General features: G+C 39.1%; 1 pseudogene; it reads left to right on the top strand.

Moving 5' to 3' along the window:
• Nucleotides 1-55,316: 55,316 nt before the first annotated feature.
• Nucleotides 55,317-59,320, top strand: LOC103290208 (actin-related protein 2/3 complex subunit 2-like; annotated as a pseudogene).
• Nucleotides 59,321-72,089: the final 12,769 nt, after the last annotated feature.

The following is a 72,089-nucleotide window of genomic DNA, read 5'->3' as shown; positions in this document are numbered from 1 at the left end:
ATTGATTTTCTGTCTACCAGCTTGACTGGTTACTGAGAGGGGGAAGTATTGGTGTCTCCAACTATAATTACCAAGTTATCTACTGCCTTTACATTTGTCTCCTTTGCTTTGTGTGTTTTAAATTCTGTTGTTAGGTGCATATACATGCATGATTTTTATGTCTTCTTGGTGAATTAATTATATTATTATTATGCGGTATTTCATCTTTATTTCTGATAATTTTCTTTGTTCTGAAGTCTACTTTGCCTAATAGTAATGTAGTCATTCACTCCATTTTTTTTAAAACTTTTTATTTTGAGGTACTTGTAGATTCACATGAAGTTGTAGGAATAAACTCTTTACCTAATTTCTCTTTTTAAAAAAAAATATATTTTATTGATTTTTTTACAGAGAGGAAGGGAGAGGATAGAGAGTTAGAAACATCAATGAGAGAGAAACATTGATTCAGCTGCCGCCTGCACACCCCCTACTGGGGATGTGCCCGCAACCAAGGTACATGCCCTTCACCGGAATTGAACCTGGGACCTTTCAGTCCTGCAGGCTGACACTCTATCCACTGAGCCAAACCAGTTAGGGCTACCTAATTTCTCTTGATGGTACCTTTTACAGAACCAGGAAATTGACATTGATACAAATAACTGGTTTTATTCAGATTTCTTAAGTTTTATATGTTACTTGTGTGTATATTTAGTTAAATGTGGTTGTATGTCATATGTAAGTTTGTGTATTTACCACCACAGTTAAGATACAGAGCAGTTTCATGATCACAAAGTATCCCTCGTGTTGGCCTTTTATAACCACACTTCTTCCCCTCCCCCAAGTCCTGAACCCTAGGAACCACTACTCTGTTTCCCATTTCTAAAATCCTCACTTCAAGAATGTTATATAAATTGCATCATAGAGCATATAACTTTTGGGAATTAGCTCCCCCCCCCCCCCCATTCAGCATAATTCCCTGGAGATTCATTCAGCTTGTTGTTTTTATCAACAGTTTATTCAGTTTTATTGCTGAGTAGTATTTATACTAATAAAAGGGTAATATGCTAATTAGACTGGGTTGACCGGCCATCTTCCGGACAAAGCCATGGTGGTGGGGGCCGAGACAGAGGCAGTTAGGGGCGATCAGGCTGGCAAGGGAGGGCAGTTGGGGCGACCAGGCTGGCAGGGGAAGGCAGTTAGGGGCAATCAGGCTGGCAGGGGAGCAGTTAGGGGGCAATCAGGCAGGCAGGCAGAGGGGTTAGGGGCAATCAGACAGGCAGGCAGAGGGGTTAGGGGCGATCAGGCAGGCAGGCAGGTGAGCAGTTAGGAGCCAGCAGTCCCAGATTGTGAGAGGGATATCCGACTGCCAGTTTAGGCCCGATCCCCCAAGGGGGTCCCCGATTGGAGAGAGTGCAGGCTGGGCTGAGGGAACCCCCCCACATGCATGAATTTTGTGCACCGGACCTCTAGTTTCAATGTATAATTTTATAAGAAACTAAACGTTGTTTAGTGTTTTCCAAAGTGGCTGTATCATTCCATATTCCCATTAACAACATACAAATAATCCATTGTCTCTACATTTTTTTCAGAATTTGATGTTATCACTATGTTTTACCTTAACCATTGTGATAAGTATGTTGTAATATCTCATGGTGGTTTTAGTTTGGATTTCCCTGATGGCTAACGACAGTGAAGATCTTTGCATGTACTTATTTGCTGTCTGCATATCCTCTTTAGTGAAATGTGTCTTCATGTCTTTTGCTTATTATATGATTGGTTTTGTTTGCTTTTCCAGTTTTCTTTTTTGTTTGCATTATTTTTTTTTAGCCTTTTACTTATATAAATATAGTAGAAGTGAATCTCTCATAGATAGCATATAGTTGAGCCATGTTAAATATCTAATCTGACAATCTCTGACTTTTAAATATACAGTGTTTAGACCCGGTACATTTAATGTAATTATTAATGTATTTACATTTAGGCTTACACTTTCATTCTTTCATTTTTTTGTTGTTGTTTATTAATCCTCACCTGAGGATATTTTTTTACATTGCTTTTCAGAGAGAGTGGAAAGGTGGGAGGGAGGAGGAGAGAGGGAGGAGAAACAGCAATGTGAGAGACCCATGGATTGGTTCCCTCCCACACTTACCCCAACTGACCAGGTGTGGGGAGCAAAACTACAACCCTAAGTACATGCCCTTGACTGGAAATCAAACCCGTGACCCTTTGGTGTGCAGTATGATGCTCTAACCCCACTGGCCAGGGTTCCATTATTTCTTTTTTGTTTGCTCCCTATTTTTGTTTTGTTTTATTTTGTTTCTTTTCTTATTTTATTTATTTTTACTTTTCCTGTTATATTTTGGATTATTTGAACATTTTTAGTATTCCATGTTAATTAATTGTAATTTTTGTGTGCAGCTTTTTTGGTGGTTGCTCTATGGATTACAAAAAACACATATTTAACTTTTTAACGTATGCTTATCACTTCATTTGCAATGTAGAACCCTTATCCTATAGGTCCCTTTCCACTTTCTCCTTGATGCCATTGTTGTCTTATGTGTGAGGTCTACATGCATTGAAATCCCATCAGGGACATTTTGTTTTCAACCAAATTGCTCAAGAGGGGAATAGTCCATTATATTTATCCAAATATTTACAATTTGTGGTGTTTTTCCATTGTTCTTTCTTTTTTTTTTTTTTTTTTAATCTTCACCTGAGGGTATTTTTTCCATTGATTTTTAGGGAGATTGAAAGAGAGGGTGAGGGAGATTAAGAGAGAGAGAGAGAAGCATTGAGGTGAGAGAGACACATTGATTGGTTGCCTCAAGCACCTGCCCCGGCTGGGGCTGGGGATGAACCTATAAGCCAGGTATGTGCCCTTGGCTGTGAATTGAACTCATGACCCTTTGTTCATGGCTGACACTCTAACCACTGAACAAAACAAGCCAGGGCCCTTTGTTCTTATTAGTAATGTTTCCTTCTAGTATCTTCTCTTTCTTTAGTATTTCTTTTAGAGCAGGTCTGCTGTGGAGTTTTAAAGTTTCCCTTCATGTGAGAATATCTTGATTTCACTTTTATTACTTATAGATGTTTTTACTAGATATAAAATCTGACTTTACAGTTGTTTTACTTAAAAACTTTTGTGCTACTTTCTTCCTTCTCCCATTGATGAGTTGTATGAGATATCTAGTCATTGTTTCCCTATATATAACCTATCATTTTATAGTGGCAAATTGAAGGTTATTTCTTTGTGTTTTTTTTTATAATAGTGATAAAATAGACATAACATAAATTTACCATTTTAACCATTTTAAAGTATACAGTTCAGTGGCATTGGTTACAGCTACAAAGTTGTGCTGTTGTCACTACTCTCTTATTCCACAGCTTTTTCCACATCCCAAATGGAATCTCTTTAGTCTTTAACAATTTGTCTTAGCATGAATTTTTTGGATTTACTTTGTTTAAAGTTTGCTCAATTCTTGAATCTTATGTTTATTGTTTTTCCAAGAGTTGGAACATTTTTCACTCTTGTTTCTTCAAATATATTTGCGGCACACATTTTTTTTTTTACCCCCTATATTCTTCAGGGACTTCGATGACATGAATATTTGACCTTCTGTTCAATAACATGTATCTGATTCTTCATTCCTTTGTCAAACTTTTTTTCCCATGTTTTGTTCAGATTAGGTCATTTCTTTTTATTTATCTGCAAGTCCACTGATACTTTCATCTGCCATCTCCAAGTTGCTCTTGAATTTATCCAGTGAACTTTTAATTTTGATTATTGTCATTTCCAGTTCTAGTATTTCCACTTGTTTCTACTTTACTTTGTATTTCTTTGCTGGGACTTATATTTTAACATTTTTTTCAATAATGTTCATGATTGGCCATTTCAACATTTATATACTAACAGTCTTAAAGTCTTTGTTACATAATTTCAACAGCTGTATTATGTCGGCATTGGTGTCTGTTGACTATCTTTTCATGTGTGAATTGAATTTCTCATGGTTCTTGGTATGTTGAGTAATTTTGGAATCTATTCTGGATATTTTGAGGATTACATTAGGAGACTTGGGTTGTGTTTAAATCGTATGAAAAGAATTTTTTAAAAGTAGGCAATTGAACTGGTTAGGTTAAGGCTGCAAGTTCCAGCCTACCTTCAGAATCAGTTGTTTCAACATCAGTCTACTTTTCAAAGTCATTGTGGCAGTCCGGTTCGGTTCTGGGTGTGCATCACACACAGTGGTCAGTCCCTGGTTTGTCCAGTGGCCCATCTGCCAGTGCTGTTCTCAACCTCTTCGGTATGCTAGTTACAATCTGACCCACACATTTTTAGCTTGGTGAGGATCCCTGGAATTCATAAACAATGTTACAGTCACTTTCCTGAGCATCTGCCTCTCTGCGCTCTCCCTGGCACATTTCAGGTCCTTCGGGTTTATCTTGTCAGTTCTGTAGGCTTTGCTGTGCACTTCTCTGGGCCCAAGCAGCAGGAGGACAGGAAGAGTGAAAGAAGCCACAGGGGTTGGCCTCCGCCTCTTGTAGTCACACTTCCACCAAATGGGTGGAAAGAGTTCCCTCCCTCAGAGTGTTCCCTCTTGCTGACCTCCCTTAGGGTCATTGCCATTTCTGCCATGGAATTGTGTAGGGGTGAGGGCATGAGAAAAATGGCAAAAGAGGGAAGAAAGAAAAAACAAAACTGGGGGACTTCCACATTCTCAGGGATGTTAGAAGTACTAGCTTTTGTTCCATGAGCCAGTATTAGAAGGCTTCCAGAGATTTCTCCTTCATCTCAGTGCTCATTTCTAGGTTTCCAACCATATTAAGTTCAGGCTAGAGGAAACTTCTGAAAAATAAATGGTGTAAACCCGCTGCCACTTCAGATTCCAGTGGTCTCCTGTGATTTGCCTGCTGCTTTTTACTTTGCAAAGTTTTCCAATGTCTGCTTTCTGTCATTTATGTCTAAGTTTTATAGTTTTATTCAATGGAAGAGGTGGGTGAAACAGGCTTGATGCTTGCTGCATCTTACCCAGAACCAGAAGTTTCACCTCAAACCCATAATGACTTTTGAAAAAGATAGGGGATGGCATCTATTTCCTCCCACACTAAAGCAATCATGCATGTAATTTGTGAGGACTGTATACATTTCTGTACCGTTCATTAGTCTTATTATGGTTTTATAATCTGAATGATCATGAACTATAGTTAGGTTTTTTATGTATTTATAGGAATATGATTATGTAGATAAGGGCATAAAATTTTAAAGGAATATGACATATACAAGTGTATAAAGACATACACTCACATCTACACACATAATGATAATTTTGATGAGCTTAATTTAAAATCAGGCTAATCCTTCAGTTATTATTTAATTGTGTTCAACTCAAGGAGCGGCATGATGTACTTAATATGTCATTCTATTCTAAAGGATTAAACATCAGTAATCCAAAAATGAATCTCTGTCAAATGTTTGAGACAAAACTTTAATTTTTCCACTTCACCATGTTCCATCTTCTTGACAGCAGAGAGGAAACTCATAATAATGGTAAAAGACTAGCAAAGAGGAGTTAGTGGAAGAGTTAGAAAACTATGTTGTGAATAGTAAACTTCAGCCTATTTCCAGAAGTGGCCAGAAAAGGAGATTCTGCTGCTTTGAAACTCACAGTCATGGGTCAACCAAGGAAATGGAACTTACCTATACATTTCAAGCGGAGAAGGATTTCATACAGGGAATTGGGTTACAATTGGTAAAAGGCCTGGAGGAGCAAATCCAGATCAGGGACTACAGGAAATATGATGGCCACAGCCCGAGTGTGTGCGCATCTGCCCCATTGCTGTCCATTCAGTCACCACAGGGCCGCTGGCTGGCTGCTGCTGTCACTGCAGGGGCCCGTGTTCTAGCACTCGGCAGGAATCCGCTGCTGTTATTGCAGCCAAAGGCAAATGGATTCTGCCATCCAATTTTAGCTAAGTGTCCCTCATTAAAAGAATCTAAACCTAAAATCTTGCTGGCAAAAGAGTCTGAGAAATGTTGTTTCCAGGCTTCAAGCCCCTATGGTAGGGTTAGAGCTTTAGAAAAATAGGGGTGGTACTAGTGAACATAAATGTTTAGTTGATTTGCATTTTTTTTAATATATATTTTATTGATTTTTCACAGAGAGGAAGGGAGAGGGATAGAGAGCTAGAAACATCGATGAGAGAGAGACATCGACCAGCTGCCTGCTGCACACCCCCCACCGGGGGATGTGCCCGCAACCATTGTACATGCCCTTGACCGGAATCGAACCTGGGACCTTCCAGTCCGCAGACCGACGCTCTATCCACTGAGCCAAACCGGTTTCGGCTGATTTGCATTTTAAAGTTTCTCTTTATTGTATAACTTGTTGTCTGGTAAACAAGATTCTATGCTGCTTGAGGGTAAGAATTGAGTTCATATTCTTTACAACTCCACAAAGCATAGCATAGAACCTGTGCTTGCTTAGTGTTCTTTTCACCTTCAAATGAAAGAGTGATGTTATTTACCTCTGGTTGGTTCCAGAGCCATCAACTAAAGAATGTGGGCACCCTCATTAATCCCTGGTGCAAAAGCCAGAGAAATGTAAGATTATGTTCCATGGAGTCCTGGGATAGGTATTCAGTATAAATCACATTTATCTACTTTTTAAAGAACAAAATTATCTGTCTTACAAGATGAAGATTTTGGAGGCAAAAGTATGTACAGGTAGGTCAATTAGTAGTTATCCAAGTGACTTCACATCTGTTTAGGGGTCTGTTTTGTGCATTTTCTATTTAGTCAGAGGGAAGATTTCTCACCCTCCCGGAAATAGTAAAAAAAAAAATCATTCTGCAGTTAAAAAACAAAATGAAACAAAAAAAAAAAAATCTCTCTTATTTCTAAGTATAAAAATAATTTTAAAAAATGTAAACCAAAAGAAGTCACATAAAACCTGACAACTTAAATACTGTAGAGATTTTGCATATTTCCAACTGACCTGTTTTCAGTCTTTTTCTGTTATGGTTTGTTTGCATAGATTAGTGAATCTTCATGAAACTTTTTATTGCTGTGTAATATTTTACTAATTAGATATACCATGCTTTACATTCCCTTATTGTGATCAGTTCTTTTTTGCTATTATAAATAATACTATATGACATATTGTGCCTAAAAATTTTCATGTTGGTCATTATTTCCTTAAGACAAAGTTCTAGAAGCAGAGCTACTGGGGTCAAGTAAAAGAAGCAAGTGTGCAGTTCAATGAGTATTATAATCCTCTCATAGGCAGCACCTGAATCATTGCCAGGATGTTGGAAACCACCCTCATGCCTTCCCTAAAGCTAGTTTTGCCAGATGTTGAAGTGTAATAAATAGAATATCATTGTATTTTTTGGAGCTTGCCTCCCACCCCACACACACTCAATACCATATTTGAGAGGTCTAAAGATGTGGGATCACATTTATTTTAGTCACTACATAAAGTTCCATGATAAGAATATGGACTATCCTCTCTACTGTTAATGGGCATAGGTGGTTTCTAGCTTTTGGTATTATGAGTAATGATGTTGTGAACATTTTTACACAAATCTTTTGTTAGATATGCATGTACAGTTTGGCTAGAAATGTACACACTCACACAAACATACATGCCCTATGAGTGAAATTGCTGGGTTATGACGTTTTCATCTATTCAATTTTTATAGGCATTACCAAACAGATTTGGAAGCTAGTTGTGCCTTTTTATTAGCACTAAAAGTGCTTGACGTTTCCTATTGCTCTACATCCTCGTAAGCATTTGGCGTTATCAGACTTGTTCATCTTAGTCATTCTGGTGGGTGTGTAGTAATATCTCATCATTGATTTAATTTACATTTCCCTCTAATAGCTAATGAAGTTGACAGCCTTTTCTTATGCTTAGTAGACATTTCATTATCCTTTCTCTGAAGAACTTATTCAAATTTCTTGCCAATTTTTTACTGAATTTAATTTTATTTTTTTTGACTTGTAAGAGTTCTTTGTCTACTTTGAAAGTGAGCCCTTTGATAGTTATGTGTTTTACAAATATCTTTGCCCACCCCAGTTTGCCTTTTTGCTCTCATAATGGTGCTGTTTGATGAATGGGAGATATTAATATTAATGTCCTCAAATTCATCAGTCTTTTTCTTTGTGATTAATGCCATTCGTGTGCTGTTTAAGCAATTTTTTCTACTCCCAAATCCTAGAGCTATTCTCTTATGTTTTCTGGAGACTTTATTTTATTTTTCACATGTAGATGTACAATCCACTCAGAATTGACTTTTATGTATGCTGGGAAATAAAGGACTGTCCCCAGATGGGTATAAAAATCGAACCAGACGCTTGTTGAAAATACCATTCTTTCCCAAATGCCCTGCAGGGCTACCTTCATCATAAATCAACCTCCCGTATTTGTGGGCTCCTTCTCATCTCAGGGTAGCACATGAAATGATTCACTTCTCGAAAGGCTGGTTATCTCCACTGCTCTCCTGCCCTCGGGCTGGGCTCCATACACTGGTTATCTTTGCCATGTTTTACTGCAGGAGTTTAGTTGGAATATCAGTACATACCTCTCAGACCCAAAATATGTAGTGTTACCACTTCTGCCTGGTTCCTGTTGAATTTTGCTTGCATTCCTGTTGAATTTTGCTTGTCACTGTATTATCTAAAAACGATGAACATAGTAGGCTTCTTGAACAGTTCTGTAACCTGTGTGCTGTGATTCTTGAAATTATTTCTTATTATTCATTATACATGGAGGGACTCAAAAAATTTCAAGTCATAATTTTTAGCTATTAGTTACTTCTCTCTTCCACCCCCTGCCAACTTTTCATCAGAACTGTCTCAAAGAAGAAAGATGGACTAATTTAATGTGATTGTGCCTTCCCATTACCTCTTTTCATGGTTTGTTTGTTAAAGGCAATCAGTAAAATTATCAACAGTGAAAGACGAAGGGACCCTTGTGATCAGCTGGTGAGGAAAAGGAGCAGAGAATTTGACTAACCCACAACGTAATTAGCCTATCCTTAAATATGCTCTGGCCAGCTTTTTTTAATTAAAAAATTTTTTTTTTGATTTCAGAGAGGAAGGGAGAGGAAAAGAGAGAGATGGAAACGTCAGTGATGAGAGAGAATCACTGATTGGCTGCCTCTTGCAGGCCCCCTACTGGAGATCGAGCCTGCAACCCTGGGCATGTGCCCTTGACCGGAATCGAACCCGGGACCCTTTGGTCTGCAGGCCAACACTCTATCCACTGAGCCAAACCAGCTAGGGCCGCGGTCAGCAAACTGCGGCTCACGAGCCACATGCGGCTCTTTGGCCCCTTGAGTGTGGCTCTTACACAAAATACCACGGCCTGGGCGAGTCTATTTTGAAGAAGTAGAGTTAGAAGAAGTTTAAGTTTAAAAAATTTGGCTCTCAAAAGAAATTTCAATCGTTGTACTGTTGATATTTGGCTCTGTTGACTAATGAGTTTGCCGACCACTGAGCTAGGGCATGCTCTGACCAGCTTTGAGAGTGGGTTAGGAATGCTAAGGAGGGTTTATTTTATGAAACTGACCTTAAAATTAATCAATTTTATGGCTATATTTGTATTCTCTCATTTTGCTTTTGGAAATCTTCAGGTAGCCTCTCTCACAAGCCAGCATTAATGTTTCATTTCTTCTCATATCCTGAAAACAAAGCTTCAACAACAAAACATTGTCCTGAATTTGCTACATTTAAAAAATAATGTGGAATATTAAATAGAAGCAGGGATAAACATTGCACATAGTGCTTTAAAAAGAACCATTAACATCTTTTACTCTGAACTATTCGGCTACTGTGCACGCATATTTTTGCTAAAGGTTAACTAAATTGTTTAGACATCTTTAATGGTTGGACATCCATATGCTGGTATATACCCAGCTGATTAATATGCTAAGTTTCTGGAGAAAATTCCTTTAATTGTGTATTATGCACAGAGAGTGGCTAATTTTATGAAACAAAATTACTCTATGAAATTCTTGGTAACCCAGGTAGTTAACACATATTAGGCTATACAAGAAAAAAAGAGCACTTGATTCTTTGAAATGAAGAGGAACTTAGTTCTGCAACTACTATTGATATAATGCTGGCAATTTATGTCACTGCTTTTCCTTTTATTTGCTCCTCCAATTGCATAGCAGTGCTTCGAGGACAGGAATATTATGTTTTTAAAAAGAAGAAAGCAGAAGCTTAGGGATTTCAAGAACTTGGGCCCAGAGGCATCAACTGAAAAGCTCCTAATAATAACAACGAAGGTTTATTGAGTGCTTTCTGTTTTCTAAGAACTTTCCTAAGTGCTTTACACATATTAAATTTTTAAATCTTCACATTAGTTCTATTAGGGAGGTACTATTATTATCCCTGTTTTACCCATGGGGATGTGGAGGCATGACAATAAGTAGCATAGTCCAAGGTCCTGGGGAACTGCAGAGGGGGGTGTAAACCCAACCTGGACTATACCACTATTTTAACTGGCTGGGACCCATGCATTTTTTTAAATTGAAGAATAATTGACTTACAGTAGTATTAGTTTCAGGTGTACAGCATAGGGATTCAACATTTGAGTTTCTTGTGAAATGATCACCACAATGTCTAGTTACCATTTGTCACCATACAAAGTTAATACATTAAAATTGACTATACTCCCCATGCTGTACATTACATCTCCGTGACTTATTTTATATCTGGAAGATCATACCTCTTGATCCCTTTCACACATTTTATCACCCACCATCCACCCCACAACCACCAGTCTGCTCCCTGTATCTAGGATATGAGTCTGGTTTAATTTTGTTTATTAGATTCTACATATAAACAAATTCATGTGGCATTTTTCTTTTTCTGCCTCACTTACTTCACTTAGCATAATACTCTCTAGGTTCATCCATGTTGTCGCAAATTGCAAGATTTCATTTTTTGTATTGCTGAGTAGTATTCCTGTGACACACACACACACACACACGCACACACACACACACACACACCATCATCATCTTTACCCATTTATTCATTGATGGACACAGGTTATTTCTATATCTTGGCTATTCTGTCTAATAAAAGAGTAATATGCAAATTGACCATCACTCCAACACACAAGATGGCTGCCCCCATGTGGTCAAAGATGACTGCCCCCATGTGGACACAACATGGCCACCACAAGATGGCCAGCAGGGGAGGGCAGTTGGGAGGGACCAGGCCTGCAAAGGAGGGCAGTTGGGGGCGATCAAGCCTGCAGGGGAGGGCAGTTAGGGGTGACCAGGCTGGCAGAGGAGGGAAGTTGGGGGCGACTGGGTCTGCAGGGAAGGGCAGTTGGGGGGGACCCAGGCCTGCAGGGGAGGGCAGTTGGGGGAGACCAGGCCTGCAGGGGAGGGCAGTTGGGGGGGACCAGGCCTGCAGGAGAGGGAAGTTGGGGGTGACCAGGCCTGCAGGGGAGGGCAGTAGGGGGGGAACCAGACCAGCAGGGGAGAGCAGTTAGGGGCGATGAGGTTGGCAGGGGAGGGCAGTTAGGGGTGACTGGGTTGGCAGGGGAGGGCAGTTGGGGGAGACCAGGCCTGCAGGGGAGGGCAGTTAGGGGTGACCAGGCTGGCAAGGGAGGGCAGTTAGGAGTGACCAGGCTGGCAGGGGAGGGCAGTTAGGGGCAATCGGGCTGGCATGGGAGCAGTTAGGCATCAATCAGGCTGGCAGGGGAGTGGTTAGGGGGTGTTCAGGTTGGCAGGCAGAAGCGGTTAGGGCCAATCAGGAAGGCAGGCAGGTGAGCAATTGGGAGTCAGCAGTCCTGGATTGTGAAAGGGATGTCTGATTGCCAGTTTAGGCCCAATCCTACTGGAATCGGGCCTAAACAGGCAGTTGGACATCCCTTGAGGGGTCCCAGATTGGAGAGGGTGCAGGCTGGGCTGAGAGACACAACCCCTGTGCACGAATTTCATGCACCGGGCTTCTAGTTGTAAATAATGCTGCATATATATTTACAAATATGGGTACATATATCTTTACAAATGGATGTTTTCTTCTTTTTTTTTCTTCTTTTTTGAGATGGATACCCAGAAGTGGAATTGCTGGATTGTGTGGTAGTTCTATTTTTAACATTTTGAGGCACCTCCATACTGTTTTCCATAGTGGCTGCACCATTTTACATTCCCACCAACAGTGCATGAGGGTTTTCTTTTCTCCACAGCCTCACCAACATTTCTTTCTTGTCTTTTTTATAATAGTGAGGTGATATCTCATTGTGGTTTTGATTTTCATTTCCCTGATGATTAGTAATGTTGAGCATCTCTTCATGTGCCTATTTGCCATCTGGGTGTCTTCTTTGTAAAAATGTCTATTCAGAGTCTCTGCTCATTTTTTAATCTGAAATTTTTTATTGTTATTGAGTTGTATGCATTTTAACATATATTTTGGATATTATCCTCTAAGATGATTTCCAAATATATTCTCTTTTTCAGGAGGTTGGCATTTTGTTTTGCCAATGATTTCCTTTTCTGCGCAGAACTTTTTAGTATGATGTAGTCCTATGGGTTTACTTTTGCTTTTGTTGCCCTTGCATTTGGAGTTAGATACAAAAAAAAAAAAAAAAAAGTCACCAAGACCAAAGTCAGAGAGTTTATTGCCTCTGTTTTCTTCTAGCTGTTTTATGGACTTAAGTCTGACATTCAAGTATTTAACCCATTTTGAGTTAATATTTATATATGGTGTAAGATCATGGGCCACTTTCATTCTCTTGAATGTAGCTCTCCACTTTTCTCAACACCATTTTTTGAAGAGACTGTTCTTTCCCTATTGTATATTCTTGGCTCCTTTGTTGTAATTAATTGACATATATGGATGGGTTAATTGTTGGGCTTTTGATTCTGTTCCACAACCTCTGTTTCTGTTTTGATACCAATAACTAGAGGTCCAGTGCACGAAATTCATGCACTAGTAGGGTCCCTAGCAGCTGCTGGCTGCTGACCCCTGGCTGGGTACTCCTCTTCCCCCAGCCACCTGCTACCTCTGCTGGCTGGGGCCTCCCTCCCTTCCCCTGGAACTCCCAGAAGAACTCCCGGTCAAGGGGACAATTTGCATACTACACTTTTATTATATAGGATGTAATTTTAATTAACACAGCTTTGTGGTACAGTTTGAAATCAGGAAGTGTGATACCTCTTTCTCAAAACTGATTGGTGATTCGGGGTCTTTTGTATATCCTTACAAATTTTAGAATTACTTGTTCTAGTTCTGTGTAAAATGCCATTGGAATTTTGATAGAGATTGCATTGAATTTGGAGATTGCTTTAGGTCAGGCGTCCTCAAACTATGGCCCGCGGGCCACATGCGGGTGGGTGTTTTTGCCGTTTTGTTTTTTTAGTTCAAAATAAGATATGTGCAGTGTGCATAGGAATTTGTTCATAGTTTTTTTTTAAACTATAGTCCGGCTCTCCAACGGTCTGAGGGACAGTGAACTGGCCCCCTGTTTAAAAAGTTTGAGGACCCCTGCTTTAGGTAGTATGGCTATTTAACAACATTATTTCTTCTAATCAATGACCATGCAGTAGCTTCTCATTTATTTGTGTCTTCTTCTAAATCTTTCATCGTCTTGTTTTCAATCTAAACGTTTTTCACCTCTTTGTATTAGCATTATGTCATCTGCAAATGAATCCATGCTTTTGACTCCACTATTAGGGTTCTTGCTGCTTCACAGTGGTGCCACATAATAATATTGCTGGTGATGATTTTTGTGGATTGAGATACCCTACTCTTCAATCCTGAATTGGAGTCCTGGGTCCTGACTCTGAATAACAGTGTCTGTTCCATTCCCAGCATGGTGGTAGAGATTTTTCAGTTGACAATCTCAGGGAAAAGAGGTCAGTGTCCCTGACTAAATAGTCAGGAGTTGCATGTTTTAAAAATTCTTGTGGCACGTCAGTTGAAAATCACTGTTCTAGAAAGTTCTGTTGGACAGCTGTAGTCTAGAGATTTGCTTGGATTTGGATTCAATTTTTTCCCAGGGAGTGAGAATTATTTATCTGTGATATTTTGTTCATCCATCCAGAGGCTTGTGATTTCCAGTTATCTTTCTTTTTATAATTGTAGCAGCCTCTGATGGTCATTAACCAGGTACATTATTTCATTGAAGTTTTCAAACTGGTGATGTACTAATTCCTCAATTATTCGCTGTGATACTTCAATAAAGAGAAATTATGTGAGTTTAAATTTTATTGGCATCAATGGTTCAGGTATTCTCTTGCTTGTAATCTCTGCTGTGTCTTTTATATCATTTCTGATATTGTTGTTTGTTCCTTTCCTTTTTTTATTACCTTCTCAGAGGGTTATATATCTTAATATTTAAAAATAACATTGGCTTAATTAGTCATCAAATATGGTTTGTTACTCACATATTTTTTCTTTATCATTTACTTCCTTCTACTTTGTGAATAGTATTTTATTTTTCATCTTAAGTTGGATAATTAGCTCTTTATATTGGATTCTTCTCTTTCCATATAAATAATTTTTATTTCCTTTTTTAATAATAAATTTTGAGAACAAGTTCTGCATGAAATGGACTCTGAGTTTTTATTAAGACATCATTTATGACAGTACAGAGTTAATTTTAGTAACTGTTTTATGTGTATTAGAAAATCACGGATACACGCTACTTGCTGACTGAAAGTTTCTAAATGTATTAATTGAATAGTTAATTTTGTTTAATTATCAACATCATTACTAATATTTTATCTCTTGATTTACAGTGGTCAACATAGGTGTGTGAACATCTCATTAGAATTTTGGATTGACACAATCTCATAATTCCATTAGTTTTTGTTTTTCACTTTATAGGCTTTATTATTTAAAATACACAAGCAACAGATGGTTACATATTCATGGATTTTTTTCTTTTTATTATTATGGCAGGTTGTTCTTTAACCTTTAGGTGTTTTTGCCTTAAATTCTACTTTTTCTGATGTTGATATTACAACAGCCTTACTTTCAGTTATTATTTGCCTCATATCTTTTTTAATCCTTTATATTTAGTCTTTCTTGGAGTATTTTAGATCTCTCTCTCTCTCTCTCTCTCTCTCTCTCTCTCTCTCTCTTTCTCCTCACATGGGGACATGTTCATTGATTTTGTTGTTGTTGTTAATTCTCATCCAAGGATATTTTTTCCATTGATATTGAGAGAGAGAGAGTGAGAGAGAAACATCCATCAGTTGCCTCCTGTATGCTCCCGGACTGGGGATCAAACCTGCAGCTTGGGTATGTGCCCTGATCAGGAATTGAACCCAAGACCTTTTGGTGTGTGGGACGGTTCTCCAACCAACTGAGCCACACTATCAAGGGCTACATTTCTCTTTTTAAAGTCTCCCTGAGATTTTCTTTTGGTAGATGCTTTTTATGAATTTAACCTTATTGTGATTACATGTGTATTTTGATTTATTTCCACCCTGTTACAACGTATTTAGTGAGTCCTATTTACCTTTTTTTCTCCTAGTTTCTTTATTTCTCATTTCCTGATAATGGTTCCATAAAACTTCGTCTAATAGCCCTCCCCACCCCCACTTACTGGATTGGAAGGCACAAACAAATTTCTAATGTTTTTAGTGATTGCTTTTAAGTGTTCAAGACCCAATGTTTTATGGAAACATAAATAGTTCTAATAAAATATATAGTTATTCAGTATGTTTATTATCCTCCTGATGATGAAAAGGACTGTAGCATGCCTTAGTACCCATCTTGGTTTTGTGGCCTAAAGTTTTAACTTTACCCCTTTTAACATAAAAAATTCGTTACTTTCTCAGTTGATTAATCACATTTACTAGTATTTTGTCAATTTCTTTGTTTGTTGTTTCTTATATTCCCATGCATTTAAAAAAAAATTTCTTTACTTCACTTTTTATGCTACTGAAGTACATCCTTTAATATTTTGCTTTTTGTTTGCCATCATTTTTCTAGGTCTTTTTTCCCTTTTCCTGAAATCAAACTTTAAAAAATTGGTATATAATATTTGATACATACAATTAATACACACACATGCACATGTACTGTATAGGTAAATTGTATGTTATGACTTACCTATAGTAAATGAATGCCAATTAATTCACCACAGGCATTTCCAATGCACTTCACTTTACCTGTGTATAACCACTTACTTCCTCCCCAGAGGAAACCACTAATCAGAATTTAGTATTTCTCATTCTTTTGCTTTTAAAAGAACACACATTGGGTTTTAAAAAATAAGTTTAATATATGTAGATTTGTTTGTATTTGAATCATATAAAAATGTCACATTATAGGTAGTCTTTTTGTGACTTGCTCTTTATTCAAAATCATGTTTCTAAGATTCATTAGTGTTATCCGAAGCAGCTATTTTTCTGTTGTAGCTGTGAATAATAATACAGCATTGGCATACATGACAGTATATTTATCCATTCTCCAACTAGTGGACTTTTGTGGTTTATTTTTTGCCATCAATAGTGGTGCAGTTATGAACACTCTTGTACATGTCAACTGATGCACACATTCAAGAGTTTCTCGAGGGCATACACCTTGGAGCGGAACTGCTGGGTGTGGACTCTGCCATCAGGCATCGCTCACAAACACCATTGGCTTAGGGAACTCGGATTCCAGCATCCTGTGGCTTAGCCCTTCTTGCTAGTTGGCATTTCTGGTCTGTTTCTGGTCTATGAAAATGTTTGTGATTTTTGTCCTTGGGTACTTAAGTTTTTTTTTTTTATTCTTTGCAATGGGTTTGGAACAATGAGATGTGTCACCTGTGAACTTAAGGCCCCGTCATGATTTGAAGTCACGATCATTTTTTTCTTACACGTTAAGTTGTCAGTGTGGAGACATTTTCTGGAATTATAAGGTTGTGTCCTTCATATGGTGAAGTAACTAGAGTTTTCACAAACTGTGTTTTTGTCTGTAAGGAATAAAGAGAAGCAGCTTTACTATTCTGAATTAAGTATATGTCACTGTTGTTCAACCGAGGGTGATTTTGCTTCCAGGACATTTGCCAATGTCTGGATACATTTCTGATGGTCACAAGTAACAGTCGAAAATACAATACTTGCATCTAGTGTCTGGAGGTCATGGGTGCTGCTAAACATCATATAGGACGATGAGCAGGACAGCCCCCCACAGCAAAGAATTAATTGGTCAGATGTATCAATAGGGTAAAGGTAAGGAACCCTGCTGGACATAATGGTGATCCATCATTGTGTCCTGCAAGTTCCAACACTAATATTTCATGTAGTCAACATTTTTTGCTTTTTTTTTCTCCTGCCTTTGGAATGACTTAGGAAGTGTGCCTTTGGAATGACTGCATAATAAAGCTAATGAATGAGTTGTATAATTTCAATGAAGTGTTCAATTAGTGTGAAATGAAAGATTAATTATCAAGAAGTAACATGGGCTGATCCACTCAGTTGTATGAAAAAAGCCAGGTTTAGTGTCTTTTAATACCTGTAAATAAAAATTTGTAAGCGTTGGTGGGTTTTTTTCCTGTCCTGAGCCTCTTAGGACCACAGAGCTTTCCAGTCATCTCAACTCTTAATCAGGACTGATGGGGACAAAGGCATTTGCATACACATCTGGAGTAGATGAGGGGGGATTTGGTCCATGGATTTCATTGAATTTGGGGAAAAGAATAGGACATACCCCCCACTACTTGATTGGCCCAGCTCACAATGGAGTTCCCCAATAAATGCTGACGAACAGGAACTCCTGTCCTGGGATTTGCTTCCTTTCTGTTCCAGGTCTCCCTGAGTCCACCAAGTGCTGAAACCTGAGAGTGGGCTCTGACAAAGGGAGTGAAGGAGGAGGATGGAGGAGGAAAAGGCAGATCACAGCAAAGTGTAATCAGCATTTTATTACCGTTCTCAGGAAGTAGGGATAGGGGAAAAAAAGTAGGTTGGAGCAAGGAAAGTTAATTATGTGAGGTTATTTGACAGGAAATTACTAAATACAAACAGACAGAAGAAACACATTTTAAAGCAGGGTAGGAAATCTCAAGTTACTTCACTGTGTGTATTCAAAACCCCAAAGCAAATTCTCAAAATAGTAGTTCAAACAAAAGCTATCTTATCTGATAAAAGTATTTCAAACACAAAGGGAAATTTATATATTGGACAGGCAATCTTAAAATAAACCTATTTTGTTGATAGCACAGTGAATTTAATTGTGGGAAACCCCCCTCAGATGTCTGAATTTATGCTGTAAATGTTATGAATTTATTTTGAATCTGGCATTTCAGTTCTATAAAGGTGTGTCTGTCTATATATGTGTGTCACCCTGGAAAATTATGCGTGTGTGAAATGAAATGAAAGTACCTATATGTATGCTGCTTTCAGTATTAAATTTTTTTAAAGTTCATTATTAATAGTATTTCCAGAAGAGCATTATGTCAATAAAGCACAAAGAATTGAAAAAGTGTTGTCTAAAAAGTTTATTTGCAGAGCTCATATATTTTAAATGTTTGAATTATTTTGTAATTTATATAATATTATTTGTTGTTACTTTGCAACGGTTGGTAAAGTTTGCAGAATTTCTTTTAAATTAGCCACATATAATTGGTAGTGTTTTTCTTTAAAAGACAAAGTGGTTAAGGAGCAGGGCTTTTCCTCCCCTTAATTACTTCTGGTTCGCTAATGGGCTACTGCTGAGTAGTCATTGTGAAAGGCTTAGAAAGGAAGGCCAAGTGGCTGTTGAATTTCTGGACCTTTTATTTAAGGCTGCCATCCGCCCTTCCCCCCTTAAAACATATATACACACATGTGTGTATTTATTCATTTACATTTATATATGGCTTTTCTAAGGAAATGTAGAAGAGAGTGTATTTTCTAGCTCTCTATTGTGGGATTTTTCTAAGGATTTTTAAAAAATAGTTGAGCTATTGAAGAGTCCTGTCATAGAAACAGTGTCTGGGTGAATGCAAAATTGCACAGTCTGTGGATAAAGTTACACATTCCAAGTTCAAAGAAAAAGCAATATTTTGAAAACATAAATGGAGCTCAAAGTCTGCATTCCTTTTAAAAGGCCAACACCTGTGGAAGGAATGCAGGTTGTTTCCACTTGACCTTCAAGTATGGAGCTGGGCGAGGTGCTTTAGATCTGATGGTGGTCGAGTAGGAGTGCCACTCTCTACAGCAAGGTCTCCCGGGGCAGCACCTGTCCTGTCTGTTGTCAGGAAGGGGAAATATGGCAACAGTCAGGAATAGTTAGAGGGTGCCTCCTAACCCCTGCTTTGAAGAGCTTGCTTTGTATGCCCCACAGTCCCACGGTGATGGATGAGTGGGTGTAGATAATGTGAAATAAGCCATAACCCCTCCAAGCAATCAGGCTTGCATTTTACAAGTCCTGGGAAACCCCGGACAGACAGTATGAGTACACTTAGGCTGAGTCCTCTGTGCGTAGTAGTTGAAGATAAAGACATCATTGATGTTCCAGACAGATTCTCATCATGCATAAATCATTCCTTAGGATGGAATCGGCTGCCTTGAGTGGTGCTCCTACTCCTTGAGGCTGCTCACATTAGTTCCGCAGTTTATGGTGGTGTCTGAAGGACTAAATGCACAATTCAGCATTGGGAAGAAAGTTACACATTGAACATTCTTTGTGAAGAAGGTTTTTATAAGTCCATACAACTTTTGATGGGAAAGTATATTGGCCGGGCTCATTTGTTGTTTATTCATTAATTCTGTAGTTGTTTATTCAACAAGCATTTCTTAATTGCCTCCTGTGTGCCAGGATCTGTTCTCAAGGCTGGGAATACAGTGTTGAGCCATAGCTGACATTGTCCCTTCTTAGAGCACATAGTTGACTGTCGTGTAGTCATGCCTCCTCTACAATCGAGCTTTGTGATCTTGGGCAAGTGATAAGTTCTCTCTACCTCAGTTTCTTTGTATAAATTAAATGTTGTTTTTCCCCCCAGTTGACCCATAAGATCCTGTTCAGAGCTAATATTTTCCAGATACATGCTTTTGTGTTTTTTTTTTTCCTTTTTCTTTTTATTGTTGAAAGTATGACATAGGTCCTTTTATCCCCATGGCTTACTTAGTTTGGTGTTCTAGCAAGTGACTGAATATGGTGGTTCTGGATGGGTATATTCAGATCCGAATCATTGATTGGATTTCCATGTGAAAATATACTTTTTCTGAGTATATCCCACTTTGGTATATGCCAGCTGTTTAACTGTCAACATATGCACGCAGTTTCTGAAAACTCACCATTATTTTAAAGAGAAAGCATAGATTCCCATTTTTGCTGGGAACATTTCAACAGTTCTGAAGCATGATCTTCAAACACAAAGGATCATTGTCATATTAATATTCTGCCGAGACACAAGCCCAGGGCTATTGAGTTGTGTTTAGTTGGAATTCAGTGCTAACCAAACTGTGCTTGGGATAGGGTTGTTGAAGTTTGTTGTTGTCTACAATTTAATATTATTGGTAATGCTGACGAACCCAACCATTGATTATATGACCTGATTTTGTAAGTAAAGTTTATTGGGACACTCCTTTACGTATTATCTATGGCTATACAGGCACAATTGTGAAGGTGGAACAAAGTCCATGTGGCTCATAAAACCAAAATTATTTAGTGTTCAAAAATTTTTTTTTTTAGTCAATGACGAGAGAGAATGAGAGAAAGAAAGAGAGAGAAACATCAAATTGCTATTCCACTTATTTTATGCTTTAATTGATGGATTCCTGTATGTGCCCTGACCAGGGATCGAACCTACCACCTTGGCCAATCAGGAAAACACTCTAACCACCTGAGCTACCAGGCCAGGGCATATTTAGTATTTTTAATAGAAAGTTTGCTGATGCCTGGATTATAGAATATACTTGTAGACTTTAAAATCTCAAGTTGTGTGGGACCATAATGTACTTTTTTTTTTTTCCTTTCAGGAAATGTAGTTTATATGCCTTTTTTTTTCAGTATGCTTGTGAGAAATGAGCTTCGTTAATTTGTAACGTTTTTGAGATAGCAGAATTTGATAACTATATACCCCACGATTTTAATCTTTTGGGGGGACTTTTAGTTTCCATGAGTTGGATCCACAGTGGCATTGTTTACTTTAAAAGCTGGGAGACCTAAGTTAATCCTTGCTTTCTTCACATTTCAGCTGTGAGGAGAGATTAGAAACAGTTTCAGCAGTGCGTAAGCACTCAGAGACACGGTTATCATCTTTCCTAGTTTTCCTGTGTAGTTTATGGGGCTTTAGGGATGATGGGTCTGGCCCACAGGAGTGCTGAAGTCACCATTAGAGAAAGCTGGCCTCAGTCTCAATCCAGACCATTCATCCAGGGAGCTGGGCCCCAGGTCTGGAGTGTAAACACAATGTTATACAACCAGGACTGCTGAGCACAGTCAGAGGAGGAACGCTGCAGTTGCTCCCCAGCCTTTTCTCAGGGGCTCAGGAGGGGTTGTGTAGACATGTCAGCTTCATTTGGAAAGGATTCACATGCCTACCACAACAGAATACATCCCAGAAAGGGGAACATAAAGAAGTTTTAGAATCCAGCAGCGCTGCTTTTATGGGTTCAAATTTGCCTATGACTAGTCCTAGCACATAATTTCTGAATAAATGTTGGTTTATTTAAAGTACAGGCTCTCTGGTATTTGAAGTGAACCAATGTAACATTTGTTTGGAGACTTCATGTTTACAACCATATTACCGAAAATTCTTCATTTACTTCATCAACATGTAATGAGTGCCTCTATACACTAAGCACTTCCTGACCTCTTGGGGCTTACATTCTATTGGGAGTGACTGATAGGTAAAATACTCTGCTAAAAAAGTAAGAAATGCCCCAATAAGGCATGCTCATGGACCCTAAGAATGTGGTGAGGAGGGGAAGGGAGACAGGGGCCGTTCTGAGAGGGATCCCAGAGGAGGAGAATTGATTCTGACTCATCCTTAGGGATATTCCTTTCTTTAGAAGGGGATACATACAGTGGTCCCCCCTTATCCACGGTTTTGCTTTCCGTGGTTTCAGTTTCCCTCCGTCAACTGCCGTCTGAAAACATTAAATGGAAAATTCTGGAAATAACTCACCAGGTTTATATTGCACACTGTTCTGAGCAGTGGGGTGAAATCTCCCGCATCCCGCTCCATCCTGCCTGCGATGTGACTCACCCCTTTGGCGGGTGTCTCCACACTGTATACGCTCCCCCGCCCGTTAGTTAGGAGCTGTCTTGGTTATCGGATGGACTGTCTCTGTGTGGAAGTGCTGTGTCCCAGTAATCCTTATTTTACTTAATATTGCCCCAAAGCGCAAGAGCAGTGATGCTGGCAATTCGGATATGCCACAGAGAAGCCATAAGGCACTTCCTGTTAAGTGAAAAAGTGAGTACAGTGCAATAAAACACTTTGAGAGACCACATCACCTAACCTTTATCACAGCATATTTATTACAGTTATAATTGTTCTACTTTATCATTAGTGAGTAGCCTCTTTCTGCACCTAATTTGTAAATTAAACTTATCGTAGGTTTATATGTGTAGCCAAAAAACATAGCATACATAGGGTTCTGCACTGTCCTTAGATTCAGGCATCCACTGGGCATCTTGGCACAGGTCTCCTGCAGATAAGCAGGAACTAGTGCATGTATAAAGCATGCATACAGGCTTCTAGGACAGGCGTGGGGGCAGAAGCTCAGACCAGGATCTTGGGGAGTCCCCCACCCACCACAGTCCAGCTGCACAGTTTTCCCCTCTGCCTGGCCTTGCCTGAGGTAGAGACATGTGCAAGGACAGGTTGTGGAAGACAGACAGCTTCCGTCCTAAGAATGAAGCTGGGGGAAGGATACACTGTGAAACACACCCAGACGCACGCAGCACCATCAGGGGTGCACGGGGGCGACCCCCAGTCATCACAGTGCCCCCCCTCACCACCCTCTCCTCAGACCCCCGCTTTCCTGGATGGATTCTGCTCCTTGCCCTGGCACTCCATAGACTCTCTTCCTTCTTCCCAGGAGATTTTATAATTAAATGAGATAAAGGCAGGAAATCTGTGATAAGTACTAACTTCCATGTATGCCAGGTTTTTTTAAAAAAATGCATGCAAAAAAAAAACCCACAAAAAAACCCAGGAGGCAAACCCAGTCTGGTGGGAAGAGATCAAAGGGCAGCCGCGTGACCAGCTGGCGAAGGGCTCTTTTCCCAGGAGGCCCACATCCTGCCCTTCAGCGCGGACACAGAGGAGGAAGTGGTGTGCAGCGGCCTGGGTCTGAGCGAGGGCAGTTCTCAGGGACCTGGTCTCAGTTCCCGGGCTCCGGGAGTGTGCCCGTGAGTATGGGAATGGCCAGCACCCAGCTCCTTGTATTCACAAACACGGCTGCGGGAAGCACGGTTTTACATTACCACTCCCACCCCTGCTACCCCCTTTAATCCTGCAGAGATGTCAGGCCCAGATAGACCTTGGGTGGGGGACAGGCGGGGGAGAGCCCTTTCTGACCACCCCATATCGAATAGCCAGAGAGCCTGCGGATTGGGTTGCAACAGGAATACCCTAATCTTGATTTCATTGTTTTTCCTCTGCCTAAAAGGGTGGGATTGGGTTTGGAGGTGGCTGGAGAGTGGGCAATGGAGTTGCTGACACCATGTAAGGAAAACCTCCAAGGCTGCTACTCCCATTTGGAGGGCTCAGCAAAAGGGCCAGCAAACAAGCCAGCCTCTGTTTTCTAATCCTTCCCGCTTCTGCTGGCGAATCCCACAAAGGCAGGCAGGCAGGCAGGCAGGCAGGCAGGCAGGCAGGCAGCTGCGCGGAGGCGCTGTGCTGCTCTGGGGAAGGGAAGCCGAGTGTCAGCTTTGCTGGGCTCTGAAATTATTACCTGTGAGTGCAAGCAGGCCAGGCCACTGCAGCCAGGACTGGGGGCGTGGAGACCCCTCCCCTGCCTGGCTGTCAGCACTCTGAATGTCCACAGCAGGGGATTTATGCCTCCTCTCCACCTTGCAATGCTTCTGTAGATATACTTAGCCATGACAATGCTGGTTTGGGAATTTCCCTAGGATGGGCCAGGACTTGTTTCCAAAATAACACCTTTCAAAGCATGCAGAGACTTAGAAATTAGATAATTGTGTGATATTTATAAAATGAATTACGTTGTGTTAACAAAGTCAGGACAGCTGTTTCTGATGCTGAAGTAAATAACACCTTATGATTCATTAAGGTTGGGGGCAAAGAGGCTTTTTAAAAAGTTGCTACTTTCCAGCTGAGTCTTTGCAAAAAAATTGAGACAGCTCACCAAGTAGGTAATACAGTTTCAAGTTAACATGTTTATGTCTGCGTGTGCATGGCATGGTTAAGTTGTCCTATTTCACTCGTAAAACACTTAGTGAGCATCTAAAATATGCTTATACATGTATGCAGAGAGACACAAAGATAATACTTTACTGCTCCCGTACTCCATGAATTCTCAGCCTAGTGAGGGAGACAGACGTATAAACAGATAATTGCAATTCAGTGAACTAAGTGCTAACAGAAGGATAAAAGGAATGCTACGATGGTATGATGGGTATATCCATTTACAGTGCAAATGGAAAGGAGGGAACAGCTACACACAGGAAGTGACATTTGAGCAGTATTGGATGGAAGAGGGGTAACTGAAAGCAGAGAAGGATGCGGCCTTCTTTCAGCTCCTCTTCTTCACCAGCCTCCTCTTACCTTAGGGCCTTTGCACATTCATTCCCCTCTGTCTGGAAAGCTGTCCCCATCGCGCATCCTCTGTTCAGTCCTTTAGATCCCAGTTTCCATGTCACCTCCTTGGCAAGCCTGACTTTCTAAGTCAAAACCTCTCTCTTATGAGTGCTCGCTCATCACGCACCTCTCCTTCTGAGCAGTTATCACAGCTGCACTTTTACATTATTTGCATGGTTATTTGAATATCTTTTTTTCTGATATTTTTCCACTAGGCAGAAACTGGGGCTTTTGGTTCACGTTTGTTTCTTGACTAAAGACATACTTGCTGAATGAATTAGATGAAGAAAAACAAACATGTGCACTCAGTCAGCAGCAAGTAGCTAGGAATGCTGGATCTTGGGGTATGTGAATTGTGAGAGGCAGAGGATTAAGTCATTTAAGGAACTTGGAAGATCTAACTTGTTTATCTATGTGCTAGCTCATTTAATGTTTTTCAGCATAAAAAAAAAACATTTTAAAAGATCTGTCTCTTAATTATTCCGTTATCAGTATCGGATGGGTTAAGTTGAAGATGAAGTATTAAAAATATAAAAGTGGTTGCTTGCATGTGGTTTTGGGGGCTCAAATACACTTCTTAAAAATTGTGATTAAGGTGTAACATTCAGACAGAAACATACACAATGCATAGTCGCACAGCTAGATGAATTATGACAAGGTGAACGTATGTGTAACTGCCACACAAGTCAGGAATAGGTGGGCTTCCTGGAGCCTGAATTGTAAACATCAGTGTGTGTGCTGAGCCAGGAGAGGAAGGATGAGGTGGAAGAGTCCCTGTCAGACTCTAAAAGGGCACGCTTTCTGGAGAAGAGAGGAGGGGGATTCTCTTCCAGCTCACTCGGGAACTTGAGGAAGTGGTGTGAGAGCGATGCAAACCTCACCATTTCCCCATGCATCCCAAACAGGGCTGGAGAGCTCAGGGCCAAGGTTGAGCTGAGATGCAGAGGGGCATGAGGGTGTTTTTTCCCAAAGAGTCAGTGGCATCTGTCTGCCTCCTCACAAGGAGCACTGTTTTCTTAGCACCTTCTTCGGTGTGGAGCCTAGGAGCGGAGCTTAGATCTTGTTACCCCAGCATTCTGCAGGGAGCAGTGTTGACTTAGAGCTTCCAGCACACAAGTGACTTTGGAGACCCTTGTGACACAGGAGAGCTGGAATACCAGGGTCTGAGTACTTGGTCTGTCACTCACTAGCTGGGTGTTTGCTAGTCATTTTTAGCTAATTTTTGTATTTCACTTTACTTATTTATTAGGTGGAGATAATAATGCAATTGACTAACAGTAGGGTTATTGTGAGATTGACGCATTCATACATGTAAAGTGCTTACAACACAAGCCAGCATATAGTAAGAACTCAATAAAAAGAAAGAGACTCTGGTTAAAAGGACCTTCTTGTTTTTGTCTTACAGTGATGGAGATATCCCTAATGGGATACCAAAGTAATATGAGGACTTTTGAGAGATAAGATCAAAGGAGACACAATAGTATAACTCTGGTAGAGGAAAAAGGATGCATGAAAGGAACAATGGTCTTTGTAAATAATACTAAAAACAGGGCCTGGTTTTCTAGACTAGGACTTTATATACATAAATGGTGGAGTCATGGATATGGATGGAATGCGTCTCAGGATGAAACAAGAAGAATGCGTGTTGAGAGGGAATATCAATTTGATCTTCAAGGTCATAAGCTAACATTTGTGTTGGTAGTTGGGGAAAGGGATGCCATAAAGAGACTGTAAGAATGGGGAAAGTAATAAGAATGATCTAGGAAGATCAACCTCAGTTCCTCAAAGAAATGTTAGGGAAAGGAGATGAGTATTTATGACTCAGATATCTAAACTGCATGCAGATTATGGCTTAAAGCATAAGAGAATTGGAAATTAACCTTGATAGGTAAAGTCAATTGTCTGGGTGGCGCTGAAGTAAAGAGGTACTTGTTCTTGGATACCGTAGTAGAAAGAGAGGAGAAGAAAGGAAGAATACACACACACACACACACACACACACACACACACACACACGTATGTATGTTTGTATGTATGAGCAAACATCTTTCTTCCATTTCAGGTACTGTGTTTAGAGATTTCCGCTTATTATTTAGTTCTATTCTGAAAACAGTTCTGACAACTCAATATCATTAGCCCCGTTTTGCAGATAAGGAAACTGAGGCTGAGAAAGTTAACTACTTTGGGCAATATGTTAAATACTAACTGGGGATTAGACCTAAGGCCAAATTTCAGCTTAAGACTCCTTCTATTCTATTCTATTGATTCTCTTTTATTTATTAAGGAGATATCCACCTGTACTTAAAAACAAATTTTATATTTATAGATAGAAACGGTGAAAGTAGCATTTGGGGAAGAATAAAAAGGCAAGAGAAAGAAGTGATAATACTGTGGTCATACACCAAAGAGTGCCAGGTCACATGGAAGAGTGTTTGTATGATGGTTTTTAAAGCTCAAGTTACAAAATTAACATAGTAAGATGACATGAGGGAGGTGAGACTTAATATGTCCAGACCTTTGCAGTGAATCTCATTTTTGCTAGAACAGCATATGGTAAAATCTAGACTTTTGAACAGTTATTATCCCTTGAATGTTAAGTAAATAACCAAGACTCTCAAGTGCAAAGTTTAATTTAACAAATATAGAAACTTCAAAATGGTTTTGGGATGGCAGAAACCCGGGGGAAAGTTACATTATTTCAAAGCCCAGAACACGGGAAGAAAGAAGTTAGGTACAGTTACAGCTCTACCTCAAATACCAAATGGCTAAGAGACTTTTGGTTGAATGCCAGTTCTCATTGTGTGTAGCTGTTCCTTATAGTGTTTTGTTGTGAAGTCTTTTAAGACCATGAGTTTGAAAAGTCAGTTTCTGTGGTTGTTTGGACAAGGAAGATGGCTTCATATGTGCAAAGTCTGACCTAGCCTTTAAGAGCAAGATTCAACCTAAAGAAGACATATGAACTAGATTAAAAGGTTTTTATTAGCTAGTATGTTGAGGTACTTTGTTCATATCATATCAAGCTTTACCCCACCCAATGCTGCTGCAGTTTATTTTTAAAATCATCAATGAAGGATTTTCTGTTTGTTTTTACTAAACTCCATTATGCAAGTTAGGACCACTGCTCTCTCGTCTCAAGATTTGATTCAATGGATATGTATGTAAAGGCTCTGGTGTGCAGAACACTGTGCTCAAGGATGTAGAGAGGTCACTGGTGTGGGAGTCTCAGGGAGACTGTGATGTAGTGATCAAGTTATAAAAACACACAACAAAAACCAAATGGCCATCGTGGGTGATCTCGGTGTTTTGTGTGTCAGAAGAGGGATAGAATATACTCAGTTGTGCGCAGTGAGGAACGATAGCCAGATGACCTCTACACTGAACAGTGGGTACACTCTGTCTTTCAGTGCCTTATACAAAGTCGACAAGAATAGGCACGTCATAGATGATCAAGGGTGTTAGGGGAACTTTTAAAATAGGTCTCGAGGGAAGTCAGAGGTTTTGTTGTTTTAGAAATGATGGGATGGGAATGTAAGATATTCTAAGGGCCAGTACAGGTAAATACAGAGCTCCAAATCATAGAGCACTTCAGTAAAAATGAATTGCTTAGTGTTTGTGGTCTTTGGGGGCATGCTTTTGAATTGTAAATAATATTTGCAATTTCATATTTTCTGCATTTATTTACTTTTAATGCCATTCAAGTCATGGGGATAAATATTGAACAGGACAGATCAAGCAGAGACTAAAGATACTCTTCAATCTTCAGATCTTCAATCTGATATTTTCAGATGTGCTTAAATGCTCGCTGGGAAGCATTGCGCAGCAAGCTTTCATCTGGGATTATTTTCCTTCTGCCTAAGAGCTCCCTTTAGAATTTCATTAGTTCAGGTGTTCTGGTGATAAGATCGCTCAGATTTTATTTATAGGACTATATTTCCAAAGGGTATTTTCACTGGCTACAGAATTCTTGGCAGTTATTTTCTTTCAGTGCATCAATGATACCATTTCTGATACCATGTCTTCTGGTTTACCGTGATTGTATTGGGAGTCTGTTGGTCTTATTTTTGTCATTTTCAAATACCCTGTCTCCCCTCCCTTCCCCTCCACTTTTAACACCCCCCTCCCTGCAGCTTTAATAGTGTTCACTTTGTCTTTGTGTTCCAGCAGTTGGAAGGTTTCATTTTTGTCTTTTGATTTTTAGCAGTTTTACTCTCATGGTCTAGGTGTGAATTTCCTCAGATTTACCTAATTCAAGGTGTGCAGCACATCTTGAATCTGTGGCTGGATTTCTTTGATCAGTTTTGGAAAATTCTCAACTATTATCTATTCAGATATTGCTTTTGCCCCATTCTCTCCTCACTTCTTCTGGGATTCTAATTCCAGGTATATTAACCTGGGTTTCCTATGTTGCTTTTCCTTTTTCTCTCCATGCTTAGATCTGGACACGTCCTCCTAATGTAGCATCCAGTGATCTTTGATGCAGCATCCCTGCTACAGGCAGATATCCGACTATTCCAAAGGTGGTCCATGGTCTTCGTGAAGTGGCTCCATGTCTGGTTTACTATGCTTGCTCCTTTGGTTCAGACCTTTGGGATCCCAACAGAAGGTCTGGGTTGTTTTCAGGAGCCTTTTCCTTAGCAGGCCATTACCTTCAATTTTTGCCTGCCCTGCTCTGTGAGACTGTGCAACTTCTGAGTCTTTTGAGTCTTTGCAATAGAATCCACAAATGTGTTAAAGAGGAGGCCAATGTCAGGCCCCCTTCTCTCCACAGTCATGGTCCTTTAAGTCTTTGTACCTTTTTAGTCCTCTCCTGCCTTCAACAATTTGTCCCAACAATTTCAAATGCTGGCTTGCCATTAACCTGGCTGCCCTTGTCTATCAGAAGTTTTTGATCAAGTTATTGGACATTTTTTCCGTGGTCATAAAAACATCACAATGTCATATGTTTGCATTTAAAGATCGCATTTATAAAATTTGCTTGTATTATCTCAGTTGATCTTTACAACAGCTACATGGTGTCAAACATTAAATTGAGTCTATATTAATTTATATCTAGTTAGTGAAATGAATATTCTTGAAAATGTGGATAGAGAGAAGGGAGTATTTGAGAAGAATTTAAAGTTAGAATTTTATAGGACTTGGTGACCAACCGATTGTGGAATGAGAAGGGAGTGATCATTTTTCTTGGATAGACTGAGAAGGTGGTTCTGCTTTAAAGAAAACGACTATATTAAGAGGAGAATTAAGGTTTGGCAGGGTCAATAATGAATAAAGAAAATTAGTATTGAATTGTGCTCCCAGAAGGGGGAATTACTATGGCTGAGTGTAATTGCTGTTGGGCATGTTAAGGATGAGGAAAGGAAAAGAAGAGGAGGCAGGGCAGTGTTGGGGGAGAGCCTAAAGTAGCTCTCTTTTCTTGCCCTGTCCCCTCCTTCTGCCCTTCCCCACAAGTCCTCTTTTTTGAGGGCTTACAAAGTGCCAGGCACTGTGCTTTGTTTGTATATACATTCTCATTTAATCTTTAACCCTATAAAGTAGTTACATTGTGATTCCATTTTATAGCCTCGTCCATATGCCAGGTGTTGACCCAATGCCTTAAATGAAGTCAGATGGTGAAGCATGAGGTTATGAGATCGGTGCCTAGAACTGAGCCTGAGTGAGTGCTTTAGCATTTCAGCCTGAGCACAATTGGCCAAGCAAAGTGCATTTTTTGGAAGCTTGTATAGGCAATCAAGGGTGAGTGAGAGCTGGATGGGAGGTGGAGAGGGTGGAGCAGGGGGAACAGTCGGGGCTGCTTCAGTAGCATGTCGTGTAATAAAGTCCTCTACTGAATGGAACCAGCAGGAAGAGAGGATGGGGTTGCTCTGAGATTTCAAAGCTAGAAAGGTCAGGACTCGGTGACTGTGAAGCTGTGAAAGGTGAAGGAGAAGAATGTGGAAAAGAAGGTTTCAAGCCTGAGGACAGAAGCTCCTGCTTACTGCTCTTTCCCCATTGATGTCCTTTGTGCTTTCCTGCTCTCCTAACTCCTCAGCGAATGCCTCCTGTCCTTTAAGACTCCATTCAAATGCCTGCTCTCAGCCAAGTCTTGCCTGCCCCCTCTCACTCCTCCTTCCACACTGGGATGTAGCTCTTCTCTACTGTTCCTTGAAAGCTGTACTTGCAATACAGTAGTGAGGTTCTCTCTTCATTTCCTCCTTTCTTTCCTCCCTTCTATGTTCTGTAAAACAAACAAACAACCCTTCACAAAGCAACTTTTTATTTTTTTTAAATATGTAGTGGTGAGCAAAAGTAGGTTAATAATAACAATAAATAAGACAATATTTAATAAACGATAATACAAGAAAAAACTTTTGCATACTCACAACTATGAACCTACTTTTGCCCATCCCTGTATTCGTTGAGCACTAACATTGAGCTTTTTGGGTGCAAGGGCATTGATTTCTTCAAGGTTTTATTGCTATTACCTAATATTATGTCGGATATGTATTACATACTGAATAACTGAATAAACAAATGGGAAATTGTGGTGCTAGTTGTAGGAATACGTGTAAATGAACAAAGCTCACAGCAACATGGAATGGGAGTCAACTGTAAATGATAACATTATCAAGTGGTGAGCTTCCTTTTTGTCTTTTTACAAAACAAAAGCCCACATGGGTTTCAGTGTACTTCATCTGCCACTGCTCCATAGAATAATAGTCAACTTCACAAACTATATTTTGTGACAAAAATAATTAAGAAAGAGAAAATCAGCAAAACAGACTATATCATACTATTATCTATGGTTTTCTATTCTCTGTGTTAATTAACTTCCTTTCCTTTGTCCAAGTATTTGCTTGATAAAGTTCTGCTTAGGAAAGGTTCTGATGAACTATAAAATGCCCAGAGATACTGGACAGTCGAAGGGAGAGAAAGAGAGGAAACACTTCACCGAAAGACTCATTGGCTCTCTGGAGTTGAATATAATAGATTCCCAGGAAATGACTGCCAGTTTTGGGAAGTAGACAAAAACGGGATTGCACAGAGCTTGGAATCTTAAGAGCAGAGCTGTGGAATGAAGGCGTAACAGAATTCATTCATTTAGATCTAGCTGGAGAAGTGTTATATTAGGAAAGAAATGCCAGTAAAAACCTCTTGCCACCTCATCGCAAATCCAGCATTATGTGCTTAAAATTGTGGCCCTGTGGTCAATAGCCGGCAGTCAGGCCTTCCCAGTAGGTTCGCCTGTGGTAGGAAACGTACACAGCCATAACTGCAGTATTTTTATCATCTCTTGGAGAGTCTCTTTCAGCTCTGTTTAGTTATTTGCCTATCTCTAATAATGCAGGAAGGTTAGCATGTGCTTAATAATTTTTAAGCTCCTGGGACTAGTCTGGAATTGATTTTATCTGCAATTTGTCCAGTGACAAGCACACTGTTGAAGAAAAATAAATATTGACTATAATTTTTATTGGATCATGCCCAATCGTAAATCAAAGCTGTGAAAAGAGTTTAAGTAGCTCTTCCGATCCCTGGGATTCATAGCTTTCTGTTATTATTTGACCAAAGGTGGTAGCTGGACATCGGTGCTACCCTAGGGTGGTGAGCTTAAGGGAACTCAGCCTTGTCCTTCTATCTAGTTTTAAAATGTGATGCTGCTCTAAGACTAGGGAGAGTAGACTTTTCTGTTTAAATCTCTCCTTTTCCCCCAGGTAGGACTCCAAATTTTAGATTTTATGGATGAATAGGTAACCTTAGTGAGTGATTTGAGACTACAGTACATAAAAATGTGTCAATAGTTCAGGATGACTGATAGCTCCTCTTGTAACCAAAGCCACCTGCAATTTTTTATAGTCCTGAAGCATAAGCCATCTTGAACAGATAATCAATTCTATTGCACAAACAGTCACTTCTGTTTACCAAGGAGGCCCACTTTCTCTCCCCAAGCAGGACTGTAAAAAAATAACCTACATAATCCAAATTATAAAAACTTCTGAAATATTGGGGCACTGTAACTCTGCCTATATGCACCTCCTCTCTATGCTTTGGCCCTGTCTTCCATTATGAGTTAAAGAACAGTAGAACCATGTATGCAGCTATAATATAGATCAGTGAGAACTTCAGTGACATGTTCATCTTTATACATGCAAATACTCACACATTAATATTTTAGTCCTGGTATTATTTTGTGTCCAACTTTTTTTTTTAAATCCTTACCCATTGATATGTTTTTATTGGTTTTTAGAGAGAGGGGTCAGGGGGAGGAGGATGGAAAGGGAGAGGGAGAGGGCAAAACATCAATGTGAGAAAGAAACATGGATAGGTTGCCTCCTGCACTCACCCCGACTGGGATCGAACCTGCAACCTAGGTATGTGCCCTGACCTGGAATAAAACCTGAAAACTTTTCAATGTATGTGGTGATGCTTTAACGAACTGAGCCACACTGGCCAGGTGTGCCCAGCTTTTGCCCAGAATTTTGGTCTTTAAAAGGATTAAAAGAAAAGTAATTTTTCTCCTTAAAAGAAGTATCAGATTGGCCCTGGCTGGGTAGCTCAGTTGGTTAGAGTGTTGACTCGATATGCCAAGGTTGTGGGTTCGATCTCTAGTCAGGAAGCATATAAAAATCAACCAGTCAATGCATAAATAAATGGAACAGCAAAACGATGTCTCTCTCTCTCTCTCTTTTTCTCTCTCTCTCTTCCCCCCTCTCTCAAATCAATAAATAATTGAACAATAAAGATTTTTTTTAAAAAAGAAAAGGAGATTATAATGCAGACCAAGGGATGACCATGTAGGGACACAACAAGAAAGCAACTATTGCAGCCAAGGAGAGAGGTCTTGGAAGAAACCAAATCTGCAGACACCTTGATCTTGGACTTCTAGCCTCCAGAACTTGGAAAAAATAAGTTTTGTTGTTGGTACTTTATTGTAGCTGCCTAGCAAACGAATATCTCATCATTTAAGATCCATCTCTGTTTCCAACTTCTCCTGTCTCCTTGGGGTCTGTTATTACTTATCTGCTTATTTGTTCTCCTATGTGGTGTCTGGGATTCTGTCTTGTCCCCACAATAGACCATGTGTTAGTTAGCTCCATAGTTGTCATTGTGTCTGACTCGGAGCCTTGCAAATGGTAGGTATTCAAAAAGTACATATTGGATAGTACAAAAAAAAAAAAAAAGAATTATATTGCAAAATAGTTCATTTACGTATTACTGTGTTTTCTTTAAAGAAAGGAATAAAATGAATGATAAAAATAAATAAAATAAATCAGTATGAAGATTTTTAATATTAAAAAATAAAAGAAGAATCAGATTGCTTGGAAACATAGCAGGACTTAATTTTCCTTTAGCTACTTGTTGCATTTCATTCCATCAGAAATTCTTCAAGTTTGAATTTGAAATCTGAATTTCATGAGGTGTTCACCAAAAATATGTCTGTGAATTAAAGTCTTTTTATTACAGCAGACTATACTTACAGATAAAAAGTTCATGTTTTTTCTCATCTGTTAAAATGCCATTATACTGTAGAATTAGTGAACCTGTGTTTCTTATTCCTTTCTTCAGTGTGATACACATAGTGTCATATTTGCCATTAAAATATTGGATGGTATTCAAATACAAGTGAAGTCATTCATTTATTTCACAAATATTTATTGAGCTTTGAGTAGATGACAGGTACTGGTTTTAGGTGGTGGAACTGGGGATACAGTATTGACAGGACAGTGAAGGTCCCTGTCCTAGGAGCAGGCTGACAATTGTGAATGTAGGTTATCAGAGTCTAATGACTTCAAGTCTAAAATTTTCTTTATAGCAGTTGGGCCACTAACAAATAACGATTTTGAAAGAATCACTACACCTCCAAATTTCACAAAGGAAAAAAGTCAATAGCAAATGATTCCGGCTTATTCATCATAAAACATTGTTTTCATATCTGGATTTCAACTTGAGGCATTGTTGTTAATACTTAAACTCAGGTACTTTTGTAGTGGAAGGCAATGTCAAGGCCATTGGGTTGTGTCTTTTCCAGTTTCTAGCAGACAGCTTAGAAACCATATAGAACTCTCATATTTAGACCTTTGTGACCAATTCCAGGTGAAAAGTCAACTTGGAGACACCTTTTTTAATGTTAACTGGCCCTGAAAGGATCCTTCAGTGACCTGGCAAACTGCTCCCCAAGTCCCTGAATTCAAGCCACTGGTTTCTGATGCCTTGATTGCCTAGAGCAGCAATTCTCAAAGTTTGGTTCACAGGCCACTGAGGTCCCTGTGACCTTTTTAGTGGATCTACAAGGTCAAATATAATAACACTATTTGTAATGACTTATAATAACACTAAGATGTTGCTTTTTTCATCTTATTTCTCTCACTTGTGTACCGTGAAGTTTTCCATTGTACATTTGGAACCTCTGCATGACTCAGTGAATCATTATTTTCTAAATGGCCAATGATTGCTGTTACAAAATTGCACATGGGTAAAGATCAAGTGCTAAATAGGTCAATGGATTTTAATATATCAGCGTAGGAAAAGTTCACTGATGTGGGTTTAGAGTCCTATAAAAACTACGGTTGTTGCATTTTAGTGTAGTGTCAAGGAAAAAATATCCAACATTATCTGAAAAGGCTATCATGTTATTCCTCTGTGTTTTTTTTTTTTAACTTCATATCTGTGTAAGAATTGGGTTTCTTTTTAATATTTTTATTAAATCTTTATTGTTGAAAGTATTACATATCCCCCACCCCCAACCCCATTGAGTCCTTCTAGCCCATCCATGTCCACCACCCCAGGCTGCCAACATCCTACTGTCTATGTCCATGGGTTACGTATATATACGTACAAGTTCTTTGGTTGATCTCTTCCCACCTACCCAACCACCTCCGACTTCCCTCTGAGATTCCATAGTCTGTTCCATGCCTCTATGTTTCTGGATCTGTTTTGTTCACCAGTTTATTTTGTTTATTAGATTCCACATATGAGTGAGATCATGTAATACTTATCTTTCTCTGACTGGCTTATTTCACTTAGCATAGTTTTTTTTATGTATTTTAACTAAAATATCACAACAGATTGAATGTAGCAGATAGGAGACTCCAGCTGTCTTCTATTAAGCCAGGCATGAAAAAAAAAATCTGCAACAATGTAAAACAGTGCCACCATCTCATTACAAGTTTGGGGAAATCTGAGCATTGTTAATAACAATTTCATTTATGTTAGTACTAATGGGTTTTTAGGATATATTTTAATAAATTAATAAACATTAAATGGTTATTAGTTGTAAGTTGTAACATGGTAAATATTTCTAGATGTGACCTATATCTAGGAAAAAGATAAAGCTCTTTGGAGTCCACAGCAATTGTTAAGATTAATAAAGAGGTCTTTATACTAACCATGTTAAGAGCCTCTGATCTAAAGGAATGCGTTAGCAAATGCACCTTCAGAAAGTTAAGTAGACGTAAGAATATGCAGCAGTTACATTGCCTGGGATCCGAGTTCTCATTTTGAAGTCGCTGCAGGAAGTTTAGATTGAGTCTCCTTAATGGCTTAGGGCTTCCCATTCTGTATGCCATGGCAGAGGAGGAAGAAAAAACACGGTACAGTAATTTAGCCAATAGAGTCCATTTTTAATCTCCAATTTCCTGTGTCTCAAAGTCAGGAAATGTGCTAGGTCCATTTAAGAGTTTCAAGCTACAGGTACTGAAGACAGAGCCTTTTACAAGGCGGACATGGCATTTATTCTTGGAGATGAAGCTTGCAGCTCCGCATGCTAAAAGGAAATCAAAACTGCTTATCTGAAACATCTTCATCATCCATTTAGAAATGAGGAATTCTGCCCGCTCCGCTTCCATCCCCGCAGGAAGCTACACCCAGCTGCCTTCTCAGTCTGGACTCGTTCTCAAGGTCACCTATGTAATTTTTCCCCAAGCTTCAGTGTCCTTAGTATTCTCAGAGATAATAGCACCAAGCCCATCAGTCATCATTTCCTTGTCCTCAATTTTCTTTTTGGCTTCCTGCAATTTTAATCCCAAGCCTCTGCAATTCCTTTCCATGGAGGCTTAAGTGGCCCCATTTACAACCAATTTTCAGCTAATATTTGATGTGTTCTTTAAAAATAAACCCAACTTCCTCGCTCTGCAGGCTTTGTACCTTTGGACCTAATGAAATCAAAGGCCCAATAGTGGGTTTTACAGTGATGTTTTTCATTTCATGATTTTAAAAGAAAAATAGATCTTTAGAAATGGGAGGTAGACATTAGTCCCTGATGGGCTAATTTCAGAATGTAGAGCTGTCATTAATAAAGGGATAGAAATTACTCTTTCATCTGTGTTGCGCATGGCACCAATTCTTACAAAGGGGAGAGGCAGGAGGGAATGAAGGTGTGGGAGATGAGTGAAGAAATCGTACATTTTTCTGGGGGCTGCTTCCTTCTAACGTTTTTTTGGGCCGCCTTACCTCAGGCCCCTGCTGTAAGCTGATCCAGCTCATGTCGGCCTGACACATGACCAGGCAAAGCTTGTTTTTAAAGAGATTTTAATTCCTGCTTGACAGGCTAGGCTGAAGCCTATGAGCGACAATGGGTGTTTTTTTTTTTTTCTTTTTCTTTTTTTCTTTTAAACAAGAGGGAAAGCCACAGCGCACCTGGTATTTCATTGAACACTAAACATTTTTTTTTTTTTTTCTGTAAGAGGAAAAAAAAAAAACAGTTTAAAAAAGCTAAGCTTTAAGTAATAAACCAGCTTAGTTAGCCAGCGGTCACGTACTAAGGAAAGAGAGCCTCCAGTGTTTGGCTGCCTGAAGACTGTTTCTGTCCCCGATCCCCTTTAAATCTTTTAAGGGTTTTATCGTTTTTGCCACCTTTCCATAAAATCATCTCATTTCTTTAATTTTTTTTTTTAATCCTAATCTGAAATTTCATCCTTCATTAGCCGTGCGTGGTGAAGTGTCAATACATCACAGAAGATAAATGACATCTTCAGAACCAAGATATCTGGGTAAACTGACCACGTCCAGGACCCTGGGGGAGGGGCGGGGGAAAGTCAGAAACTGGAATCCATCCTTAAGGATGGTGTGAAGCCAGATCCAGAAAAACAGCGAAGTGATTTAGGAGTTGCCTAAATGTCCTCTTGCAAATATAAAACGGGCTCTGTTTTATTTACAACCGTAGCAAATTTCAAACAGCTTTCAATTCCCGCCGGTAGCGTGCACGGCCAGCGGTGCTAGGGCCCAGGAGCAATGGGGGGGGAGGGCTTCGGGAAGGGAGAGCCCAGGCTGGGGCCGGAGGGGAGCTGCCCTCTATTAACCGAGCGCTGGAGCCAGGCTTCTTGCTCAGCGCTTTACATACTGGACTCTCACGGAATTTGCATACCAGCTCTGAGAACTCTGCGCTGTCACCTCCATTTTACAGAGGAAGAGCAGGAAACTAGGCCACCAGAAGTTGGAATGACCTGCTTAGCGCTGTGCTTCCTGTACGCTTGGTGCCAGAGCCGATACCTCGCTGCACAAAGTTGGTTTAATCAGCTTTTTGACAGAAGCTATTTACATCAAGGGAAAAAGAGCCACTTAGAACAGTCTAGTCCAGCCGCCCCATTTACATAATATTTTTATAAGCACGGTCTTAATCTTTCCAGTATGCTGATGAGGTAGATGGCCTTATTATCCCTATTTTGCATGTCTTCGTACGTGTGGCACTGTGGTGATTGATGCTGGTTATGATGACTTGGAGCAGGGGTGGGAACCCATTTCTGCCAAGGGCCGTTTGGATAGCATCATTCTCGGGCCATACAAAACTATCAGCTTAAAAATTAGCCTGCTATATTTGGTCAAACATTTAATTAACTCACCCCCAATGCCTTGGCAGGGCCAGACCAAATGGTTTTGTGGGCCTTATATGGCCCGAGGGCTGGATGTTCCCCACCCCCGAGTCTTGGAGGAATCTTGGGATATTAATGTAAGGAATAGTGCCTGGTTATGTGAACTCTGTTTTTAGTTCAGCATTTGAGTGTTTTGTTGATGTTCCCATGGAAGAGATTGTTCTCTTCCAATTTTTTAAAGTAGGCTTGCTACATTCACAGATATATATTTTTCTCATGAGGGCTCCCAGTACCATATGTTTCTCAGTGGACAGATCTTAAAATAGATGTTAGTTATTTGGAGGATGCTTCAAACATAGCATGACATATTGATTTGCAAAGTTAGGAACCTAAAGCAGGACTGGGAGTTGCTACTAATTAGCTCCATGACCTTGAGTAAGGCCTGTGACCTTTGTGGGCCCACATTCCCCATCTTAATTATATGGAGACTAGAGGCTCGTTGCACGAATTTGTGCATGGGTGGGGTCTGGCTGGCTCACCCCGATTAAGGTGGGGGGGCCGATCGGGGGTGGGGCCGGCCAGGGGGAGGGGCCACTGGCAGTTGGCCGGCCGGCCCCGCCCCCAGGTTGAACTCCCAGTCAAACTCCCAGGTGAACTCCTGGTCGAGAGGACAATTTGCATATTAGCCTATTATTATATAAGATGGGATGGTCAGTAAGGATATATTAGAATTTCTATTATCTCTTTTGAAAAAGTTAGTGACACCTTGTTCTTGAAATTTTTATTAATAATATAACATTTACAGATGTCAATTCTTGTTATAAGTATAGGATCAATATATATATCTTACCCACAATGAGAGACAGGTAAGAAGCCATTGGAAAACAGCTTTAAACTCTTTCCTCTGTGACAAGGGAATGAGGTGCTAGGTTGATATATTTAGTCTTAGGGCCTAGGTTATGTTTTTATCAGATAACTAAACCTCAAAAATTTGGTATTGCAAGCCATTGCTTCCTTGCTTTCTTAATTTCTTGCTTGCTTGCTTTCTTAATTTCTTTCTTTCTTTTTAAATAATTTAGTCAGAAAGCCATTAGGAAGGTCTGAATAAGAAATCCCAGTGAAGCCAATGAGCAAATATATTGAAGGTAATGGGAGCCAGACTCGTGCTGTCAGAGAAGAAAGTTACAAATATAAAAAGGGAGAAAGCTAGAGTGAACCCTGTGCTATGAACTGGGATTTGAGATATTGATCTGAACTCAAGAATTTCAATATGGAAAAATTATATAAATAGAAATTTCAATATAGAAACAAACAGAAATGTGATAGTATATGTGTATATGTGAATATGTACATACATCTATATACATACACAAATGAAACATATTTCCTAACTCTGCTCACTGAAAGGGCCAGGATGTGGTGACATCCCAGTGAATATAAGCACATTTGTTGTCCAGATCTTAGTCTCTAAATACCAGTCTTTGCTAAAAGGAACCATAGATCTTTGAAAAATTTTCTGGTTGTAGGGCTGGGGGAGAGAAGGTACAAAATGAGTTTTGGAAATCTTGTGCAAAAAAATATAGATGCTTTCAAAGAATGATGGGAAGATGCCAAAAAAACGCAGCAGCCAGCTTGAAGGAATTCCCACTAGGCAAGCCTGAGAGTATCTAAACATCAAAAAATAATGATATTATAGTCTATCCACTAAATAAACCAGGCACCCATGGGGCCGTACTGATACAAATAAATGCATGAATAAGTGGGGGGGAAGAAAGTTTTTTCCTTAAAATAGGATGCTGTCTGATAAATGGAAAGAATTTGGAGATTAGAAAGATGGTAATTTGGCAATCATCATCATAATTCAGGTGAGAAATGTCAGTGGATGCTAAACCTAGTCAGTGAAAGTTGGGTGAGGATCAGGATATTTGTATAACCACAAAGTATCTGTCCACCAACCCTTATTATCGAGGGCAATACAGTAACTCTACTGGAGAAACTTGGAAGATTTGACCTTAGTCCAGTGATCAAAGTTACTGTCACCAGTGACGTGACAAACTGACATCATGTGTCACTTGATGGGATGTAATGAGAAGCACACAGCATTAGTTCACAAAAATATAACCCTTGAATTTTCTCATGAGAAAACCTGACTAGTACCAGTGAGGGGCATTCTGCAAAATAATTAACCAGCAGCCTTCAATAATGTTAGCTCAGTGAAGGTCAAGGAAGAGCTGGTCTTGCTCCAGATACGATGAAACTGAAGAGAGAGGACAACTAAGTACCATGGGCCAGATGTTTGGCTAGAACGACCATTATTAAGTGGTGGGCTCAGCTTGAATGGAATGTCTGGGTGAAGAGAACATGGACATTTTTTTTGAGCAGTCCCTACAGCGTTCCTGGAAGTTTGAAATTCTTTTGAAATAAAAAGTTAAATATTAGTACAGGAATGCCTACCTTTTAGTTTTTTACTCTAGGCTGCAAGTTAAAAGAAATAGTTTCTGGAATGTATTTTCTTTTTTATTTTATTTGTATAAGAATCTTATGGAGTTTAACCATTCAATCAGACTTAATAGTTTTGGATTTTTGTGAAATTGTTGTATAGAGAATATAGTTCCATGAAATCAGGGCTTTTCTGGGTGTGTGGTATAATTTGTATACCTATACAAATGCACTCAAAGTTGACTGAGAGAAAAATCAGAACATTAGAGTGTCTTAGGGTCGACACTGAAAGTCATAATGATGGTGAGGCATTTTATATTAAAGGGATTATGAGTGGGTATTCTGGACTCAGACTACCTCAGCTCAAATCCTGCCTCTGCCAGTTACTAGCTGTGTGACATTGAGCAAGTGAACTAACCTTTCTGGTTCTCATCTTGTTGGTAAAATAGGACCTATGTCATGGAGTTATTGTAAGGACTATGCTACTATTACCAGTAAAGTGTTTAAAGCAGGCGTCCTCAAACTACAGCCCGCGGGCCACAAGCGGGTGTTTTTGCCATTTTTGTTTTTTTTTACTTCAAAATAAGATATGTGCAGTGTGCATAGGAATTTGTTCATAGTTTTTTTTTAAAACTATAGTCCGGCCCTCCAACGGTCTGAGGGACAGTGAACTGGCCCCCTGTTTAAAAAGTTTGAGGACCCCTGGTTTAAAGGATATTTGGTGCAGAGTAAGTGCTATTAAAGTGTTTATTATTGAATGCTACTGTTGCTACTGCTACCACAATATCTATAATTTATGTAAAGACTAGAGAAGTTAGTTAAAAGATATGCCATTTGTTAGTTGAACATTTGTTCCCTCTTCACATAGGTGAATACTAACATCTTGTATGGATCCCTTACGATGCTTCTTTGATCCCCAAAGCCAGCCCCTACCCTTAGGATTTCTTTACTGTTTTACAAGGGGGAGGCAACACATTTTAAATGTTTAGAAAGCAAAGTAAAAATAATAACAGGATCAAAGAAAAATACAAAGAAAACAGGATTGGAAAATCAGAGAATCAAGATAAAAAATATTTACTTTGGCAGAAATACCTAGGAAATATAATGACTGCAGGTCTTATTTCAAGTTCACGTATTGAATCTCAACATGTCTACATATTTGCAAATGTAAGTAAATTTATTCACCAAATGGAGCCAGCTCACACAGAATATCCCTGAATGGAGGGGACTGTACTGCTAGGCAGTATTGTCAGTAATGTACTCAGCATCCTGCCACCTGCCCCAGGCTCTTAAGGACTCCCTGTCCCCAAAGGGTTTCTAGTCGAGTTCTTGACATATCATACATAATGCTTAAGAGAATTAAGTATTATGCAGTTTTATTTATTTGTGCTCTGCTTTCCTAAAAGAGTTTGAAAAAAACAACAACAAAAAACAACAACGAATGGTCTAGTAACCTAATAAGTGCCAAATTATCCAGGATAGACAAGCATTAGCCAAGTATACAATGAAAGAAGAGACCAATTAGCAGAGTGAGAGGAGAGAGACCCTGAGCAGTACCTACAGGAATGGGTAATGAATGCCTAATCAGATAGCCCAAAACATGCTGCAATGGAAGAAGTGAGAGCTTCACAGAATATATGCATTTTTCTCATTGCTGGGGAATTTTAGAGCAATACACATATTAGTGATCAACTAGTTGAGCAAACTCAGGCATAACACATAGCCCATTAGTTGCAGTTCTGCTTAAAATTTAAACCCACTTTTCCTTCCCTTAACTCAGCCTCTTTATAACTCATCCTGACTTGTAATATTTAAAATTTTGGATCACACTTATATATTTTGAGAAAGACGAGCAACCACAGGGGAATAAATCGACTAGAATTTCTCATACCATCTAGGCTTTAAGAGTCTTTGGAGTATTGTACCTGGATGTATGTCAAGACGGTACATGTAGTGATTAAGAACTCAGAACCTACAACCAGAATCCCTAGGTTCAAATCCTGGCTCTGATATGTATGAGCTGCTACATTTTTTTCATCAGTATAATAGTGTTGGAAGAAGAAGCAAATGAGGTTACATGTGCAAAAGTACCTGCTACATAGGAAGCTTTCAAAAAATGTTAACATAATTAGTATATATTTGTCAAATATGTAGAAATTAAACACATTAATACTTTTTGAAGACTTGGGACATTTATATGACTCGGCAGTAGCCATACAACACTTTTTTCCTCCCCTTCCCATAATGCTCTAATAAATCATTGGCTTTTGTTCACAGGTACTAGCATCTGGTGGCATTATTCCATATTTATATTCCATGGAGATCTAGATCTTGATTTGGAAGTTTATGACAAAATGTTCAGCGTCTGACTTGACATCAGCATTACCAATGAAGGTAAGTTAATTTAATTCATTTCAAAGCATAGAAAATAACTATTAATATGTTTTGATCTAGAGCATATCAAATTAGATTCTGGTTTTTTTTAATGTTGAAAGAATTATGAAAACCAATTTAAAAAATAAGATACGTGAACAGCTTGTTTTCCCTTAAGGTTATGAAAAACTTCATAAAAGGCATCTTCATATCAATCTTTGAAGCCTCCGGTACCTAGTTGTTGGAATAATGTAAATACGAGGAGACCACAAATACTAAACCAAGAAGCTGCTTACTGCATGACTTACACAAGTGATAAGCTGACTAGGAGAACCTTGGAGATGCAGACATGGCTGTACACAGTAGCAGGAAGTGAGAGGAGAGCCTCTCACACTCTAGTCCAAGGATGCCGGAGGCTTGACAGAGAACATCTCTCCTGAGACCCCCTGCTCATTTGGTGCCTAAGTTGATTGCTCTATACTCTTAACTATGGAAGCTTTTTAAAAAGCAAATCTGGGGGACTTTCAATACCTCTCTCTTCTCCTCTCTATAGAGGTTGTTAACCTCCTCTGTTCACCTCAGACTTCCTGCCCTGCCAACTTGTTGCTTACTTACCTCATGGACAGAAGAGAAGCGTTAGATGTCAACTCCCTTGGCTTCTGAATCTACAGCCACCCAAGTAGGCAACGCCCACCTCTGTGCCTTTGCCCTAAGTGGAAGGTGGGCCACCCACTCAGTCCCACTTCGTTCCCTGCTTTCCATGCTTTGGAACCTACATCAGCTTCCTCCTCCTCTTTATCACCTACCATTTTTGCCACATTTTCCTTTCTTTCCATCTGCTCATTCTTCTTTCTTCTTTTTAGTTGAGATATAATGCATATGTCTCAAAATTCTCCATTTTAAAGTGACAATTCAGTAATAGTATATTCACTAAATTGGCTTTTGTCCACAGGTACTATAACCATGATGTAATTCTAGAATATTTTTATCACCACAAAATATTTTCACCATCACCTTACCATTTATAGTCACTCTCCATTCCCCTTTTCTCCTCAGCCTTTGGAAATCACTTATCTACTTTCTGTCTCTACAAATTTGCTTTTTCTGGACATCTACAATAATAAAAGCATGATATGCTAATTAGACCGTATAGCCAAATGACCTTCCAGACGACCTTCTGGATGAAGCCAGGGCTGTGAGGGCCAAGGCAAGCCACCACGGCTGTGAGGGCCAAGCCCCTTGCAGGAATTTCGTGCATCGGGCCTCTAGTTTCATATAAATGGAATCATACAATTTGTGGATTTTTGTGTCTGGCTTGTTTTAGTTAGTATAATGTTTTTAAGGTTCATCCATGTTCTTCTATTCTTTTAGTATGTATCAATGCTTCTTTTTTATGACTGAATAATACTCCATTTTGGAATGTAGCACATTTTGTTTATTCATTCATCAGTTGATGGACATTCATCAATTAATGATTGTTTCCACTTTTTGGCTATGTTGAATAATACCACTTTGAACATTACTGTGGATGTATGTTTTCCATTCTCTTGGGTGTATATCTTGGAGTGAAATAACTGGGTCATAGGGTAATTCTATACTTAACATTTTGAAGGAACTGTCAAATTGATTTCCAAAGTGGCCGAACCATTTTACATTCCCACTAGCAATGTATGTGGGTTCCAATTTTCCACATCCTCCCCAACACTTGTTATTGTCAGTCTTTTTTTATTAAACCAATCTTAGCTGATGCAAAGTGGATACTTACTTCTTAGTCTCTTTTAGGCATCACTTCCTTTGTACACTCCTAACTAAGGGGTGTTGAAAAGCCCTCCGATGTATTTCCATAGAACCGTGTGCTTATCCTCATATCCCCATCACACTGAATTATAATTGTCTGTTAACTTTATCTCCTCTGTTACATGTGAACGTGTCAGGGAGAGTACTAAAACATTATTTCCTGTGGTATATCTCAGCATTACATGTGTCTGATGCAGTTCTTTAATTTTTCCTTGGGGGGATAATGGAAATGTTCATTGGTACTCCTCTATTTGTTAGCTGATATTTAGTGGTCTGGGAGAGAAGACAGGATTTTTTAGCCTGTAGGTTTGGTTATCTAGAAAAGTATTTTTTCTTTACTATTGTGCTAATCCAGTCTTCTCTAATTTGCCAAGAAGTTGGAAGCAAAGACAATATCACAATAAAGGGGAAACACCTAGGTGGCTTTAAAATAGAAATCTACTAGCCATTTTTACTTTGACCATTTTGAAAAGTATAACTGATTGAGAACTGACTGTCCTTTAAAGAAAATACTACCACTTACATATACTAGACTAAAACAATTGTAAATGTAGATAGATGTGCAGGAGACTATCATGAAATTTGTAGACCTTCAAAACTAATGCTCAATTCTGATGCTGTTTAGTTACAAGTATCAGAAATCTGAGATTCATTAGCATCAGGTTTGAGCAGATAGGGATCAGCACTGGGGTTAAAAGCTGGAAGTAGAATTAACATAATTAAAGATTTTTTAAAAAGTTTGAATTAAAAAGTACAATTTGAAGGTTGACTCATACTAAATTATAAAGCCCTGTGCATAAGTACAAACTGAATTAGTTCTTTTGAGAATTTGTCTCCAAAAATCTATTTCTTGAAAATGAATATCTTAAGTAATTTTATCTCCAGTTGTTATTTATGATCCCATAAAGATTCTTTTTATTTTAGTGTTTTGGGTTATTCTTAGTTGAAATGAGGTTATCCTTGGACTAGATAGCCATTCCTTTATTTGATAGTGTTTTCAGTGTATTATTGGAGACTTTATCCAGCTTCTTTGCTATGGTTTTTGTATGTTTCTGGAATGAAGAGGAAATGGAGGAGGGAAAGAGAGAGGGAGCAACAAATGTAAGCTGGCCCCAGATCAGTGCGATAGTATCAAATGAGGCCAAAACGAATTTGGCAGATGCTCTTCTCATGTTTCCCACTCGAGCACACACATATTGTAACTTGGAATACCACTTGCATTTCTTTCATACTTAAAAGACTTCTTTTCAGCTTCAGTAATAAACTTTAACTTCAAATAGGAGCCAGGAATGAAGATTGAGGCTTTTAAAAAAAAATGTCTAAATGTACTTAGATTGTATATTTTGTTATTAAGGGGTGAATGGTCAATAATACAGTGGATGCATTTTAATCATAGAAATGAAAGTGTGGAGGGGCAAAGATAGTGAAAGGAATAGTATTTTTAGTGTCATGTAGATCTGAATTTGAATCCACATTTTATCACTGAACTAGAGGCCCAGTGCATGAAATTCATGCACAGGTAGGGTCCCTAATGGCTGCTGGCTGCCGGCTGGGGCCTCCCTTCCCCAGCTGCCAGCTGCCGGCCAGGGCCTTCCTTCCTTCCGCACTGCCCCTGGTAGTCAGCACACATCATAGTGAGTGATCGAACTATCAGTTGGTCGAACTCCCGAGGGGACACTTTGCATATTAGGCTTTTATATATAGAGATAGATAGTTGTGTGACTTATGCAAACTAATCTGTCTAGCTTTCCTTATATGTGAAATGGACGTGTTAATTTTTATTTAATAGTGTTGGGATAGTACATGAATTTAATAACACAATAGAAGTCACTCCAAATGGTAGCTGTTTCAAAATTATCTTATTTATTGGGGAAAAAATGGCTCAGCCATTGTTAGAAAAAAAGTAAATATTCTTATCAAACAATCTTTTTCATATCATTCTTGTGCTATTTAGGTCACTGAAAACAACTGAGAATTAACATTTAAAAATACATAATTATGAGTATCCTATATAATAAAAGGCTGATATGCAAATTGACCAAATGTGGAACAACTGCTCGCTATGACGTGCACTGACCACCAGGGGGCAGACGCCCAACATAGGAGCTGCCCCCTAGTGGTCAGTGTGCTCCCACAGGGGGAGCGCCGCTCAGCCAGAGGCCGGGCTCACCTCTGGCGAGCACAGCGGCAGTGGCGGGAGCCTCTCCTGCCTCTGCAGCAGCGCTAAGGAGCAGTGAGCAGGCAGGTGGACATCCCCCGAGAGCTCCCAGACTGTGAGAGGGCACAGGTTGGGCTGAGGGACACCCCCCACCCCGAGTGCAAGAATTTCATGCACTGGGCCTCTAGTATCTATATATTTTCAGAAGAAATATATACTTAACCTCCTATATATCTCAAATAGATATTTATATTTGGAATACATCAGCGATATATAGGTATGTCTAAGACGTATCTCTGATATATCATACATTTATCTCCAAAGGAAAAGGAGTGAGGTAAACTTCCAAAAAGTTCATTCCCCTTATTTTTTAAAAATTTACTTAAAAGTAAGTTTAGGTCACAAGAAAGTGCAAAAGTGAGTAGAGTTCTCATGTAGCCTTCCCCTAGCTTCTCCTATGATAGTGTCTTGAATAACCATAGTAAAATAATCAAAACTAGGCAATTTCCAGAACTTAACCCATTCTACTCTTTTTAAATAGAAGAAATTCTTCAGTTCTCACTTAATTGATCTGCAGCATCATCACACTCAGTGTAAAGACATTTGAAGTAAACACGTCTTGGGTGAAATCTTGGCTCTGCCACTTGCTTATTCCTGTGTAGCCCTGAGGACTTTTGTCAGCATCTAGGAGTCTGTTTCTTCATCGGTAAAGGGGATATCATTTACCATGCAGAGTTGTTGTAAGAATTGGCAGTTGTGTGCACTAAAGAGCCTTTTCAAGAAATGCTAGTTTTCACTCTTATTGTTCTTCTGCTATGTTTTCATCAAAATTGAAAGTAGCTGGTCATTATCTTTAACGTGATATGTGTACTTTTGCAGCTTATGAATACCTGTGAGTTCAAGGACCAGTAACTGGTAACATACTAGAACAACCTCATGGTTCCTCTGCTCATCTCTTTTTAATGTACCTGCTATATAGTGTATTGGCTTTCTGCCCCTTCCCTCTCCACTTACCTGTACAGCCAGCTCATCTCTCTCTCTACCTTTATCTACCTCATAGTCCAGAAGTCATTCCTCTCATTATACTAATTATATTTCTTCTCCAGATTCCCTTTGTCATATGGATTCCATGTAACCTAGCAATTTCTAGAATTTTGTGGGTTTTAAAAAAAATTTTGAATAGCACCTAACTTAATTCTGTTTTATAAGTAGTTGATTATAACCCTAGGTAGAGAGGCTCACTTCAAACACAAGCTCATACACACAGCTCCTGGTTAGCCCTTCACAAAAGTTGCCCTCCAAGGAACATTGCTCCCAGTGGTGTGATGGGGCTTTAGATGCTGCTGCCTTGGTGTCTGCAGAGAGAGGGAACGGTGTGCTGTCTCTAACCCTATCCACACATTCTCATCGCTCTGCTTGGGCATAGCTGTAAAGGCACAAAGTTCAGTGTCATGCTCTTTATTGTACTTTTTCATTCAATTAGCTCAGAAGTGCCTAATTCTATTTAAATACTTTAAAATGACTACTCTCTATATTGGCCCAATAAATGTGTTTTCTGGTAAGATCTTCTGGTATAAGGAAGACCTACAGCTGTCCTCAAAAGACAGTTTTCAGTTGATTTGGAATAGGAATTTTTGTTTTCTTTTAATTTGTATTTACTGAGCTGCAGATTGGGAGGAGCCCATGGGCATTCCTACTCTCTTCCGGAGCTTCCCCTTCTACTCTAATATAGCTTACTGCTCTCTTGAAGTCTGTGTAATCTACCCTATTTCCACATTTTTCGTTTTATTATTTTGTTCCTTAGAACTACCCTTTTTATATTTTCCAGCTTTCCATTTTCAAGAGAGAGCCCATATTTCCTTATATCTACATCTTATTCAAATGTGTTTCAGGAATGTTTTAAAAGTTCCTTTATGTTTTAAAATACCTCTTTGTGCTTTAGCAAGTGGCATATCGTTTCCTGCTTCAGTTTTGGCCTTAGTCTGACAGGCCAGGGCTGACGGAGGGGTGAAAAGTTCACTCTCCGGAAGTGCCACTTAGGGTGGAATCACGTGAGGAGGAACAGCCTCCGACTGGTGGGAATTCCCTGTGGATGTGTTTCTTGGAGAAGGCAGCACAGAGGGTCTTTTTCTCAGTTCTCCTTCATGTGCTTGAATTTTTCATGAGTGTGTGGCACTATTATTATTCCAGGAACTCACTATAATGCCCTTATTATTGCCTAGATCAGTGTTTTAAAATGGAAAGTCGTAATCCATTGATAGGTTATACAATCACCTTTATAAATAGAGACCAACATTTTTTTAAAAAGGAAATAGAAAATGTAAACAGTGCATTGTATGAAGAATGTATTGTTTTGTAAAACTTTTGTTTGATGTTACATAAATGCAAGATAATAGAAATATGAATTTTCATAGGGCCCTGCTTGTGTTTGTGCATGCGTGTTGGCTTCAGACCCTCCCTTTTATCCACAGTTCTGGTCATTCAGGAACCTAATTTTCAGAGTATATGCACTTGCTAGTGAATATGTTCTTATAAAATCTAAGGTTTCATATTTTGGATTTATTGTACCCGCATTTTAACTTATGTGTATTATATCTCCTCTTTTGTTTCTATTTTCTCTACCCAGTATTATATTTTGAGGCCTATGAATATTGCTATATATACATCTACTCCATTGCATCCAATTGCTCATGGTCTGTTACAGTGTGCCTAGAACACAATTCACTTATATTCTCTGCCATGGAAGGACTTCCACATTGTGTCAGCACAAGCAAGGTTGCTGTGAACAACCTAGACATGCCCCCTTTTGGAAAATGCCGAAGGACATTTATTTAGAATCTAGACTAACAGAATTGCTGGGCCGTAGAGCATATGTATACAGCTCAGATACCGTAAACAGTCTAATTTCAGAAGTCCTCTCAGATTACCGCCAGAAGGATTCACCAGGTTACGCCCCCTTCCCCCAGCATTATGAGTGTTTATATACAACCTCTTGCTGATATTTGGCATTAAGTTTTCTAATTTTTCTCATTTCTGTCTACTGGGTATAAAATAATATTTTTTAGTTTTATTTTACTTTTATCTGACTACTGTTGAATATCTGACTACTGACAGCTTTTTATATGCTTGCTGTCTTTTGGATTTTTTCCTTCTGTAAATTCCCCTTCAAATTCATTGCATATTTGTCTATTGGAAGTGTATTTACTTATTTTTATTGATTTACAGAAGTTCTTTGAATATTCTAGATAGTTGCCAGCTGGTTTTAGACAAGTATTCTGTTAGCCTGTCACTTTTCTATTAACTTTGTCCATTATGTTTTTTTGTGTGTATGTGAACAGAAATCTTAATTTTTATGTAATTCAATTTATCAATATTTTACTCTGAGAGCTTTGTAAAATAAATTCGTTTCTGTCCCTCTGTTACAAAATTTATTTTTAATTATCTATTATATTAACATCTTTCTTATTTAGGTCTTTAATCCACCTGGAGCCCATATTAGGTAGCAGCCCAGTTCTGTGTTTCCATGTGGTATTCTGTTTCCTCAACAAATTGGTACCACCCTTGTGCTCCATTGGTCTCTTCATTCTTTAGCCATAGTTTGTGCTATTTTGTTAATAAAGCTTGGTTGTATATATCAATATCTAAGCAAAGTAAGTCCTTATTGGTTTTTATTTTCAAAAGTATATGTGAACTTTTATCTTTACACATGAATTCTGCAAAATTTATTAAGTTCCTCAAAATTCAACTGAAATTTTAACCTGGATTATGTTAAATTTATAAATTAAAACAGAAAAACTAACATCTTTTTAGTAAGTTGTTCCATGCAGGAGCTTTCACTGTCTCTCCAGTTGTTCTATCATCTTCTATGAGCCTTATTACAGATTGAATTATTCTCCTTAGAGATATAGGTATTCTTGCTAACACTTGGAGTCAATAGAAGATGATAGATAAGTAATACAAATAACCTAGAAAATTATTCTAAAATGGTTATAGAAGTTAAGGGTTTAGCAATTTGTTATAATAATAATATCCTTTGATCATGGGTAGTTGTGCGAGAAGAAATTTTAAGAAATCTTAGTTACCCCAACATACTATAAATAAGAAAATAGTCCCCAATGAGTAAATGACTCACTCAGGATTACAGAGGGAGACATTGAGAGAACCTTAAATTGAAATCAGGTTTCTAATTCCTAGTTCATTACTTTTGCCAACAATCCATGCCCCTACTAGCCATTTATCTCTGACATCTTGACATTTAGTGTATTATCCCCCCTGGTAGAATGAATGTTACAGTTGGCTTATGTATCCAGAGAAATCAGCTTCTTTTCTCACTGATGCTCAGAGAAAGAATGGTTGACCTGCAAAAGCCATATGACAGATAAAACACAAAACAAAACAAAAAAAAGCCTTTGAGCAGTATATTGTTTTCTTATTAATAATGGTGAGTTAGCACTTAGGTCCCTGCATTCTAGCTGTGGTTGATAGAGCCTTTCAAAATCATCTACAGTGGTACTTGCACAAAATAATCGTCACACATTAGCATGTTAATGAAGTGTTAGGGTGTTAAGCATGGCTGGCACGCCAGAGAAGGAGAGAAAGGATCTGTCTTCACTACTGCATCAGCCAGACTGCACAGTCAGTGGAGGCAGGGCTCAGGCTGAGTGGCAGGGCATTATTCACACTTGACATGCACTTTCTTCTTCTCCCCACGTGCACGTTGAAACTTGGGTTTTGCTGTCTTTAACCCATCTAACGTTCCCCCAAATAAGTTGGTTAGGCGACATAAACGAGTGCTCTTCATTTTTCAGACAGACAGACAGACAGACGGCAGAACTTTCAAGGGAATAATGACAAGACTAAATCCTCTGTTTTAATGACATCGATTGAATAACATTAAAAAGTCAAAGCCCACATGCTTTCATAGCATTTTAACTTGGCACATTTGAAACTAAATAACATGCCATTTGCTTTGAGCTTGTGTAGAAGGGCCATTGACTGAAAACCCTAAATTGTGTGTGTGTGTGTGTGTGTGTGTGTGTGTGTGTGTGTGTGTGTGTTTTTCTGGGGCTAGTCACAGTGGTGGTGGCAGAGAGAATTCTTGCATGTTTTCTGAAGGTTGGCAAGATGTCAGTCTGCTCTTATAGCCAATATAGACAGAGTTCTCCCACGTAAGAAACCGTAGAAATGCTGCTGAATTGCCATATGGCCCAGTGATCCCAAAGCCACATGTTAGGGCTCAGCCTTTCTTCTGGACTTCGGTTTCTTATTCCCACCCACCTGTCAGGATTTCTTTACCCACCTGTTCCCTGCGTACCGACCTCCTTCCCCCTCTCCCCCCAACAGCTCAACACATCTGAAACCCAGCTCATTGTCTTTGGCTAAAACCCAGGCTGGCTTCGGAGTCCTCTCTTTCTGGAAGTGTTAGAAGCACTCTCCCAGGCTGGTAGGCTTACCCCTCCCGGTCTCTGTCTACCAATCCCGATCACCACTGCTGTGTAGTGTCACTCATGTTTGTGTCTTTTTCCGTGCCTGCCTCTCTCCCTTAGTGCAGGGCTAATCACGCACATCTGCAGGCCTGGGCTTTTCTCACGGTGCTTTTACCAAACTGCCTTGCAAGTTCCCAGTTCAAAACTTCCCTGGCGTCGGATGTGACCATTTATTCTCCTTGGGCAGCTTACTTTACAACTTTTATGAATCTATTTTCTAATAACAGTAACAACTTGAAGAATTAGTTTGAAGATTAGGAGATAATAAATGCCAAGTGCCAAGCATAGTGTAATAGGTGCTCATCTTGTATTATCATCTGCCTTGGTTTCTTTCAATAGTGATTTATTTATTTTCTAGACAAACGAGTTCTTTTTTTTTTTTTTAAATTTGTCTGCCTTGATGGGCCTTTGTGTTTTATACTTAGAACAATTACCCTACGGGTAGTGAGTGTAAAGAAAGACCTGAGTAACCTCATAAAATTAACTTTTTCCCTTTGTTGTATCAAACAAACTTTCTTATGGCTGTCCCATTCCTGACCTTGAATTTCCTTCTTCCTTGCCCTCATCCCTGCCCGGGATGCACCTGCCTTATCCATTATGAGGACCTCAATCCTTATTTATAATCCTACTTCAGGCTACTTAACCCAGCTTTTAGTGACTCTAGATTCAACCTTGCTAAATGCTTGGCTTCTTCCTGGCCTATGCTCATTCTCAATCTGTGTAACCCAAAGCGGCCTGCACCATCAGTCTGTCATTTTCTCCATTCAGTGGACAAATAGTAAGCATGTGATTTGTACACTGTGAAGCTGTCCCATTTCAACTGCAGTGTATTAAATCAGAGTGGACATAGCACACTGGCCCAGCCCGTGGTGTGGGGGGAAAACTCTGGTCTCGTCTCCTCCCAGCCCTAGGTTCACATTTCCCTGCCTCTGAACCTTCCTAGTCCGCCACTTTGGATATATTTCTCTGCTGCTGAGAAAAGTTCAGTGCTTTCCCATTTACTGTAGGATGGACATGAACTTCTCAGCCTGAAGTTCAAGGCTTGCCCAACCTGGACTCCACCTAGTTTCCAATCATGATTCCTAACCAAATCACTCTGCCCTGAGTTACCCAGGCCCAGCAGATGTGTTTGCATTGAAATATTTTGCTTTGTCACAGCTATGTCTGTTTGGAATGACCCTCCTACTCCTTCATGCATTTCAAGACTGAGCTGTATTTCAGGGAACAATTCAAGTCCTGATGCGCGAGGAAGTACCTCCAACTCTTCCAGGTAAACTTCACCCTCCCTCCCCTTGAACTTCTCTTTCTTCTCGCTGTACCCTTCATTTGGTGGTAGCTCTTGCTTCTCAAAGTGCCACTCATCTCACTGGGCTTGAAAGCCCTTTGGCTTGAAAGGAATCAGAATTTCTTCCTTTAAAAAACATGTTGTCAATATTACCACTGCTCTCAGTTGTTGCGAAGATGATCATGATGTTTGCCATTTCTCTAGGCACTGTCTTTCACATATTGTGCTGTATGGTTTACATATATCATCTCACTTAATTTCCCAATTACTCTGTGACATAACACATGTACTTTACAAGGGAAAACAAATTTATTCAGCTAATAGTTGGGGGGGGGGGGTCCTAGTTTCAAAGGTCTGTTTGATTTGAAAGCTTGTGCTCTTTCCACTCTCCAGTATGGTGGCCCAACATTTTAGGTACTTGAAACTTTGCAACAGAGATCAGAAAAGGAGAATGGAATTTCTAATGTGATCTGAATACTGTGGAACGTGTTACCAATGAGAAAGGGTAGTAAAGATAGGGAAAGACTCAAAGCCTGTCAGCGGGACTAATACAGCCACACATGAAATTCTTTTCTATGTAAAACCATTTTTCATTCTTGTTTTCCCATCAGAAGATGAATGGGCAGCCAGTTTAATTGAGTTGGTCATGAGAAACATTGGCAAATATATAAGACAATATCATTTGTAATATCTGAAATGTATTTTAGCCATTGGCTTTCAACATTCCCTTAAACTTTTTTCACTAGAGATGTTTACAAGTAAGAAAATAATTGATTTTTGACTTTTTTCCTTCTATACTTTCTTGGGAACCAGCTTGCTTAGTGGAAGGAACTCAGCTTTACAGCAGGTCCATACGGTTTTAGATTTATATTGAATATAAGCATAGAGGGACCTGAGTGTAGTTTCTAAATAATTTGTTGGGAAACAGAAGCAATACAATCTCAGACTTTGACTTTGCCTTTTAACATCCAGCAGGTGATATATCATTCTTCCTTTTTTGTGTGCTTTTTACATTCTTCCATGTTTTCATCCAAATGATTGACCTAGGACATTCACTTACATCCTATGGAAAATAAATAAATAAATAAAGGTTTAAAAATGTTAACTATAACCTTAGTAAGAACAGTGGTTGGTATTAAATTTGTATACACATTATCATCCTATATAATAAAAGCCTAATATGCAAATTGTCAATTTGGGCGGGCAGTCATTCGACCTGGAGTTCAACTGGGAGACCAGTTCAACTGCTCGCTATGATATGCGCTGACCACCAGGGGGTGGCGCGGAACATGGTGGGTGTCGGCGATGCACTGCGACCTCTCACCAGCTATCTGGGGCGGGGGTGACTGGGATGGAGGTGCGGTGAAAATGCAGGGTGTCCTCCAAGCTCACTCTCGCTCCTCCTGCTACCCTCCTCCAGGATGCCAGGGCTCGCACGCCAGGGAAGCCCCTGTGCTCAGGTGCCCACACAGTGTCTTCTGGGTGAGCGGGACCATAGCCATCGGGACCACCGGTTGGGCTCCCTGTGGGTTCGTGCAGGAGCCAGTCTGCGAGGCCGGCCGGGAGAGAGTGTGCTGCCTGCCTGGCTTCCATGTGGCGCTGCTGGGCGGCCCAGAGGCCCATGCTGCGCCCTGGCCTCCGGCGTCCGGCTGTCCTCACCACATCTTCGTGTGGGAACTTAGGTGCCGTGACTCAGGTGGAGGAGGGCGCGCAGGAGCCGGGGGGGTAAAAATCAATTATTTTCTTACTTGTAAACATCTCCAGGGCCCAGAGGTCAGCTGGGACCTGCCCTTTCATGCCAGACACTCGCGCTTCAATCGTTGGCCAGGCCTAGGGACTGCACCCATGCAGGAATTTTGTGCACTGGGCCTCTAGTCTATATATATAAAAGCCTAAGTGACCGGCTGACCATTCGACCGTTCAACTGTTCGACCAGTAGCTGTGACATGGACTGACCACCAGGGGGCAGACGCTCAATGCACAGGCATGGAAACATGGAACAGACTGATGAATCGGAAGAGGGGAAGGCGGGAAGAGATTAACCAAAGATCTTATATGCATACTAGAGGCCCAGTGAATGGATTCATGCACTGGTGGGGGTCCCTCGGCCTGGCCTGTGGGGATCGGGCCGAAACCGGCAGTCCGATATTCCCCGAGGTGTTCCAGATTGAGAGAGGGCACAGGCCAGGCTGAGGGACCCACCAGGTGCAAGAATCTGTGCACCAGGCCTCTAGTTTATTGTAATTTAATTATTGATATCATCACCTTATGCACACCAGGTTCATAGAACCTCTGAGTGTTAAGTAAATATTGTTGTCAAATATTTTTTGGTTAACCCTCACCAGAAGATATTTTTTCCATTCATTTTTTAGAGAGAGTGGAAGGGTTGGTGGAGAGGGAGGGAGAGAGAGAGAGAGAAACATTGATGTGAGAGAGATATGTCCATTGGTTGCCTCCCGTACTCGCCCCTGACCTGGGGTAGGGGATGAACCTCCAACCCCACATATGTGTCTTTGACCGGGGAATCGAACCTGCCACACTTCAGTGCACAAGCTGGCTCTAATCATTTAGCTACACCAGCCAGGGCTGATGGCAATGTTGTAGAACAGGAAGAGAATTGGAATATCATTTCTCTGATATTTGGCACAGGCAGTTAATGCTCCTAGGGTCTAACTTCCAAAAAACAAAATCAGAGGTTGAGATGAGATGGTCTCTAAGGTCTCTTTGGCTTAACATTTTTCAGAGTCTATGACTTTGTGTTCACTTCTGCTTTCATTGATCTCTCCTCCAAAAGAAAACCTAGTGTCTGGCAACATCTGAGGGAATAGAAACAGTATGTTGGTAAGCATTGGAAAGACCGTTGGAACGAAAGGGTTACCGTCTTCACTCTGTTAACGATAGCAGTGTCTTGATTGTCAAGAAATGAACACGATGCATGAAAGGGCCTCCTTGTTCTATATAATAAAAAGTTAAAAATCCCCCAAACCTGGATGATCGGATTCTACCCATCCAGATATGGCTAAGGAGTGGGTTGGAACCGGGCTGGTAACTGTCCCACAGCTTTTATAATTTGAAGTAGTCGAAGACAATCTTATTATCATAATATGACTAATAAATAGACATTTGTTGTTTGTTTTCTATCTGCTGGGTCTTCCTTCCAGGATGACTTAGTGTTAAATCAGTATTATTATTATCCCCATTTTTGAGATTAAGAAAACTGAGATTTAGGAGATGTGACTTCCCAGTGGTCACACAAAGACTGGTAGATCCACTGTCCAGTTGTGTCTAACTGTATTTGACCACTGATCCTGGGTTGTTTCCACCTGGGCTCATTCCTATCAAGACCAGAGAATCTGCTGGAGTATGGTTTATAGGTTCAAGCTCTGCATGTGCTAAAACTCTACCAGATCTCTTCCAGTGTTATGACTTAATTAAATGTTGAATAATAATGAAGGCACACTTCTCTTGGAAGTGTGAACACACTGTTTACACCTGACAAAATCAACTCACTGTTATGTCTATCAAGGCACAAGAATGCAAATTGCAAAGTGCTAGACAAAGGCCTTTTCTATCATCTTATTCTTAAAATCAGGGGCAAGTAATAACAATAGTGTGAAATGAATATTTTTTCAATTGTACTTTTCCTTCCTAAAATAATCATGGAGCAACCTGATCATCATTTTTACAGTATTTCATTGCCTTTTTTTTCTTAGAAGATTTTAGTATTGTATGAAAAAATACTGTATTTTTTTAAAAAAATCATTATTTTAAAATATTTTAAATTACAGACACAACATTTTAGAATACAGACTTTTTTAAAGATTGATGCCCCCTATAATTTTTACCTTGGTTCCTAAAGTAGCTGCTTGAGAAAGCCCATTACATATTTGGTCTGTTAAAACTAAATTGTAATTCCAGTTGCAAATTTATTTTTCTATTACATATTTCGAACCAAGACTCAAGCAATGACTTGTTTTCTACTGAGTAAGCCTTCTAGAGCTGTGTTGTCCACTAGGGAAATCACTATCCACATGAGGCTATGCCAATTTAACATAAAATATAACATTAAATAAAATTAAAAATTCAGTTCCTCAGTCAAAACAACTGCATTTCAAATACTTAATAGCTATAGACTCCTAGAGACGACTAGGTTGGAAAGTATAGATGCATAGCATTTCTATCATCCCCAAAGTCCTATTGGACAGTGATGCTCTAGGGTCCTTTTAATTGTTTTTTAAAATACTTTTTATTTGTTTATGATAATTAAAAAGCAATACTAGTTTTTAGAGCAGAGTCGGGTTCATAGCAAAACTTAGCTGCAGGGCTTGTGGGTGAGGGGGCTCCGCAAGCGGGTTCAGGCATCTGGGGCCAGCTTGATCCTGCTGGAGGTGAGCAACTGCATCATCAAGGAGACGCTCGTGCTCAAGTTCGAGAATGCGGCCGCTGGAAACAAACCAGAAGCAGTACAAGTAACATTTGCAGATTTTGATGGGGTACTCTCTCATATTTCAAATCCTAATGGAGACAAAAGTGATGGTCAGTATTTCTTTGAAATTCTACAAGGAACTTCAGGCACATGGTGCTGATGAGTTACTAAAGTGAGTGTATGGGAGCTTCTTGGTAAATCCAGAATCAGGATACAATGTCTCTTTGCTATAGGACCCTGAAACTCTGCCTGCATCCAAGGATTCCAGGTGCATCAGGCTGGCATGTTGAAATGAAATTCCTTTGTCTCTGTCTTTGAGAAATACCTCCAGTTCCAAGAAGAGGGCAAGGAAGGAGAGAACAGGGCAGTTATCCATTATAGGGATGATGAGACCATGTATGTGGAGTCTAAAAAGGACAGAGTCACAATAGTCTTCAGCACAGTGTTTAAGGATGACGGCGATGTGGTCATTGGAAAGGTGTTCATGCAGGAGTTCAAAGAAGGACCCAGAGCCAGCCATTCGGCCCCGCAGGTCCTCTTTAGCCTCTGGAGCTGAAAGACATGGATGCTGCTGTGGGTGACAACATTGGCTACATTACCTTCGTGCTGTTCCCTCGCCACACCAATGCCAGCGCTCCAGACAACACCATCAACTGATGCACATGTCCCGGGACTACCTGCACTACCACATCAAGTGCTCTAAGGCCTATATTCACACACGTATGCGGGCAAAAACATCCGACTTCCTCAAGGTGCTGAACCACACAGACCCAGATGCTGAGAAGAAAGAAATGAAAGCAATCCCAGGGAAGACGTTTTCATCCCGCTAACTCTTGGGAACAGGAAGAGGAAGTGGCTGGCAACTGAAGGCTGGAACACTTGCTACAGGGTAATTGTAGCTTTTAATGTTGTACCTCTTCAGGTTTTCAAGGGATTCTCCATTTTGGTTCCATTTTGTACATGTTTGGAAAATAATCTGCAGAAACAAGCTCTGCTTGCAAGGACTTAATAGTTCCGAAGAATTAAATTTAAAAAAAAAAAAAAGGAAAAAAGAAATCCACTTGATGAACTTAATTCCTTTTCTTTATCTTCCCGCCCTCACTGTCCTTGCCTTCCACCCTCCTTCCAAGCTCTCTTGCTTTGCAATATGTTACTGGTAATGAGTTGCAGGATAATGCAATCTTAACTTGTTTTCTCCTGAGTACTTGAGTTCAAAACTCCTGTATCTAAAGAAATACGGTTGCGGTCATTAATAAAGAATATCTTTCTATCTTAAAAAAACAAACAAACAAAAAATACACAAACAATCAAAAAATAAAACTTAGGGGCAGGTATGGAGATTTCCTCTGCCCCCTCTGCCCCACACATGCACAGCCTCACCCATTCTCAACACTCAACATCACCCACAAGAGTGTACTTTTGTTGCAATCAATGAACCCACACTGACACATCATTATTACGCAAAGGCCATAGTTTACATTATTAGTAAATACTTTTGTCCAAACTCATAAAACATCCAAAAGTATGATCATAGGTAACTATCATTATGGGATAAAGAGTATTTTCACTGCCCTAAAAATCCTCTGCATTCCACCTTTTCTTCCAGCTCCACCCGCCAATCACTGGCAACCTAAAATCTTTGTTTCCATAGTTTTGTCTTGTCTTTTCCAGAATGTTATAGTGCTGAAATCAAATAGTATGTAACTTTTGCAAATTAGCTTATTTCATTTAGTAATATGCATTTAAGTTTCCTCCATGTCTTTTCATGGCTTGACAGCTCATTTCTTTCTAGCCCTGAATAGTAATCCATTGTCTGGACATACCACAATTTCATTATCCATTTTCCTATAGAAGGAAATCTTGATTGCTTCCAGGTTTTAACAAGTTTGAGTAAAGCTGCTGTAAACATCTGTGTGCAGTTTTTTTGTGTGGACATAAACTTAAAACCCCTTTGGGTAAATGTTAATGAGCACCACTTCTGTACAGTAAAAGAAAGTTTAGGTGTATAAGAAACTGCCAAAATGTCTTCCAAAGTGGCTGGACCATTTTGCACTCCTACTAGCAATGGTTGAAAGTTTCTGTTGCTCTACAGCCTTGTCAGCAATTGGTGGTTCTGGATTTTGGCATTTTAATAGATGTGTAGTGTTAATTCATTGCTTTCATTTATATTTCCTTCATGACATATGATGTGGAGCATCTTTTCATATACTTATTTACTATCTGTTTATCTTCTTTGGTGAGGTGTCTTAATTTTTTAATCATTTTGTTTTCTTATTGTTGAGTTTTAAGAGGTGGGGTTTTTTTGGGGGTGTGTGTTTTTTTGTTTTTTTTTTTTTTTGGTATAACAGTTCTTTTGGATAACAATTCTTTATTGGTTATGTCTTTTGCAATTTTTTTCTCCCAGTCTGTGGCTTGTCTTCTCATTCTCTTGACATTGTCTTTCATAGAGCAAATGTTTTTGAAGTCAAGCTTATTAATTATTTCTTTCATGGATTGTGCCTTTGGTGTTGTGCCTAAATATTTATCCCTACACCCAAAGTCACCTAGATTTTCTCCTATCTTCTTATAGTTTTGCATTTTACATTTAGGTCTGTGATCCATTTTGAGTTAATTTTTGTGAAAAGTGTAAGATCTGTGTCTACATTTTTTTCTTTTTTGAATGTGGATGACCAGTTGTTCCAGCACCATTTGTTGAAAAGACTGTCTTTGTTTTACTAGTATTGTATTGCCTTTTCTCCTTTGTCAAAGATCAGTTAACTATATTTATGGGGGTTTATTTCTGGATTCTCTATTCTGTTGCATTGATTTTTCTTTTCTTTTGCCAGTACCACACTGTCTTGATTACTGTAGCTTAATGGTAAGTCTTGAAGTGGGTAGTGATGATCTGCTTTTACTAATCTGTTTATTTGGATTAAGACAGCATGAATTAGGTTATTGCCATAAAAGGTAGCCAGATCTCAAAGCCAGTGGAGGTTCTGGTATGGGTAGTGTGCTTTGTAAACTCTGAGAGAGAGTTCTAATTCCACATAGTCAGCTATGTATTACATTGTTTACTTTAATACATGTAATAACATTGGCCACTGTAATTTCACCTTGTTTCATAATTGGTATTCTAAATAACTATAATTTTATTAAATCATTGTGCTGCTGGTTTTGATAGATTGTATCTTTGGTGAGTGGACCTGGTAAGGAGCAGCCACAGACTCAAACTAATTTGGTGTAAAATCCTAACACAGAGAGACTTAAGTTACCGAACTACTTGTTTATGTTCATTTTGTAGTCAAGAGATTGTCCTACAGAAACTCACTCCTGAAGGCCGCATGGAGTTCAGCAGACTGTCTGGTGGCTGTCTGTCCAAGTTCCTTGAGGCAAAGAAAAGAGACAACAGGTCTTTGTTCTTTGACAGCTTGATTGAATGTATTCAGTCCCGAGTTTTGAATAATTTTTTTACCTAGACATATTTTGCACAGTGAATAGAATTTCTTTGGTATGAAATTTAATCCTTATAGTACCTTCAGAATAATTTGAACACTTGCCAGATCTTCATATCTACTGCCCAGCTCTGGGTAGGTGTCCAAATACCTTTACTATTTGAGAATAAAACTCTAATTTCTGATTTTTAATCACTGCTAACAGCTAGGAAGTGTAGAAAACATGTGTTTAAAAAAAAGATACAGAAGATTATTGGTTTTACTATTTCTCTTGATCTTGCTCCCTGCAAGCATACAATATTTGACCAATTTTCTCTAATTCTTCTGTTTCTCATTTATTGATTAACGAATAAAATAATAGACAAATTACCCAATTATCTCAATGGTAATATTAAAAAGTGGCTGGACAAGTAGACCTCCAAGAGCTTACATGAAAAGAAACATGAACTTGGAGAACAACTTGTTTCACTGCTGGTTGTTCTTTAAAATATTTTGTGATCATAAATATCTTCACTTAAAATTATTTGCTATAGGTTAGCTTAATATGATACTTTTTGCTTTATTAAGGTATTGTTCTGATTTTGTTCTGTCCTTTTTCCCCTCCACCAGTCCCATGCATAGTATAAGGGAGAAGGAAATGTTACTCACCTCTAGTGCCCTAGCAACCCCCCTCCTTTCAGAAATCTGTATGTGGAAAGGACTTAAAGCAGGAGTGAGTGGGTGTGTTGGTGCCTTCAGTGATGTAATCTTAGCTTACTGTGTTTGGCAGCTTACAAGGGTGTCAGCTGTTTATCATCCTTCCACATTCTATCCAATTCAAACTGGTCAGGTTAACCCTTAGAAAGCTTCCATAGTCAATGAAGAGTGAGAGCGAAAGAATTGATCCAGCATATGGCTTCATCATATTGGCTATCCTAAACAGTTTTTTTCTGCTAAAATCATAACCTCATCTCTTATGCGTGCCATGCTTGAAGTTGTTTCTTTCAAAAGTGGCAAATTGTTTAGGTTGTATTTGTTTTATAATCTGGTTTGGTTTTAAGTAACACAAATAATTTAGCTAATATAATTATTTCTACTCACTTTTGTGTATGGGCATGTGAGTGTGTGTGTGTGTGTGTGTGTGTGTGTGTGTGTGTGAATGAATGATTTACTTAGACTTGGCCTGGCCTGTGTGCTCAGTGGTTGAGCATTGACCTATGAACCAGGAGGTCACAGTTCCATTCCAGGTCAGGTCGCATGCCTTGATGCCCAGTAGAGGGTGTGCAGGAGGCAGCCGATCGATGATTCTCTCTAATCATTGATGTTTCCATCTCTCTCCCTCTCCCTTACTCTCTGAAATAAAATAAAATAAAATAGTACTTAGACTTGAATGGCAACTGAGCAATCTTTCTGGAATGAAATGATGGAAAATGTTTATTTTGCTGTATGGTGATCCTAATGTATTTACCTCATTTGAAGGCTCAGAACCAGAATATAAAATCAGTGACACCAGATTTCAAAGTAGTAGTTGGCCCATGTTAAGCTGGAATGCTTTCTTACTGTAAGGAGTTTAGGAGTAAATGAAAGGAGAGAGGCAAGTACAATATTGACTATTTATTATTAAAATAATACTGTTAAAATTCTAGATGCTTCTCATTCTGCATGAGAGGAAGCTGTGAGTACATCTGAAGGGTAAAAAGGAGATCATGCAAAACTCGAAATCCTTTGTAATTAGTCCCTGCTTGGTATTATGGATTTTGGAGAAAACAGTATGTATTTGTATTTTTCATTTCTACTTAACTTGATTTTATAATCTTCCATATTTGGCCAACTACTTTCTGAGGACACATTGTACACATGTTCTGATACTGTTTGAAGCCCCTTTGAGAGAAAAGAGTTGATTGAAAGCTTTCAGTTCTACTGAAGTGGGTGGCCAAAGAGCTGGGACTGAACAGCTGCCGTCCACCCATTGAACTTTTGTCATTTATAAATTATTTTCCATGCCATCTGGAGCAAGAATGGTGCCATGGTTTAGAGAAACTCTTTGTGGGGTGCATTCATATCCAGTGCTTATATAATTTGCTTATTACCACATTCTACTGAAGTTTTAAAATCTTTATTTGCTTGAAGGCTTAAGATGTAAATAAATATGAGTGATTTCTTTGAATGTCATATTAAAGACACTACCTCCACCCCTACCAACATTTTCCTCTCCCTCTCTCCCTTCCAATGACTACATCCTGCCTGCTTTCAGCTCCAGTGGAAAATACATTAATCCCAGAGTCTCCATGAGGTTTCCTGTTTGATGACATAATCAGAAAATCCTCCTCACATTGCCCTTGGGGTTGCTGCCTGGATGTTATGTTGTCCTGGTGGGCATAACTCAGCCATCAAAAAAAAAAAAAAAATCAGCACAGGTCATAAACTCATAGCCTGAAATGCATTTATATCATGTTAAAAGAAATAAAGCTGTGGGCATGTCTGTAGCATTAGTAGGGAATTTCATTAATGTGCAGATTCTAGCTAGCATTCAATGCATTAGCTGGTGACTTCTATACATATGGCATTAGCTGGTACAATGCCACTAGCAGGAGGTGCTTGAACTGCTTCAGTGTAAGCTGTTAGACTACATTTTGTAGAAAAATACCACAAACTAGATTTTGGTAGTATTGATTTAAGTTAGATTCTCGTCCTTCCCACTCTGTGTATTTACCTGGTGAGTTTTGCCTTTGTTTGTTGACCAAAGGAAGCTGGGACAAAGAAACATACTGGAAAGGGTAAGAAATAGAAGAAGGGGTTACATTTTAAAATGAAAAAGCAAGATGGCATCTAACATGTAAAATGGTTTGTAAAAGTTCTGAAGTTAAGATATTGTGGGGCAAAAAAACTTCAGTAGCTGTGAATTAGTTGGATAAGGAGAAACTGTGTTATAAAAGTTGATCCAAGAATATGATATTTAGATGCCAAAGGGCATGTACAGCTTCTCAAGTTTAGAAATTATTGGCTTAGGCAATTGAACATATGCTCAAATATGGATTTTTCCTTCATGATTTGGAGAATATTTTATGTTTTTTTTGTTGTTGTTTTGGTAGGCTGCCATAACCCTCCATTTGGTTGACTTGGATCTGGTACCTCCTGCCTTGGATCTTGGAAGTCCAGGCTTGATTGACATTTGATCAGGGTGAGAACTAAGAGTAGGCCCCTTGGCAGGATTTACAAGTTCTAGATGCAAGCTGCCTGCATGATTATTCCTCCTGTTGTACTCTTATGTCTAGTTCAGGGGGTACTGGTAGGAGAGAGAAAAGATGTTTCCCGTTAGAGTTTCTTTGGAGGGAGTAAAAGAGGAAGAAGGGGCCTTTAGCCTCAGCCCCAATGAGTTGAAAGCCTGGGAAGATGCCACCATTTGTACCTTTTTGTATCAGAGATGTTACTAGGTTTTTCATATTATAACCTCAGCAACAATATACGTTTCACAGGTGCTACCCATGTAGTTGGGGAGTCTGAACTACATAACATTAAATTGAAAAAGAAATGATCTTCCTTTATGTCTACTGTGAATATTTTTTAATTTTATAAATCACTACTGATGAACTTTAAACCTTATAATTCTGGATTTCAGGTTCTGTGATTTGTTTTTTTATATAATGGCTGCATGTCCAAACCATGAGCATATAGTTCATTTAAACATCGTGTGGCATGTACAAGGATAATGGTTCCATCTACCCCTACCAGGTAGAAAAGGATCTTCTATCACATCTGATGGGTGAATCACTTTTTATACTGATGACATCTATTCCAGATGTCATCCTATTTGAGTACAATTGATGACAGAGATTCTACTACTTTCCTAAGTCCATTTAGTCTTTGGATACCTCACATGCTTATATTGGTCAGAAATCTGTCAAGTTTCCATTTATGGCGACTTTGTACTGTACCCACTTAGTTAAACTAAAACTATAATTTGCAGAATCCCTTTCTCACACAATTCCCTTGTGTAGTCCTTGGTTAATTTTGGGCACAAGAGAAATGTGTGCAAGGTGTTGGAGACAGAAAGGAAGGGCCAGCCAGTTTTCATGCTCTGAAGATCGGTGTAGGGAGCCAGGCGCTTTGCAGCTCACATACATTATCATTTATCTCTGGGCCCCAGGGCAGGTGTGGGGCTGCACTTGGCTCTCCCCTCCTCCATCTCCTGTACATCTCTGTTGGCTTCTCCAGGTCCTGGACAAAGTGTGCCGATTTGCAGTAAAGGGACCTTTTCCACCTCGTCACCCATGATGTAGTTGGTTAGAGACATGTTTTCCTTTTTCATCTCCACTTTATATCCAGCTCCTCTTCTCAATGGCCCACCTACTTGAACTATAGCAATTTCTGACCAAACAACAGACACAGCACCTACAATTGGTATAAGAATTAATTCCTTTAATAAATTCCTTCACATATCACCCACAGTGATATACGTCACTTCCTTAACAAAATCTAATAAAGTATTGGTCTATTTCTTCCCTCTCATGACATACATAGTCTAACATGTGACATATATTTGAAGATAGCTGTTGGTCTCTTTTCTTTCCTAGCCATTGTTGCCGTTTCTCTACTTTAATACCTATTATTTCTTCTAGTATTCTTGATATAATATGATTTCTTTTTCCTTCATCATTGCGATAAATGCTTTCTAGTTATCTTTTACCCCTCTTATAATTTACCCAAAATGTTGAATGCTGTTGCCCAGGTGGATTGTGACCAGCGGAGTGAAGGGGTAACTATAATTCTTTTTACTCTAGATATAAAATGGAACTTGGATTAGCAAATTTACCATTTCACAAATCTCACTGTGTTGAATGTTTCAGAATACCTATATGAAAAATGGTACCCATCTGGGACTCTATTCATGTCATTTCTCAAATATTTCCCCTCACTTCTGTTTGTCAAGGTCTGTTTGGATCCTGCATCTGTAGTTGTTTCTTGTCCCAGGCTTTGGTCAAAATGTGAAGTCAAAAAACTTGAGGCTATATCCCAGCTCTACTATTTTCTAGCTTTGTTATTTGAAATGAGTAAATTAACTACAATATCTCAGTTTCCTCATTTGTGAAATGGGAAATAAAATGTTTAAACTCCCTCATTGAATAGTTATGAAGGTAAGAATAATAGTGCCTATGGGTGTTGGGATAAAAATATAATGCAATCTTAAAATATGATAAATATTACTCCACAGGCTTCAGAGCCATTGGTTAAAAATGGTGAAGCAACAGGACCAAACACAAAATATCTCTAGGGAACTTCCACAGAATGGCAATTATTGGATGTTGATGCCAATTGATTCAAATGTTTAGTGTAACCAAGTGCCCTAGCATTCCGCCCTTACTTTTACATTTTTTGCATTGGCATGAGAACCTTTGTTAGGTTTCTTACTCAAGTTCAAGTATATTTTGTCCAGCGAATATCCCTGATCTACCAGCCTACTAGCCTTGTCGGAGAAAGAAATGAGGTTTGTCTTGTCTCTGTTGAACCCACACTGTGTGCCAGGATTGTCGCTTTCTTTTCTGGGTTTTTACAACCATTCTTTGAACAGTTTGCCAAGAGTGTTTTCCAGGATCAGCACTAAATGCACTGGTGGTGTGTAGTACTGACATTCTCTCTTTGTGTTTTTCTTTCTTTTCCTTTCCTCATCTCCAATCTGCTGGCACGAATTCTCTTTCTCCCTCAGTATTTATAAGAGGGAAATTCAAGAGCAATCAACTTTTTGTTTGAGTCCAGGTTGCAGTCACATTGGCTTATCTCATCTTTGCTGAGGTGGTGGTAGATCCCAAGCAGCTGTGAGCTGCACTTACTATGGTTATGTTAAGAATAGTTAAAATCCATGTAATTGGAAGACCTTAGAAACATATGCCTAAATATTATAAATGCATTTAAAAATCCAGTGTTGCTTACAGTTCCTTTATGAAAGCAAAATCAACAACACAAAAAGGCAATATAACATATTATTAAGGATATTTTAAAAATATAATTTTATTGCTAAAAAATGCTGTTTTTTTATTTATTTTATCTCAAGTAAAGAAGAGCATAAAAGAAGCCCATTACATGAATTTTTTTACTTTGCCCTGTTAGTTTAATATGGACATGGACAAAAGATAAAATGATTTGCTCTTATGGTTTTGTTCAAAGCAATAATACTAATAAAACTGGCTATTAAGCAACTATTATATTCTATGCTATGTATTAGACATTTTACATTTATTACCTCATTCAGTACAATTACTCTGCAAAGTAGGGGTTTACCAATTTTGGAAATGAAAAACTGAGACTCAGACAATTTTAGGAAAATGCTTAATAAGTGCCAAACTGGAATTTGAATCATCTGATTCCAGAGTTGCAGGTTTTTCCATTACACCACAGTGTAACTTTGAGTGACATTTTCCATGAGACTTTTAAGATTTTTCTCATTTAATATTATGATGACTGAGCTGAGTGGCCTTTAACTTGGGCCATGTCAGTGGGAATTGCTTTAATAAAGCTGTTATATTAATAAGTTCAGTGATTGTTGAGTTGGACTGCTTTATACATTTTAGATGAAAAACATTTACCAATGAAAAAAGAGCTGCCTTGTTCAATTGCTGGTCATAAGTAGAGATTTTGCTTTATTTATTACAAATCAATTAATGGTCCTTTCCTCTAACACCCCATCAATCAGTCCCTCGACATTGCTATTGATAAGGATACCTCACCAAAAGAAATCAATCGTCCTTTGTCATTTTGACAGGAATTAGCCATAAAGCTGAATTAATCCAGAATGCAATAGAGACTTACCTGCGGGCTACGGCCAAAGCCTAATTTTGTAAAATCAAAATTGTCATAAGGAATTTCACAATCGATGATAACAAAAGGCTTTGCCCCTTGATCCCATAGTAAGGCTTAATTTGCCCCTCCAACATGAGTTGGAACTACTTTTGTTTTTTCGTTTGACCACTCGGGTCTCATTGCCAGATGCTGTGGAGAGGCTTGAGATAGTGTGTGCTCTGTTTCTCAAGGCTTGGTTGGAATTTAAACCATTTTAATAGGGGACTGCATAAGAAAACCTAATGTAATGCCTGAAAAATGCACAGTTGCAGATATGCATGAGGCTGCTTTCTGGCTCTGCCACGAGGTTTCTGTCACAGTGGTCCAAAGGGGAGTTTTCATTAACACAGGCTCACCAGAGGAATGTTTGAACCTGTACGAGCACAGTCTAACCAGAGCTCCATGCATACACTATTACCAATAGCATGTTGGAGCGCAGCTACCCCAGAAGCTGCATCTTTGGAATCTTGTTTGAAAGGGTGATTGCAAACATGTGAGCAGTGACCATGATTATTTCCAAAATTAGAGCATGGTATTTCCGTAGTACTTATGGAAATTTATTTTTAAAGAAGTTTAAAGATTAGATATTTAGAATCCTCTATACTTAGCTGTGTGATATAAAGTATTTAGGAAACATTTGTGTTTCTCCTAATCCATGTTTATCCCCAGGTTGAAAATTTGAAACATGTTTAGCCCCTTTGAGGATATTGCCTAGCTTTTTTTCTTTTTTTTTTTAAATATATGTAGGTCAAGTCCTTTATTAGAAACTTATCCAAATAAGGTTTACTTCTGAATCCTGGTGTTTAGATAGCTTTGGGGAAACTGTATTTAATGAAATGACAGTACTTACAGTAAGATAGTAAGCCTAGAGTGTTGTTTTTTCACTTAAAGAAAATATTTTAAAGTTACCATCATTTTTAGAAATATTAAATTGGTTTTGTATGCTTGTTTGTCCTTCCAAAAAAGGTTTACATTTTTATAGTATATAACCTTTATATAAATCTTTTTTAAAAATTACATTTATTGGAGTGACATCTATATATATAAAAGGCTAATATGCAAAGTGTCCCCTCAGGAGTTTGACTGGGAGACCAGGAGACTGGGAGTTCAATTGCTCGCTATGATGTGCGTTGACCACCAGGGGGTGGCGCAGAACGAAGGAAGGCCCTGGACAGCAGCTGGCAGCTGGGGAAAGGAGGCCCCAGCCAGCAGCCAGAAGGCCCTGATCAGATCACTGGCCAGGCCTAGGGACTCTACCGGTGCATGAATTTTGTGCACTGGGCCTCTAGTTGATTAATAAGATCATATAGGTTTCAAATACACATTTCAATGACACATGATCTGTATATTGCATTGTGTGCCCACCACCCAAAATCAAATAATCTTTCATCACTATATATTTGGCCCCCTTTACCCTTCATTACCCTCCTCTATATAAACCTTGATGTTAGTCTCTTTTTCTGGCTATTTCTTAAAGAAACCGCAAATAATGGTTCAGTTCAATTTGCTGTAGGATAAGTTTTAAGATAATTTGTTGATCTCTTGTTATTACCCTGTACATGACACCTAGAGGTAGAGTAAGGGATTTGTATTTGTTTTAGAAATTGTATGATTTGTTTAAAAGTGGTGTAGTTCTAAGATATGATTATACTGTCTTCAGCCTCTTTTAGTCAGCGCTTTGGTTAAAAAGGATACTTGTGTCCATGAAAAGAAATACCTTGTCTATTTTCCATAAGTAGTAGTCAGTCTTTCACTTAATTAAAAAACATTGTTTTCAGCTTGCTTCTACTTACTTAAGCAATCCTATAAGTGATGGGTATTTTGAATCAACATAGTGACAGTGAATGCAACTATATTAAACTAGAGGCCTGATGCACGAAATTCGTGCAAGAGTAGTCCTTCCTTCCCCCAGTTGCCGGCACCAGCTTCCCTCTGGCACCCAGGACCCAGGCTTCCCTCGCAGCCCAGGCTTCATCTGTAAGGTCATCTGGAAGGATATCCAGAAGGATGTCTGGTCTAATTAGCATATTACACTTTTATTATTATAGATTATGCTATTATTAACATTATTTTAATTCCAAATGTGAGACCAAATGCTGAGTCATCAAATAAGTCTCTGTTATTTAAAAGAAATTGAAATCATACAAGATATGTTCTCTGACAACAGCAAAATTAAATTAGTAGTTAATAATAAAAAGCCTTCTAGAAAATTCCTCCACATTTGGAAATTGAAGAACACACTTTTAAATAACCCATTGGTCAAAGCAGAATATATTTTGAAATGATAATAAACCATACCCAATATATCAAAGTCTCTGGAAGATCCTGCCAAAGCAATATTTAGAGGGAAATTCATTGCCTTCAATGGTTCTTTTTGGGAACAAACTAAAGTTGTAAAAACATACAAATATAGTTGGTAAAACTATTAAGAAATTTAAAACAAAAATAAAAAGAGTGGTTACTAGGAGGGATGAGGATTGTGATCTAGGAAGAATCCACAGAGGGACTACAGATGTTCAATTTATTTAATTGAAATGCAATAAAGGTGTCTATTATGGGTTGAATTGTATTCCCCCCATATTTATGTTGAAGTCCCAACCATTAGTAGCTCATAATGTGATGATATTTGGAAATAAGATCTTTATATGGATGATTGAGTTAAAATGGGGCCTTTAGAGTAGGTCCTGATCCAATATGGTGTCCTTACAAGAAGAGGAAATTTGGACACACAAAAGATATTCAGTGACACACAAGCACAGAGGGAAGAACACCTGAAAGAAGTAGCTAGACGGTGGCCCTCTACATGTCTAGGAGAGATGCCTCATAAGAACATAACCCTGCAGGCACATTAATCTAGATCTTCCAGCTTCCAGAACTGAGAAAATAAATTTCTGTTATTTACAACACCCTGTCTGTGGTACTTTGTTATGGCAGCCCTGACCGACCAATATTTTTATTTATTCTAAAGAGAGAGGAAGGGGAAGGGGAGAGAGAGAGAGAAACATTGATCTGCTGCCTCTTGCTCATCCCCTAATGTGGTTTGAGCCCACAACCTAGGCATGTGCCCTGATCCGGAATCAAACTGGAGATCTTTTGGTGCATGGGATGACACTCAACCAATTGAGTGACCCCGGCCAGGGCTATAGTGTCCATAGTTTAAAAAAGTTTTTTTATTACACGTGTCTTCAATATTTTTGTATCTAATTATTTATAAATAAATTGTAAATGAATAAATGGATGATATATTGAACCCAAAGGTTGCCTTTCTGTGTCAGAGCATGCTAATAACATTTTCAGAACCCAGGAAGTTTTAATGTTTAAACTTACAGGAGTAGCTGTGTATAAATATTTAAAATGTGACAACATTGTCACTTGTGGTAATTTTTTATACCTCAAAGTTGTGAGCTA

Source organism: Eptesicus fuscus, chromosome 9 (genome assembly GCF_027574615.1).
Source record: "Eptesicus fuscus isolate TK198812 chromosome 9, DD_ASM_mEF_20220401, whole genome shotgun sequence".
Lineage (NCBI taxonomy): Eukaryota > Metazoa > Chordata > Mammalia > Chiroptera > Vespertilionidae > Eptesicus > Eptesicus fuscus.
This window is presented reverse-complemented; position numbering and strand designations above follow the sequence as displayed.